This window comes from Eschscholzia californica, unplaced genomic scaffold (genome assembly GCF_041429995.1).
Source record: "Eschscholzia californica isolate CP2 unplaced genomic scaffold, dmEscCali1.0.p SCAF_5, whole genome shotgun sequence".
Lineage (NCBI taxonomy): Eukaryota > Viridiplantae > Streptophyta > Magnoliopsida > Ranunculales > Papaveraceae > Eschscholzia > Eschscholzia californica.
In genome coordinates, this window is record NW_028238472.1 from 32335821 (window position 1) to 32395159 (window position 59339).

A 59339-nucleotide genomic window follows, 5' to 3' on the forward strand; every position below is an offset into this window, starting at 1 on the left:
AATATATAAGAAGATGGGAATCCGTATTACTGTTGACAACATCAAAGCTCGTATGAAAACATTCAGAAACCATTATACTACCGCGAAACATACAATCGACGCTAGCGGGTTTGTCTTTAACTCTGTAACTTTTCGCATTGAGGTGGATGACGATGCATGGAAAGACTACGTGGAGGTACGTTTTCAATTTATATTGTCTTAAATATTTTACAAATAAAGTTTGACTTTGCCCTTCACAATGCTTATTGTCGGGCACACCCTAATGCAAAAAATTTGTGTACGAAGAGTTTCCCGTACCAGGAAAAATTAGGAGTCATTGTTGGGACAGAACAAGCCACTGGAAATAGACAAGTGGAGGTTGATGATATTTCTTACGAACTACCTGGTTAGTCAATCATTTGAAATTATCAATTCTAAATTTTTTTAATCATTTCCATAACACTATTCTAATGTTATTTTGTAGGTGAAAATGTTAATATGACGTCCATCAATGTGGATGAAGATGAAGGTCTATGTTCTCCAACTTCCGTTAATCGAGATCAATTTATAGCGCCAAAACGTAGACGACGGTCAGAAGCTGATGAAACATCTATTTTACTTGCGCAAGCTGCAAACAAACTTGCCGAAGCAGTTCAACCTCCTTCAGTTCGGGGTGTGGAAAATGCGTTGATGGCCATTCCAAACTTAAGTGAGCAAGAGGTTGAAGACGCTATGTATATGTTCGGAGAGAAACCCGAACTTACACGTATATTCCTTGACTTTCTTGAATCAAGAAGAACATCATGGTTGAGGAGAAAGTTGACCAGCGGTTAATCAAAGGTCAAGTAGTGCACTTTTTCGTGAATTGATAAACTTTAGTATGACTAAACTTAGCATTATTACTAGTAATTTAGGAAAAATGATTTATTTTGTAGTTGATATGCATTTTAAACATATACTTTTATGGGTAATATGATTTATTTTGATTTTTAACAAAATATTTTCCTTGGTTAACCAAGCATAAGATAAAAGTAAAGAAATTGGAAACATATTTTTTCCATGGCTAACCAAACAGTGGAAAATTAAGAAAATGGAAAAAACAAAATTTTCCTTTAATGAACCAAACAATAAAAAATGTGAAAAGTGTTTCCGGGGAAAAAAATTCTTGGAGAAAAGTTTTCTCCGAGTAATTTTTTCTTTGTTTTTTCCCTTACCCCAAATTGCTATCAAATACACCCTTAACTTCTTCTTCTTTAAATCTTCAATATTAGTTTAATACTTGATTAATACTAGTTTAATACTAATAAAATAGTAATAAAACCTAACTTAATACTTATTTTCTTCATAGTTAGTATATTACTTCATTAATACTTGTTTAATACTAGTAATGATTAATGAAATATAGTTTAATAAGAGTTTTCTTCATTAATACTACTTGTTTGCTAATGTAGATTATGTAGTTTACACTATACACTGAATTTTTTATTAAATTTTTGACTATTTGCCTCTTTGTTTGTTCATTTAGTGATATGTCTTATTCGACTTCAACGGAACGTGTAAAACCGTCGAATGATCCTGGTTGTGATTATAGACAACCCGTGGGGGGTGACAAGAGTAAGGTGAAGTGTGGTTTGTGTGGATTGATCGCAAATGGAGGAGATAATAGGCAAAAGTAACATCTTGACGGTGGTTATAGAGATGTAAGAGTATGTTATAAGGTTCTCAAAAGACGTGCAAGAATTGATAAAAAAATATATGCATGAAGGAAAGAAAAAGATAGAAGACATGACTTGGTTAAGGATGGGTCAAATTGATGGGATCAATATTTATAAATTACATAGTGAACCTTATGAGGTGGATGAGGAGTTAGAAGATAATTACATAGATTTAGAGGGTACCAAGGTACATGTAGTGGCGGAAGTGGGTCGGGGACACCAACTAGTAGGACGGGTCCAAAACCACCTAAGACACATGGTCGAATGGATAGTTATTTCAAACCAAACTTCAAAAAGTCAGTACAAAATTCTATTGATAATGTATATAGGAGGAGAAAAAGAGACAATGTGGCTGAGTATATAGCTGGTTTTTTTTAATGATAACGGGATAGCTTTCAATGTAACCAAGAGTCTTAGTTTTGCCATGATGATTCAAGCGATTGGACAGTTTAGTCTGGGTTTAAAAATCCATACTTATCATAAGTTGAGAGTTTCTCTTTTGGTCAAAGCAGTCGATGCCACCAAGACATGGATAGATACATTTAAACCCCTCTTGGTTTCTTATGGGTGTACTATTATGACTGATTGGTGAACAAATGGAAAAGGTAGATGCCTCATCAATTTTTTAGTGAATTGTCTAAAAGGAATTGTCTTTCTGAGATCACTTGATGGTTCTAAACATGTGAAGGATGCAAAACTCATCTTCAAACCATTAATTGAAGTCATTGAGGAAGTGGGTCCTCAGAATGTCGTTCAAGTAAGAGTTTAACCCCTCGTTTACTCTACACACCTTAATATCTACAATCTTCATCATGTATATCTTAGTTTTTATTTTGGCATATTTGACTTGATTGTAGGTTGTAACGGATAATGCATCAAATTACAAGCTTGTAGGAAAGAGGGTTGATGAAAGAGAAGAAATATAATTTTTATTGGACTCCATGTGCAACACATTGTGTGAATCTCATGTGTCAATATGTATCAAACATAGCTAGGATTCACAAAGTTGTACGAGATTGTAAGTATATTGTTGTATTCATGTACAACCACAATCAAGTGTTGCATATGATGAGAAAGTTCACTAAGGGAAGAAAGTTGGCGAGGCTTACAGTAACTAGATTTGTTACTAGTTACTTACCAATGGATAATATTTTTAATCAAAGAATGGGGCTGAGAACAATGATGCTTTCTGAGGAATGGACTAAGAGCACATGGGCGAAAATGCAAGATAGGAAGAAAGTATCAAAGATAATGGGGAGGTCTGGACTAAGTTACATTTATGTCTAAAAATCATCTCACCATTAGTAGATATTATCAGGTTGGTAAACCAGGAAGAAAACCCATGCATGGGCTACAATTATCTTGCAATGACTGAGTGTAGGAAGAAGTTAGACGCTCTTTAAGAGGAGAAAAATGATGTGGTGTTTGAGGAAGAAAACCCATGCATGGGTTACATTTTATCTTAATCATCGCATTTATTTCGATTCATCATTGGACTCACCTATGGAAAGTAACTCTTAGATAAAAAGAGGGTTGAATGCTTGTATCAAGGCTTTAGTCCCAAATCCTGTTACTCGGTCATTGATTTTCGATCAGATTGTCGAATATCGTTCTGCGACTGGAGAAATGGGGGACGAGGAAGCAATAGCAAAAAAAGAAAAATGCTAGCACCAGGTATTAAGCAATCAAACATAATTGGGAACTTTGAATTATCTTTTGTTTAGTTTATTAAAAGATAATTTGTCATCCGCACAATGCAGCTCCATGGTGGCTTAGTTGGGGATCAGATGTGGTAGAATTTCAGAAATTTGTTGTAAGAGTGGTTGGGCTAAATTTGTGCGGCATCTCCATGCGAAAGGAATTGGAGTGGCTTTGACCATGTAAATTATGAATACACAACCTTGAAATTTAAATTTTCGAAAAGCTCAAATCATTATTCTTATAAGAATGTTTATCTCTTGATTTAACAGTTACATACAAAGAAACAAAACAAACTAGATCATCAAAAGTTGAATGATCTTGTATTTGTCCAATACAATAACAAGTTGAAAGCTCGTTTTCTGGATCGAACTAGTCCTGGTGGAAGAGATTTGAATCCAATCATATTGAAAAATGTTGATCTCGATGGGCTTGTTGAAGAGGCTGAGGGATGGAGATCATGTTGGTCCGAGCACTGGGTTGAGATCTTATAAGAGGAAAAGACCACCAAACCAATGCCTAAGTCAACCGACAGAATCATGACGTCAACTTGTTGATGAAGACTCTGAGCCCGAGGGGGTGAAGATGTCGATCCTTCACCTGTAGAAGATCAAGATGGAGACAAGTCAGACAACAATGGTGGTCCTCAGTCAGGAGATGATGAGGATATTGACTTTTAGATCTTTATTTGACTTAACTTTTGATGATTGGTAAACTTGAGATTGTTTGATTGCTTGTGTTTTTGTTGGTTAATTGCTTTGGAATACTTTTAAGTTTGGAATGCTTTGATATTACTATTTTAGTCTTTAATGAATTAATGTTAGATATTTGTGTGTTTATTAGTTACTTTTATAATTTTTATATATGTGTTACTTTTATACTCACTCTGTCCCAAATTAAGAGTCATGTATTCCTTTTTGGTTAGTCCCAAATTAAGAGTCTCATTCCTTTTTATATCATCATATTAAATCCCTACCTTTTCCAAGTATACCCTTGTATTGGATTTTAGAGTTATTATTAGCTAATTAGAACATTTCTTAGTAGAATAACACCAAAATCTAGCTCATTCCTATATAGAGTATCCCACTTTCCATAATGGTTAAAATCAACATTATTTGGGTATGAGATTAATTAAGAAAGAAAACACCAAAACATAAAATACTGCCAACATTTACTACGGTAAAATTCAAGGAGAAATGATTAATTCGAATAAAACATAATTTTTATTTTTAAATTGAAATGTTATGGATTACATTTGCATAGCCTTTAATTTTCCAATTCTTGCAATACTCGTAAGGCATTGTCCATTAAATTACATTTCACATTCTAGATGAATAGGAAGATTTTCATCCATCTCCAATTGATTTTTATTCATGTGTGGCATTCTATAATTAGTAGACCCGCCCACTTTCATTATCTCAATTATACATTGCTGCATTGTTAAAAAATTACGATTGAGAAGTTTCACGGGTAATTCATAAAAGGCATTTTCTACTGCTTGAAGTAAATCATCGATTGTATTTGGTGCTTCTTGATATTGCAATGATTGAATTGCTCTAAAAAATCCAAGATCCAGAACGTTTAAATCTGGACTATTTGGTGGTTGGCAACACAATCGGATATCAAGTCCAGTGTTTGAGACTGATTGAAGAAACTCAACATCATTCGGGTTGATGTGGGGTTTAGCATTGTCTTGTTGGATAAAAATTGTATTCGTCACAGCATCAAGTGGTCACTTTTCTTTGATTGTTGGCAAAACTTTTTCAATCAAGTAAGATTGAATTGTGTCTTTATTTACGATTACTACTGTTTTTGTTTCTAAAGTACCCGGAATTCGATTCGTACTGTTTTTCTTAGCTGCCACTTTACTTGTGAAAGGAAAAATTCCAATTTTTCCAGAAAACTCTTCATTACTTGCATAATCAAATCTTGGTCTAACAACAACTGCAAGGAACATAACTTTTGAGATGAATCTTTTGCTTTTACAAGTACGGTATGGGTCTTCTTCTTCTGGGAGAAGATAATACTTCCGCGATTCTTTGGTCATATAAAACCATTTTTCATCAATATGTACATAGTTGTACATGTTCTGAAAAATAGGATTGTCATTGGGACTATTTTGATCAAGCACTAATAAACAAAATCGAAGTCTTGCTTTTCTATTTTCGTTGTTCAAAGATGGCTTCAAAGCATTTGAATGTGGTCTAAGCATACCTTCTTTAATTCTTCTATGAAGTGTGCTTTTTGAAACGTTTAAAGCGTTGGCCATGGATCGAATATTTGTTCGATGACGAAGAGGAGTTTCCAAAACTTTGCTGCGATCAATTTGAACTCTTTTACGACCAACGTTGCCGACAAATTTGTTGGATACATTAACGATTTCTCCATTAGCAAAACATTCTTGAGAACATTTCCAAACTCGATACAATATTTTTATACTCATTGAAAATAATTCGGCTATACGACCAATTGTACCTCTTACTAATTTTCCATTATCACTTGCTTTCAAGAGTTGATTAAGAATTTCTTGGCGTTCCTGGTTAGACAACTTTTTTTTAGAACCCCAATTTAATTGTTGTGAGCTCATATTTGATGTTGGAAGAAAAAGAATAAAATTTTGGTTATCTTTTAGATAAAGGTAAGATAATTGTGTGCTTATGGAAATTAGTCTTATATAGTGCTACTAATCTATTTTGGGAGCCAAGAATGAAAATTTGTCAAAACAACTTTTCAGTAAATTCAATTTTTTTCACAATTGAATTCTAATTTGAAAACTCAAATTTAGTTACAGAGAAAAATAAAAAGCGCTAAAATTTCAGAGTACCCAAAATTAACCAATTTCAAATGTTAAGATTATCACATTTTATTGTGTTTCTAATTCAGTGCTTCATTTTATTTTCAATAGTTGGTCACTCATGGTAAGTGAAGTAAGAGAAATAATACCCTACCATAATTCCTTGAATTCCAAAAAGGATACTGAAAATTAATATGGATAAAATTGGAAAAGCAAAACTTGTGAAAAAAAGTTGTATTTTCAAAGTGGGACTCTTAATTTGGGATGGAGGGAGTATTATGCTTTGATGCCTTTGTCTGGCGGTCGCTTAAGCGCGCATAGGCAAGGCGATGGGTTTCTTGCCTCGCGTCGCCTCACGCCTCAAACAACATAGCTTATTACTATAGTTTAAGTAGTTTTCTCACTCGCCATTCGTTTAATTTTTTTGTTTCATTTGTTTAACATTTGTATTTGTAAGTAATTAGAAATTTTGTCGTGTCGAAGACAGGGTATATACCTAGTTTTTATTTGTGAGAAATCGACTAAGATCTACGTTAGTCGTTACAAGGCATTGATAGTGCTGATGTCAAAAATGGTCTTCCGTTATATCAGCATGAAACAGGGAGTTGATGCATGACAACCTCTGTTATGTTGAATGTTCTGTTAAGTCAGGTCAGATTCTATTGATTGTTTCTGCCTCTAGTTCTGGTTCTCCATTTCTTTGCTCCTACTCCTCGCTCCTTGCTCATGTTCCTAGCTCCTGCTCCTGCCTACTGCTCCTGTTCGTCTGTTCCCAAAGGGGGAAAAACCTGCAAAGGGTTCGAAAATCGCTCCGACGCTCAAGACAGTCAAGGTGTTCTTTGCAGTCAAAGAATGAATGTTGACCGATCCTCTTGGGGGCGAGTTGTGAGAACTTAGAGTTTTGTGATCTTCTATGGTTTAGAGATAGTGTCCTTTGAAGGACGATTTGGGGGCCTTTTATAGGCTTAAGAGGCGGCGATGATTGTTGTGGATGGAAGTTTTTCCTTTGTGTTTATCTTGCATCCAGGATATATGAAAGTTCCTAAGTTCAAGGATCTTTCGTAGATATCCTGCCGATGTGATAGATCTTTGGGGAGAAGTTTCCTCCCTTGGACGCGTGAAGTCCAAACTTGCTTAAACACTTAGGGATCTGTAGCCGACTGAGATCTCTGTGGAGATTCTGGGATTAAGTCGGTAGATTGTTGGTGCGCTTTGCCTTCCCAGTTCTGGGCGTAAGGCATCGATCGAACCTACGTGAACTCCCATCATTCCTTTAGAAACCCCAGGGTTGATCCGTTCATGCCAAGGGCGTTGCAGGGCTGGTTTCCTGTAGCCGACCTCCCAGTTAGGGGAGTACGTGACGGGTCGTCACGGGTTCAGCTGACCTGCTACCTTAAGCCGGGTTGACCCGATAGACTTCAGGTCTGATCTTGACTCTTCAGACGTTAGTCAACGTCTAGACATTTTATGCATCATCAGATACATCATAAAGATGTGATGAGCACGATAACCGCCTAATTTAAACCAAAGAGGCCTAACGCCCGCGAACATTAAAGAGACCTAAAGCCCGACAAATTTATAATATTATTTACTTTATGAGAAATACTATGTCTACAACCTAAAAATCTGGATGAGTAGTCCAGATCTATGTGGCCCCTCTTTTGTTGTTCTTGCATTTATATTATATTTTTGTTGTTCCAAAATTACCCTTTTATTTTTCTTCTTTTCCTTTAGTCTGCCCGTCGACTTTCTTTCTCTCGTTTTCTCTCCTCTCCCAACTTCATCTTCTTCCTCACCATAATCCTCTTCTCTAGAACTAGATTAAGCATTTATTAATAAACAGGGCCTAGTAATTTATTTTTAATCTCTGATCTCAGGTTCTCTCTTTTATCTTCAATCTGAGAAATATAGTGAGAATCTAGTCATCTAACTATTACCTTATTTCTGATATGACTTTCTCTCTTTATGGCTTCTTATTTGGATGTTTGTGGAGGTTTATAATTAATGGTATAATCTAAAGGCTTTTAGTGTTGTTGATGGTTAAGGTTTAATTTGGGTCGATTTATTGTACTACAGAGAAGTAGGAGATGATTTTGCACCTAGGGCTTAACTTGGTAGGTACCAAATACCATACCTTACTGATCTTCAGATGCTCAGTACAAATCCAAATGGTGAGTTATTAGCCCTTTTTTATGATAACAAGAAGAGATCTAATACATTTGAGAAATCCAAGGAGAGGATGACGCCCAGAAAAGGTAATTGACATCTAAAAACAAGTAAAAATGATCAAATTTCAAGTCGGATTGAATATAAACCTTAAAGAGAAGAAATCTACTCCATTGGCTTTGTTTAATAAAGAGAACAATGAAGGTTAAAGGAAATCAAAATGGGGAATAAGAGATAAACCTTGTAGAGAATATATCTACTCCATTGACTGTTAGATGAACTTTTTTCTTTTATGTTGATTAAGAAACTGTATTGGTTAAAGTAAATCACAAGTCTTATTAAGTCTGGAATGACAATGAAGGTTTACAGAGAGAAATATGAAGAACAAGGGAGAGTAACCACTGAAGGTTTAGAAAGAGAAACAAGAGAAAGGGTCAAGAAAAAAAGGGGTAGATTCGTAAAACCAAAAACACTACTTAAATGCATTTGAAATTCCAAGATGCCATGTAGGAGTCATGTCAAGCTGGATGAATTTTCCAGATTTTAAGTTGTAATTGTAGCATTTCTCTTACTTTATGGTTAAATGAGATAAATCTTAATGGCAAACTGCTTTCACCGAGCCTCGATCCCACGTCATGGGTATATATACCTAGTTTTCTACGTAGGGACAATGACTATTTGAGTTAAAAAAACTATCATAATAATAAAAAAAAGTCATCATTTTTTCTATTAACCAAAAATTGTTATAATATTATTGGTAATGATATGGTTAATTAAGAATATGGTCATAATCTATTTTTTCATTCCCAAAATATCCTTGTCCACTAAAACTCACTTTCTCTCCCACCGAAACCCAAAATTTTAGACTTTTTCCTGCTCTTCTTCTTCCCTTTGATTGAACTTCCTAACGTCATACTCTTCTCACCATTGCCATCGCCATCACTAGTTTCTCTCTCTAAAAGAGAACATCCCTCCCTCGCAATTTCAATCATTTCCCTCTATTTCTAAAACCTTGGTTCTTCTGGTTAATGACGCATTTTCATGGCGACTTCAACACTAACTCAATCATCAACTCTTCTCTACAGTTCTTTGGGTCTCTTTGATGAATTTCATGTTCAGATACTACTGTTTGTTGGTTTTCTAATGATATTACTCTTTATATCTTTTTGTTTTATCCTTCTTGATCTCTATAGAAAGCTCAAACTAGATATACTAGTCTTACTTGATTGCCCTCTTATTTCTTCGGTTGAACATTCACTCTCTTTAATTGTTGATAAAAATAGTCAAACATATAAAGACCACAAATTGTCTGTGGAAACTCTTAAGTCGAATCCCCAAAAATGGGCATTCAAGATTTCTTCTATTCCACCATCTTCTCTTGTTAAAAAGGTTGAGAATGATCAAACTAGTAATGGGTCAGAGCTAGATAAGAATGATAACAACTTTGTGGAATATTGGGGAAGAACAACAAATTGTGAAGAAAAATAAGAAAAGGGGTAAGAAAAAAAGGCAGAATTCTCAAGTTGAAGAAGATTATGAGGCTCAATTACCTATTTTGGAGGAAAAGAATAGTTTGGGTTCTTCATACCTATTTACTTCTTCATCAAGTGTTACACAGAGAAAAATCAAACAATAGTATGATCAACTTGTCAAGTCCCATGACTCTAATGGATTGACATTAGATCAGGTTTTTATTACTTTACCTAATATTTTTGTTTCTATATATCTCATTTGAGTTTATTCAATTTGTCAAAGCTTATTAAATTTGTTGTGATATGTGCCAGGTCAACATTAGATCGTCCAAGAGTGAATCAGAATGACCCCAAGTAGTTGGAATCTGTATATGATATCATTTTGATGGTGTAATATGTGCCAGGTTGCAGAGTTGATATTAGAACCCCCCTTTGATTTCTTTGGAAAATGCAAAAAAGTTTTTTAGTGTGAGAATCCTCTCTAGTTTTGCAATACCATAATTTGTATCCCTTTATATGGTTAGATGATGATGCACATATCTCTTTCAACACAAAAATGAGAAGTTCAATAATTTGGAAATCCCGACAGTTGATTCCCATTTTGCAGTAGTTTGACACTCTAACAAAATCTCTCACTCTCTACATTATTTCATCTTGAAGTATTGAGGGTTTAAACTTAAAGTACAAAACGATAAGAATTTTGAAGGTTTGATCTTAAAGTTGACCACACAATTTCTTCACGAATTCTATATGATGAATGATGAAATCAATTCCAAACTCAAGATTTCGTAGATACATACTCTTAGTTTATATTCTCGATTTGCAAATCGAGTTCGCAAGATATGCAACTCAAAATTATATTATGCAAAGCTTGCAAATCATGTTTGCAATCTATATTTTGTAAATGCAGTTTGCAGTTTACATTCTGCGAACACGTTTGTAGATCAGATCGGTGCAAACACGTTTGCAGAACAGATCGGTGCAAACACGTTTGCAGAACAGATCGGTGCAAACACGTTTGCAGAACAGATCGGTGCAAACACGTTTGCAGAACAGATCGGTGCAAACACGTTTGCAGAACAGATCTTTGCAAACACGTTTGCAAAACAGATCGGTGCAAACACGTTTACAGAAAAACGTAAAAGAAAAAAAAAACGCCGTTTTTTCTGAGTTTTTTTATTGAAAAAAGTATTGAAAGTGGATCTTGTTAGAAAGCTAATGAAAATCATTTCTAAATATATAATTTTTATAGAAATCCGACATCTCAAACAACAGTTATATCAATTTAAAATTTAAAGAAAAATAAAAGAATTTAGTTACACAAAATAATAAAAAAAGATATTTTAATATTTGAACATTTTTTTGACCTAAATAATAATTTTCAAATGTTTTATGCTTTTTCACTTATTTTCTATATTATTTTGACCTAAATAGAAATTACCCCTTCTCCGTATAACATTCTCTTTTTTTTTTTTTTCCCCAAATAGGGTTTAAGTTCATTGGTACACCCGATAAACCCCAAAAACCCACACCACTCGGAAAAAGTATCGCCATTTCCAGTCTTCAACTATCACATTCAGTAGTACTCCAGGTTTTTTCTAATATCATTCGCGCGGGACGACGACTGAGAGTTCTTCTTCTTCTTCTTCTTCTTCTTCTTCTTCTCGTCTCAAGAGTACTAGGGTTTTAAACTTTACCATTTTTTCACAATGGCAAGTGCAGCAGCTGCAATCGATCAAGCAGCTAACCCTAAATCAGTAGATGAATCTCTCTGGTGGGATTCATTCGTCACTCTCATTGATGACCTCGAAACTTCTTCTCTATCTAACACCGATATTCCTGCGTCCCTGGTTAAACATTGAAACTTACTTTAGATCATATCTCATTCTAATTTTAAATTTAACCTAATCGTTATGGTTTAAAGGATAATTGGTAAAAGGTTCGAGTTTTTTTTTTCTTCAGGTAAAGAAGTTGAAGAATAATCATGCTTGGTTTCTGGATACATTTTCTCGATTTAAGCCTCCAAATCAGAAGTCGAAGGAAGCTTTGAATTCTCATATAGTTGATGTTGGATCTCACAGATTAACAATACAACCTGAATTGAAGAACATCGCTTTGAAAGTTAGTCAATCCGTGGTAAGTTAGTCTTATGCCCTAATTTTACCCCTCATATGAACTTTTTAAGCTTTCATTATCCTTCTTCTTACTTCATATGTTCATAGTTGGATTACCATTTCTAGGTAAATTTGTAGGCAACAGGTGAGCATCATCACTGCACTTTAGGTCACATAGTGTGGATGATATCCTTCATTAACTAGATATTGCGGTAACCACACATTATTAAAAGTTCACTACTCTGATAATATGTCATTCAACAGTTTATTCTTTAGTTCATTCAACAACTAGACACTGGTCGGTTTATTCTCATATGACCCAAAACATTTACAGTGCTCCTGGCACAGCGTGCTGCTTTTGATCGAGTAAAACCGTCAGGAAGAATGTATCCTGCATTGGAAGATTATCTTAAACACAGTATTTAGGATTAGTGAATTCAGACTTCAAAACATTCTTATACCATTATATGAATAAATGGTGCATAATGGAAGCATTTAAATTTCTGGGATTTTGTGCTAACTGCTTGCCTATACCAGTGCAATGATGACATGCTTCTTGATTTTACTGTCGTCATTCTTGCTTCACTATGAACCTTTTTTCGTCAAAGATCTATCTTCTCCAAATCAAGTATGGCTGTAATTGTCAAACTGACATCTGCTAGTGGCTATCCAGGGTTTAGACGAGGTACAGTCGTACATTCTTGTCAAAAGGTCAGCAGAACGAGATAATGCAGCAGTAGATTCTGAATCACAAGAATTTATTCATTTGGTTAGTGTGTTTATTTCTGCCATTAGTATACTTTTCAAGTGCCGATAATAACCTATAAGAACTTTGCTATTTTCTCTTCCTGTCCCTGACCCTTCTATCTGATGTATCAATATTCTATTTTATGAAGATATTACTTCAATACTACATTGAACGACAATGCTTGCTGAAGTGTACCAGGCAAATTATCATGCACACATGTAAGTAAATATCTGTCATGATATTGGTCTACTTTGTGGATGTACCAGATGTCTTGTTGTCTTGAATTTCCAGAATTTCTTTGTCGTTTTTTTAAATTTTCTAACATAAAGTATTTACGGTTTACCCACATTTGTATTTTATGTATAGTGGTTAGGTTTGATACTTATAAACAGTTCACTGTCACATTTCTAGCACTATTATGCTGGTTGTATTGTATAAGGTGGTGCCTGGGGTTTCTTTTACTTTCTAGCTATTAGACAAGAATTCTCCGTACAATAGGACTAAACTACAACTATACTAGCAAATCTAAAATGCAAGACTGATTTTTGGGAAGTCCACTTTGTTCTAAAGAGTAAATCTGCTTTGACGCCTTTCCTACCTGTACTTGTGCTAGCCTCTTACTCTCTTAGAGCCTGCGTAGACTGCAAACCACTTATTTGTTTATTGGTAGACTGCTAGATGTTCTATTTTGACCAAGTAGACAGCTACAAGTTATTTCTTTGGTTCAACATAGCGGTGTTTCCCCAAGCAATACTTAAGAACTGTTTTTTACAGACCTTCCTTTTCATGGACATCATATTTTATCTGTTTCGGGAAGATTTTCCATTATTAACCATATGTTTTTCACTTTTTCTTTGTTGGGTCTTTTAATTCCAGCTTTTTAATGGTTCAATTCCGACTTGGAACCTTAAAAATTTCAAATAATGGTTTTAAGTTCAATTACGATGAAGTTGCAACTAATCTGTTTCTTTTCTTGGTGCGCGTAGTATACATGGGAAATGATTCTGATGAAAGTGACGCCATTAGGAATGAGGCATCTAAGCTCATTTCTGATGGAATGGATAGGAAATTGCTTGATGTCCTTCACGACCTTTTGTCCTCCAAGCATCCAGAACATTTGGTATGGACAATATTCTATCAGTTGGGACAATAAATTATGTCTCACAATCTGCATATTATTTTCTTTCGCATTTTAGTTGTTAATTTAGTACTTCCACTGTTTTTCTTTGACGGGCATTAGACTGAATTTTTACAGGATGTTGACCTAGCCACCATGTGGGCAGAAGAAACATCAATTGAAGAAAACTTGGTCTTGGATATCCTTTTCCTGATTTACTATGAGTCGTTGTGCATCTGTAACGGCAAAAACTGGAAAAGCTTGTGCTCACTTTACAAGGTTATGCTTCACTCCAATTGCTTTTACTGGTTCCAATTTGGGTATCTTCATCTAAATCCTTGCTTATGGACATTGACTTCCAGGGAATGTTATCTGGGTCTTTTAACTTCGAAAAACTTGCAATATCTATTGAAGGAAGAAAATCTCTTTATCACTCAAGAGTTCAATTCCTACTTATTCTCATTGAAACATTGGATCTGGAAAATCTTCTCCAAATGGTTCATGATCAAGTTTCTTTCAGGTTCCCACCAAATATTTTGATCCGGCTATCATCATTTTGTTCTATTCATTTGTTTCGTTATTCTAAACATTATTTATCAGTCAGGGCCATTCTGTGTTTTCTTTGATGGATATTCAAGAAGTGGATGGGATGATTTCAAGCTTCAATGCTTACGAGACACATGAAGCAGGTCCCTTGATTCTTGCCTGGGCAGTATTCCTTTGTCTAGTTTCCTCACTTCCAGAAAAAGAAGAATGCAGCTTTCTTGCGGTTCGTGGACCTTGTAAACTCTTGTTCTTACATTAACTTGATTGTTTGTTAACATGCTGTCCACTTTTGGTTGTTTCAGGATATGGATCATATTGGTTATGTTCGACAAGCATTTAATGCTGAACCGTTGAATTACGTTCTACAGATTCTTCAACAGGACCTATTAAAGGATTCAGATGTAAGCTACCTCTTTAAGATCACAAAATAGTGACTTGTTTTTTCTTTTGAATACTTCGATTATATTAAAGAAAAAGAACCCCTTGGGAGGGTAGCTCTAAGCTCCTTCCCCTTGTATAATTCTTTTTCCTTTCAATTAATGCAAATGATTCAAAAAAAAAAAGAAAGACCATTACAATAAAAATATAAAAGACTCCCAAAATCTACCATGTCTGTGAAGGATTTATGTCTAGCCCAAGCATATCTTCTGCGCCAATGGAAGACGAGGCATTTAGCCGAGAAGATGATGTGATCTGTCGAATGAGATTTGTCGGTGAAGACTATCTCGTATTTTGCCTTCCATGTAGCCCAAAATAGTTACTTGTTGGCTATTCGTTATGATAACATTACTTCTGCTCTTATTGCTTTTTCACCTATCTCCTGTTACCCAATTTTCCTTTTAATTCATACGTAATAAGATTTGGACTAGTTGGTTAATGTGGGTCTGATATTGATTATCAAGCAGCTATTCATGTCACACAGAGTTATTCATGTCAAGCAGCTATTCATGTCACTCAGAGTTATTCATTTCAAAAAAAAAAAATGTCAAGCAGCTATTCAAAGTTTTCAAAAAAAAAGCAGCTATTCATGTCACACAGAATTATTAAGGGATAAATGATGGGATTGTCCTTTCACTTCATGCATTAGAAGATTTGGACTAGTTGGTTAATGTGGGTCTTATCCTCATTGAAGGAGACTAGGAGCTAGTTGAGGAGTTTATTGATAGTTGAGCAGGTATTCATGTAACACAGAGTTATTAAGGGATAACTGATGGGATTGAAATTTGAAAATCTCCGCGGGTTGCTTAAAACTTCATACTTGGTGTTAATGGTATATATTTTGGATCTTCTGCTCCTGCAACTGCAAGTATTTATTGTGTGTTGAATGACAATTCCTGCTAGCTAAGAGTTTCTGTTTGCTAATATTGCATATTCCTGTGGGGTCGAACTTTGTCAACTACAAGGAGGTACAATACCTCAATGATTGAAGGAGATCTAGGTAACCCAGAGAGAGCCAGTCACGCAGATCAGTATCTTTGGAGATGTAGAAATAATGTAGCTCATTGATTTTGAATTGAGTCGCAATTATTTGGCTTGAACTTGAGGCACCTCTTGACATGAGACCTTTATTCCTGTTAAATTCTTAAGCAAATTTTGTGTTTTTACCAGCGCAGTTTGTCTTTTTCTGTCGTATATCAACAACTTTCGTTCTAGCAGAGATAATTGCTTCTTTTATTAACTGCGCCACTGTATTGTTAATGTGCTATGATGTTGGTGTATTATTGAAGTGTTATTATGGTTTATCTTTGCTTAAATGTTCTTTCTCAGGGACCAATTGCTGGTTATCGGAGTGTGGTGAGAACATTTGTTTCTGCTTTTATTGCATCTTATGAAATAACTCTTCAGGTAACTTTTGCATATTCGTATTTGTCTGGTGACTTGTAAGAGAATATATGAATTACTTACCCCTGTTTTCTTCATTCTGTAGTCAGAAGATGATACTCTCAACTTAATATTAAATATTCTTTGTGGGATCTACCGTGGTGAGGTCTGTATGCATCATAATCTTTTTTATAATATTTTTGGCCTAACTGATGATCATTTTTTTTTCCAAAAGGATCATTTATCTTTACACAAACTTTTTTTTGTAAATAGTCAAATCATTTATTGAAGGTTGGTTGCATTAGTATGGTGCAGGAATCACTTTGTGTTCAGTTTTGGGATAAAGAAAGTTTTATCGACGGTCCTATTCGGTGCCTTCTTTGCACTTTAGAAGGTGAATTCCCATATCGCATCGTGGAACTAGTTCGCTTCTTGTCAGCATTATGTGAAGGAACTTGGCCTGCAGAATGCGTGTAAGCGAACTTATTTTCTTGTTGATATCTTCTTTACCTTGACACTGAGCCAAGTTATTTGTTAAGCAAATCATAATTTATGGTAGTGGTATTCGTAAAGTGTGTCCTAGCCCCGGAACACAACACGAACAACATTGTACATTATTACTTTCACCCATTGAAGCGTCACCAGTATCAGGCGAGCGTGTTAACGAGTTTGTGTTACATAGATCCGGAAGAGGATTTTAGCAGCTCATGCTTTTGTTGTTAGGTGGAAAATATTATTGTAAATCTTCTCCTTTTAGTCAATAAATTCATGTTGGTAATAGTTGTTGCTTGAGCTGTGCTACTTGAAATTTATTCACTCCATAGAGACCTGAGGATTTCCAGTCTAGCACAAGTTTGAGCCTGCCTATCTCCCATTGTTGATTTTTTCTCTTTCACATTAAGGAACTTTGAAAAGGTTTATTTGATGCAATGAGGCAAGGCTTATTGTTTACATGCCCTTTAAAAGGGGTTACTTATCCCAGCATTTGATGAACATACAATTGTCCACACTCCGCAGAATGGTTGCCACCATTCCATTTTCTTCCTTCTCGACATCTCATACTCTACTTGTAATTTGGACCAGTGCTTAAACAGGACCAAGAGGAGCACATGACACCTTCCATGATTTTTGAAAGGATAGCCGGTCCTTTACTGATCAATTGAAGTAAACATGCATACAAAAGTTTGCCAGAATTTGGCCTTTGAAGTTTGAACCTCTTCAGTTATTTTCTTTGTCTACTTAATAAATCTTGAGTGACATGGACTTCACATTTTCTGCTTTGACTTCTAGAGTTGAGTTCCCAAGACTCGGTCAGTTTCAGCAACAACTGTTTCTCCATTTGATTTTTTGTTAACTCGTGCACCTTAGATCATCCAATCAGAAGTTGATTAAGAAACTGGAGGCACTTATTGTTAGGGTTAGAGCTACTATGTAGGCATGGAACTATAGAATACTAGAGTTTACCTCACCATCTGGCCGGCAGTACTAAATAGGCTCCTGACAGCAGACGTTATGAGGAGAAAAAGGTATAATTGGCCTGACTGGTGTGTCCGGTGCAAATGCAATGGATAGCCGAGAATCATACACAACCACCTATTCCTATCTGACAGGGAAGCTTAACCAGTCTGGTATATCTTGTTGAAGTCAATAGAAGTCCAGTGGGTGATCTCTGGCAGCACAGACCAGTGCATCACCCACTGGAGAGGATCATGACTACCACAGAAAGGCTAGGATCCTCCATGCTATTACAAGTAAATAGACGCACATTCTATTTTTGATAAAGCACTGAAGAAGAGGATAGTTCCATTTCTTTCTCTTTTTCAAAATATGATTTAACTAAACAGAAAAAGAACGTACAAAGGCTTAAGATCCTATAAAATGTGGACCCTAAGTGAGCAGACTAGTGTCTGCAGGAAAAAGAAAGTTAGCAGTTAAGTTGTATGAATCGTAGCTTCCCAAGAAACCGAAAAAAATCTAAAAAGGCAAGGATTTTGGCCCATATAAGTTGTTTGCTCCAGTGGTATAGGATCGCCTGGGTAGTAAGAGTGGTTGCTTCTAGTTCAACTTTACTTATTCAAACGCGTTTTGGCTATTAACACTAGTATTTTCTTGCCAATATTTTTTAATCTTATTTTATCTTTATTGCCTTGTTGCGTTTTTATTCTGTGTGCAGGTACAATTTTCTGGATAAATCAGTTGGTATATCATCCTTATTTAAGGTTCCTAGTGATCATACTTCTGAGGTCATTGAGACACAACAACAACTATATGTTCCCGGAGTTGAGGGTGTACTGGTTCCTAGTGGCACCCACGGTCAAGTCTTGAAATTAATTGATGGAAATAATGCATTGGTTCGTTGGGAGGTATGTACTTAGATATTTTGTATCTTTGTTCTTGTTCATTGTTTTGAAATTTTTCTTAGAAACTAAATGTTTTGCTTGATCCTGGTATGGTTTCTTTCGCTTAACATTATTCTATGTTAGGATATGTGGAACTATACCTAATACTCCCCGCGGAATTTCAGATATCTTATGTCTATCACAGTATCACTATGTCTACTAAATAGGATCGCATGCACAAATCTAATAAGAGTTAGGTAGAGATTGTAGAAATGTATACCTTGAAACGCTTCCTCTCTATGATTCGATTGCTCCTTATAATTAGAATCCAATAGCTCATTATGAGTAAAGGTCCGAGAACTCCAATTGTAGCTACTCTACTTGAGAGACAGAAACTCGAATGCTTGATCTTCATCGGGGGTCAGCTAGAACATGAAAAACACCTGCTTCTTCTTCTCCTTAAATGATGAATATAAAAAACCCAATCTTCTTATAGGCTATGGTTCAATATAAAATCCAACGGTTGATATTTTGCAAAGAAGGGGAGTTCTCATGCCAAACAGATGTATCCTATGTAAAAAAGAGGACGAAAACATTGATCATCTTTTCCTACAATGCAAGGTAGCTGAAGACTTGGAAGTTCTTCAGTAATTCTCTCGGAATCCTATGGTGCAGGCCGAAATCTATAGTTTTAGCGTTGGAGCAATGGGAAGGTCTTTGGAAGAGGAAGAATGAAAAGGATATTTGGAAGATTTTTTTTTTGAAACTTTGAATGAATTTAAGAGAAGGAAAAGAATATACAATATGAGTAGGGTTAGGCTAGTGGATTCCTCACGATACCCACGCCTCCGAATTTTGAACTACATCAGTGTAAGATATGCTCTTGAAAGCATCTAAGTTTTTAAGCCAAGAGTAGATGGTGCCTTTGATATCATCTATGTCCACATTTGTTTCTAGATTCATGTCCTTGAATATCTTCTTATTCCTGTCCTTCCATAAGTTCCAAATGATGGCCATTGGAATCACCTCCCAAACTTTCTTTCTGCCCTTCCTAATGTGGATGCCCTCCCATTGCTCTAGCATTTTGGTTGTGGTGTTAGGGCTACACCACTTAGTCTTTGATGAAGCTATGAAATAACTCCAAATGCTGCTCGCTATTGGGCATGTTAAGAAGAGATGGTTTATGCTTTCCCCCTCTTTCTTGCAAAGGACACACCTATTAGCAAGAGAGAAACCTTTCCTTTGCAGAGAATCAATAGTTGGGATTCTGTGGAGAAACAACGCCCAACCAAAGAAAATTACCCTGGGGGGAATGGCCTTCCTCCAAATAATACTGATATGAGTGGGGTCTAGTAGTTGTATGTCTTGCTCCAATAGGTTGTAGCACTTACTAACACAGAGTTTATCCTTAGCATTTTCTCTCCACACCCTCTTGTCTGGTTTGGTTGAAGGCCTAAATTCTTGAATAGAATCTAGGAGGTCTCCATAGGCTTGAATCTCACAGTCATTGAGGTTTCTCCTAATATTAACTTCCCATACTTGAAATTTTGTGTTAACATTTTCGCTCACTGTTGCTGCTTGATTCCTGGCTAGACTGAAAATCTCTGGATATTTGTCCTTGAGAGGGGTATGATCTGCCCAGCTTTCTGACCAAAAACTAATTGATTTGCCATTACCTATCTCCCATCTAGTTAAGTTCCAAAAAGTGTTGCTGTTGGCCTGAATTCCTTTCCATACGCTGCATCCATCACTGAGCTCCTTCGGGACTTGATCACCGGTCCTGACTCGGAGGTACGCTGCCCCCGAGCGTGAAGGCATGGGCCATGTTAGCCGAAATGAGTCGAGGCCAAGAAAGTCCGGCCGGGGAGCCCCAAAACAGTTAAAGTTAAGGACAGCAAATAGGACTGGACACTAACTATACGACTGTTGAGGCCCCCCAAGGGAAACTCAAACGCAGGTGTGAGTGAGTCGAGTATTTGATTCCCTTACTCTTAGTTCACTAGCAGGGAAAGAGCTACCAGTCAACTTAAGATATGAGGCATATTCAAATTAACAAAGTAACTCCCTGAGAGAGGAACGTAGATCATTACATCCTAAAGCCAGGAAGAGAGCACTCGGGGAGCTCATATTCGTATTGGAAAGGAAGGAGCTTGGACCAATCCTGTCTTCAATGGAGGGAAGGGGAAGCAGCCTACCTTATCGAGCTAACAGCGCACTTAAGGGATCACCCTAGATAGTCTCTTAGTTTTCGATTCCCATTCCTTCTTGTTAGCCCCATACTTGTCACTAATCACATCTCTCCAAAGAGCTTCTTTCTCTTGATCAAATCTCCAAAGCCACTTCATGAGTAGAGCTCTATTCATTTGCCTCAGATTCTTTACACCCAGACCACCTCTTCTTTTGCTAGTACAAACTAGGTTCCATGCTGCACAGTGCATTCTCTTTTGTTCCTTAGATCCTTCCCAAAGAAAGTTACACATTTTCTTATCTATCTCCTTAAGAACTTTAGATGGGATAGAGAAAAGGGAAAGAAAATATGTGGGTAAGGCTTGGAGAACTGATTTGATGAGAGTGATTTTTCCTCCTCGAGAGAGGATATGACCTTTCCAAGCGGCCAATTTGTTGTTGATTCTCTCCAACACTGGGTCCCAAAGTTTCTTAGACTTATATTCCTCCCCTAGAGGTAAACCGAGGTAAGAGGTGGGGAGAGTGTCTGTTTTGCATCCGAAATCCTTCATCAATTCATGATTAATGTTATTCTCCCCTACCATGAGAATTCTGTAAATGTAGGGTTTTCCCAGGTTCACTTTCAGACCCGAGGTAATCTCGAACCAAATTAAAATATCCCTTAACTTCCTGAGCTGCTCCTGATTTTCATCGATGAAAAAGAGAGTGTCGTCGGCGAACTGGAGGTGGTTTATGCTCTTTCCTTCGTGAGCAGCCTTGAACCCTTTAATCCAGTCCTTCTCTTCTGCTTTTTGCATACACTGGCTCAAGACTTCCCCCACCAAGAGAAATAAAATAGGGGATAAAGGGTCACCTTGCCTGATTCCTCTCGAGCTTTGGAACACCTTAGTCGGTTTACCATTGATTAAGATAGAGAATGTTGCTGTTAATATGCATGAATAGACCCAACTTCTCCATTTGTAGCCAAACCAAAGCAAGATTTTCAAAGAAAATAACTTATCAACCAACAGATACAGAAGATGTTAAAGGAACCATATTTTGTTGGATTAGGAGGCTAAAAGTTTGTAGATGTTGTAGTTAACTGGGGGGCCTGGATATCGTGAGATAATCAGTAGCCTATCCCTTATCCTTCATACATAGTTTTCTTTTTCAATATATTCATTTAAAGTTTCACAAAAATATCTAATCTTCTTTCAACTAGAATGAGAGTTAAATTTTGACTGAAGTTAGTTCTCCTTGAATGAATTTGAAAGAGAAAAAAACCTTAAACCCAAAATTCTCTTTTTCTCTCTCACTTTTCTTCCAACCGGTCAAGGTTATTATATACCCTAGACTTGGTTGGGTGAGGAGGTGGGGAACCGCCTGTTCCTCTAGAGCGGCTGCCCTAGAGGCGGTTGTCCCCGGACCGACCTTGACCTTTGCCGACGGCCTTCATCCCTCAGGCCCTAGGCCTGACAGAAAGCAGGCCTAGTGCGTCCCATGTGCGGCGCTATGCCGGCCCATGGTGGGCTCGGAGACCCACATCTTTGCCCCTCTTTTTTCCTAGTTGCAACTGGTGATCGAATCCGATGTCCTTATATGTAACCCGTTGTAGGACTAGTCGCCATTAGCTGTGAGTCAATTGCTTGAGTCGACGATTGTAGTTGGTTTCTAGCTAAACACTGCAATCCTTAAAGCGACTGAACTTGATGATCTTCATCGATCCTTTCCAACTGTTTGATCGTATTGTCATTTGATCAAAGGGCATCTCCTTCATTCTAGTGGTGAGTCTTGTAGGTGAAGATGGAACATTAGAGGAAGTGATTATATAGGTAAAAGAAAAATGTGCCTTATCTGATATGAACTGTGGAACACCTCATACTATCTCTCTAAACTACTCTTACACGCACAATAGTAAACTGAGAAAGAAGTTATTGCATTGTGATGAACCTGATGTCAATTTGTTAGCCCTTGCATTTCGTAAACATGATCGGAATTCTAAATGTTAGGTAGTTCTCTCTGCTAGGTTCAATTTATCTTGATGTCACTATTTTTGTTTTCCTTTTAATATATGCATCTTTCTTTGTGCAGTATACACAATCAGGAGTCTTTGTGTTGCTCCTCCGTTTGGCCAGGGGATTCCATTTGACCAATTATGAAGAAATTGTTGCTGTTCTTGACCTGCTTTATAGACTGGTGTCCTTGAATACGGTAATTTCCGATGGAAGTTATCATCTTATTTTGCATTTTGATGGCTATGAACTCCTAGGCCGAAATGTTTACTCATTGCTTCTTACCTTATTATTTTAAGTTTCCAGTTTTGATTATTCTTGTTCTCTGGAATAAACTTATTTAATTGGTTAAAAATTGTTTTTATTTTTTCGATTATTAAGAAAGTTGTGCGAGAAAAATCTAATAGTTGTTGTTTTCTGGCTCTCCTTGGGATTAAAATAATTTACACACTTATATTCCACTAAGAATCTAAAGTGATCACAAATCTTTATCCCATATATGTATCTGCTCACATATGATTAATATAATGTTGGGTTACAGAGTCATCACTCCGGTTTCCAAATGTTTATATAAATATTAGGAGTTTTTCCACACAAACCGGCCAACTAGTTGGCTTGGGAGTGACTTTACCAAACTCAGCTAAGCCTCGTTTTTCTTTTTCTTTTACTGAAAATTTGAGATAACTTATGTATACACTACTCACTATACATGAATAAAATGTTGACATAATTTACTATATTTCACACTACTTATGTAAGAAAGTTCCATATAGTAGAGATGAACACAGATTAGAAAATGTAGAAAGGGAAGAGACAAATGAGTAACTTGAAGACCCAATATCACCGCTAGCTAGGTCCTCTTGACAATCACAGAGCAGCCATCCTTTGGATGAACATGACCGTAAGACATATTCTAAGCATATTTTCTACTTGATGTGGAACTGTGAATAATTTTTTTTACATTTGTTGCAATCTAGTCCCAGGAACTTTCTACTGTCAGAACGATAATGAATGAATACTTTAATCGTTGTAGGCTGTATGTTTCTCTTTAATGGACATTGACAATTCATCCCAAGTTCAAGCAGCACGAAGGAATGGACACATTGACAAGAGTATGAAGTATGAACTACGAAAACAGATTTCCTTTTTGACTCACAATATTTAATCTGTTTGTATCTCCCTTCAATGTAATAAGTTACCTATGCATATTTTAGGATTGATGTGGTTGAGATAATTTGTACTCTAGCAAGAAATCTTCCACCAAACGTCAACAGTGCAAAAGTGATGTCCGCAAGTGTTGGTATTCTGGCAAAGTTGATGAACTGGTAAGCCATTTATTCCCTCGGATTGCTTTAACAATCATTTCTTTTTTTCTTGTTCTTGTGACCTCAAATACCTCAGAATTCTCATAGTCTAGTTGTTGCAAAATGTTGGTGAGGAAAAGTTGTTCTAGTTGGATAAGGTCATAAAAGCAGATTCTAATGTAGTTTGAGCAACCTGTGGAAGTGGCCTTATTTCCTCATTTATGAGAGGATGATAGGATCCGTTTCCATAATATGTCACTAGACTGATCCTCCAGCTCTCGAGACTTAATCGTCTCTTTGTAAATAGATCTGCTGATCTAGTATAGTAGCATGTACAGGATTTATGTCTTCATTCTTCAATTTTAAAAGCACAAGGCTATCAGTGGAAATATCACATACTATTGATCTACTATGAATAAATATTTTAAATATCTCGTTTCGAAAATAAATTAAGATAATACATTGTACATTCCGCTCAATTCTAGGTTATCATTTCCACGGTCATGCTACACCAGTTCAAATGTTTCTGGATGACTTTAGACTGGAAACCTTTTTTTTATCTCAATAGTATCTGTTACTTGTCTTATTAATGTGTAGTTCATTAGTGTACCTCTATTTATTCCATATCTGGGACCTTTCTACGTGCTTAGCTGTGTCTTATGAACAAAACTTGAACATAAGATGCTCTGCACAATTATAAAAGATTTTTTTATACTTCTTTCTCTTGTTCTTACCCACATCATGTTTTCTTTGTTATATTAAGATGCCAATTGTTGCATTTCTTTTCTACTTCTACAGCTCACCCTCTAATGTTATTGCGGTGGTTATGAAGAAAAACATTTTTGATGTTGCTCCAAGGACAAATAACTTTGATCTGGGGAGTGTCAATTCATCCAGGTATTTGTTTGATAATATCTTATCTACTTATGTTTCTTTGCTGTAAATCAACACTCGAACAATCTTTCGTTTATGAATTTTATAACACTTCAGAGGTTATAGACTTGTATTTGCCACTCTCTTCAGTTAGCAAATCTGAAAATGACTTCAAGCAGGTGGAGCTGACAACTTGCTCTAGCTATTCTGTTTCTCATTCACTTCATCTGTTCACTTTTCTTTCGCCTTATTTCTAGCATTTAAGAAAAGCTAGGGTGCTTGCATGATTCTTCATCTGAGATACTGTATGTTGAACTACAAACTGCTTAGGCTGCCACCGCTATTTCCTTTCTCTCTCTCTCTCTCTCTCTCTCTCTCTCTCATTTGTTTGTAATTAAGAGGAAATAATGCTTAACCTAAATGGTAGAAAATTAATGTACAAAATGTTCCTACTTTTTCTCTCTTTTTCTTCTTCCAGTGGCATGTGGTTGCTCTCTGGAGGACTTGCAAAAATGCTCTTACTTGACTGCGAGCAGGCTGAGGGATGCTGCCACTTGACTATTTCAGGCATGTTAAATAGTGATGTGTCATTTATATTAAGTGCATTACTCTTACTTTATGGAGCTCTCTTTGCACGTTTGCAGTCGATATTAGTGACGAAGTTATTGCACTCATATAAATTTCGTTCCCTGCATCACCGCTTACCAAGTGTAACGAGTATAATAGTATCTTGATACTGCTCCTAGTGATTTTCTGAAGTGGTTAACTCATCCAAACTCCAATGTCCTGAATGATGCTAGTATATTCAATTTTATGTCATTGTTTTCTGTTTAATATTCCTCCCTGTCGATAACTTTAGGGTAGCAGATCGTGAGAGGGTCCAGAAGGGGGAGTGACTATTTGATGTTACCAGTAAGCTGGTTTAATACGATAGTAACGGTACAACAATTTTCTAAGAGGTTCAGATTGTAATGTGTTAATTTAGCGAGAGAGAAGAGATGGTGCTTGAGGAGCCAAAAGGGCGTTGCTCTAACGATTTTACAAGTATAGCTACTAGATAAGGTGATATTTAAGAGGCCTTCAGTTGTTTTATTAGAGAGTAGCATTACAAAATAGGTTTGCCATTGAAATGGCGTAATGATGAAGAGAGAGGCGATGTTATAATGCGCAGCTAGGTGGTTGAATAAAGGCTTGCATGGTTTACTATGTAATCAGAAGCTTTCTTTCGAATCATAGAAAAACGTTTTGTAGGATCAACATGGGGTCTTTTTCTTAATGTGAGGAATGTAATCCAATATCATCGAGGTGATGATGCCGTGGGGGATGAGTTGCATAAAAAAGATCAGTTGCCCCAGTCATAGACATTGCTAGCCACTTGCATACGCTTATCCATGAATGATAATATCCCAAATGACTATACAATTACATGACTGATGACTCTACCTCAACTTGCTATCAGTTTCTTTAACACGGTCAAGTTTCAACTCTTTCTACCTTCTTGCTTATGTTTTTCTCATTCACACACATTTTTTTTCTGACCTACATAACGTTACCATTGTAGTGCTCGATTTCACTATGCAGCTAGTGGAAACAGGAGTAGAGCATGATATTGTCTTGGCTCTTGTTGTCTTCGCTCTTCAATATGTTTTGGTGAACCATGAATACTGGAAATACAAGGTGAAGCATGCCCGCTGGGAAGTGACATTGAAGGTATGTTTGGTGATATCTCCCTTCAAGTCTCTTGTTTAGTTTTACATTCAGGAGAATCAGTACTGGATTATAAGTTAAACCTGCATATAGAGGGGGCATTTATGTGATTTTACCTTTATCAGGAAAATGGTTGTGTTTTTGTGAAAATTGTTATTTCAGTACGTGATGTTCTTCCAGTGGTTTGACGAATAGTGAAGTTATTCTAGTATGCAGATGGTCATATTTAAACTATGTAGTTGGACTTAGGAGTTGACTCAGCGAGGCTGAGTTCTTACTACTGAGTAGCTCGAGTATATCTGGAGAACTTGGTTATATTGATCATATGATAAGATAATGTTGGGTATATTATACTATATCATATATGATTATATATACATATGTATGTATATTATGTATATAAATAGCTAAAAAGAAGAATAATTAATATAAAAGTAGAAAAGAAGCACAGTGAACTCGAACCTACAGATTCAATAAACTGATCGTCTTGGCGCTTGCTTATCTCTCACTCTCTTTCTCCTTTTTTCTTCTTGATCTGCTCAGCTTTACCAGCAGAACACTGCTGAGTCCAGCGCAGAGATTCTTGCCCCCCCCCCCCCCCCCCCCCCCCTTCTTTATGTACAAAATTAATGACCCTAGAAAGTAGAAACCCAAGAAAGGAAGCTGAAAAGGGAATTTGATCAAAAGTCCCTCGCCCATTTCTTTTCCAGTAAAAGGGACCCATCGATATTTTTAGGCTTCAACTCCCTATGTAAGGTTGACGCACATTAAGGTTTGCAGTTAGCAAAAAATTCACAAATATTATGCAAGATTTGTGTGGGTTTTTATAATTCTTAAAACTTGTTGACCCCACCTCCCTCTTTCTCTCTCTTTTTATTGAGGCAACAACCGAGTTAGTTGTAGTATCGACAGACTTAGGGATGCTGAGCCACTCAAACTCGGCGACGAGTCGTGGTCTTTCAGAAATCAGGAATCGTATAGGAATAGGCTCGGGTTACACTCGAGCAGCGTCACAAGTAGCTTGCTATTTCAACTGCATAGATTTAAATAGTGAAGTAAATGGTGTGGATTTATTAAAAAATCGTAGTGGGTAGTGACTATGAAAGAAGCATAAGTTGGTGAAATGTTAGGGTTGTAATCCAGAAAGGTGAGTCCACATGAACTTTGATTATATCAACGATAAGAACTATTATGTCTGTTTCTCCAAAGCTTCTAACCTGATCAGAACTTTACCAATTTGTGAATGCATTCACTTGTCAGCTTGTTTGTGTCTAAATATGAAAATGGTGCGTCAATGAAGGTTATACTGGGCCATCATGCAAGATAAATATTAACCCTATTTTCATGTTTTAGGTGCTTGAATTAATGAAGAAATGCATCATATGGATTCCTAGTTCACAGAGACTGGGTGCTGTTATTCGAGATATTATGCTCTCTGATTCTTCTATTCACAGCACTCTTTGCCGCATAATGTGTATAACTACACAGACATTAGAGGTTAGTCATATTGCTCTTGCATTTTGATAACATCAGTATACTTCTTCTCTTTCATTCTTGGCCATGGTTATTGAAAGACATCATCTTTTAAACAGAGACTATACGTCAGTCGCCTTTATGAGGTGAAAGAGATTGAAGGTTTACAAGATGCAGTATGCTCGGTGTTAGACATTATCTTTACGATGCTTACTACTTTTTCAAAGGTTTGCAATTGCTGTACTGAAATTTATTTACTCAGCAAGATAGAGATCTTTTTACACGGTTTCCGTGCCAGTGTATTATTGATACTAGTAAGCTGGCCCTTCTTTGTTTCCACTGTATTCCTCTCATATTTTGAAATTAGCAATTAAAATGTTGGTGTCACAGATTTCCTGCTTGTTTTTAACCATATTCATGTATGATTCTTGTCATGACTAATCTGCTTGATGGTGGATCGGAAGACGAGGAATTGTAGATATTCCCTATCCAGTACTAGGGAAAAAAGTTCACCAATGGTGAGGTTTAGGTATATATCTCAACTAGGAGATGAATTAAATTGAAGTTTGTTGGAGCTTAGGTAAGTCCAGTGGATCAGGTACCTACTACCTCGAATGATATAAACTACGGTTGAACTTAGAATAGTGACATTGAAATACATGTAAATCATACTTGTATTTGCAGAAGGTAGAGTATTAGCTTTGGGCAGTTAAAATAAAAGGAGTATTAACTCTATGTATGTTGAACAGTGTGATTCTTCAGCTTTGTCAATATAAATCAAAATCAAGGTTACAAACCAAAGGACATGACTGTGTATACTATGTCATTCCTTCATAGGCTGATGGAAGTTGTAATAGAATTTATGGAGAATTGTCCTGTTGATTATGTAGGTTTCTTTCATCGAGTTCATAAGCTTGTAGTGCACTTACATGTTGTTGGCACGTTGGATTTCATATATAATTAGAGAAGGCGCTAATTGTCTTATCTCTTGCTATTGCCAATGCTGAGTTCGTCGATGATAATTATGTTTTCTTCCTAAAGTATTTACGACCTCATTCCCTGATTGGAATAACATGCAGGATGCTACATCCAGCTTACCAGCTTTTCATCAAACAATGTTGTCATCTGCTACTAGACCGATTCCTGTTGTTACAGCAGCAATGTCCTTAATAACCTACTTCCATGAACCGGTAAGGACTATCTCCCCTTCCATCATGCTTCAGCTTGTAATTATTTCTGAAGTAGTTTCTGTTTGACGTTCTGCACACCTTTTCTTTATTCTTCAGGCCTAGTTATACACTTATACTTGGACTGTTTACACATAGCATTGAAGCTCATGGCCCAGGAAAATAGCGTTTGACTATGCATCTTGGTTTTGGGTTGGCCTGCTGTGCCAATTCAGATCTTGGTTGACCAAATACTGTTTTGTTCCCTAAATTTATTTTTTGTTGGAAGGTGCATGCCCATGGGACGCCATTGCATAGATGTTTAACAGCATGCCTTCGTGTCTATCAATGTTTTGTAATTAATACGAATCCCGATCAAATTAAAAAAGAAAAAGCAGTATGCTAATTTATTATTTGTATATGCATGTTCACCCATGCAGTAGTTGGTGCACTTTAACTAAACAACCATGATTACGACGAATGGTGGTAGCCTTGGCATTTTTTCCCCTCATCTGCCCTTAATTATTCTAATATAGTTTTTACACTGGCCTTGTTTTATATTTTTTTCTTTTTTACTGTTGCACCTTTTTTAAGGGGCACAGCTTTTTAAGTCAGTTGAAGGACCAAATAATGTCAGAAAGTTTCTGTAAATTCTCTAGGTAGGTAGGCCTTCCTTTACAAACTGTAATGTCTACTCTCTTTACTCCTATTTGTAGATATGGACCCATCTCATTAGTGCTTCCCTACCAAATCCCAATTCTTGGACTAGTTTGCCTAATAGTCGATGTCACATAGCTATTCTATCGTATTTGCTTCTGCACTTCGATAGTGTAGTAACTTTTATGATTTGATCACATTGTCAAGACATATGATAGCACTTACATAAACACCACCAAGGCACAAATGAATGTGAATATTTGCAAAAATTTACAGGATACAATAGGTAGTCTTCATATTAAAATCCAGTTGTTCTAAAGTTTTATACTCTGTGTTATGGTTCTCATTGTATTGCTGATAAAAGTTGAGTCCTGTTTGCAGAGAATACAAGTTGGTGCTGCTAGAGTTCTTTCTATGTTATGCGTTTTGGCAGAGAAGGCACAACCCTATATATCTGGAATTGGATCCCTTGTTTCAGATGATTTACAGGTACTGTACTACTGTCGCCTTCAAATTTCATCTGTAGCCAAGTCTTTTCTCATCTTTAGCAGTGGCTGTACCCTGGTATTTGATTTCCCCTATTAACTCTTTGTTTTCAGATTAGTGATTTGAGGTATTCGATTCATGAAATTCTATGTGAAGAAACTCCAAGAAACGAAGACCTAACCGTTGCGATAGTTCAATTATTAACTTTTACGGCTCTATATCAGGTTTTTTTTTTCTTGTATTGCAAACACACTTACTTCGGGAATCGGGAGATGTTTAAATGTCATTACTAATACTTCTATCAGAAGTTATTTCTTCTTTAAACCCATTTAACCTACATACTATAGATTTTGATATTTCATGCATTTAACTATTCTTTGTGGATGTTTAATGCAGCCTGCATTTCTTCTTTCCTTAGTAGCAACTACAGAGAATGTTGATGCTCCACTGGGTGCTGCTGTCGACACAACACAACAGCTCCTTGATTCTTCTTCTAGGCCAAGCATTGTAGATGCACTTATGCGATTTGTTAGAAGGTCGGAGAATCTTATTGAGAGGTATGAGCTCTGGATAGGATGGTGACTTTCCTCAGTCTTATTTGTGTTTACTATTGGCATGTGAGAGGGTATCTCTTTTTACCTTGATTGATACTTTTGAAGTTTGTAAGACTAAGCATATAATTTCAGATCATTCCCTTTATTGCAGGCTTCCAAAAGTATTACTAAATGTCCTTAATTTCCTAAAAGTACTTTGGCAAGGGTTTCCTCAGTACATGCAGATCTTGGAGTCGCTAAAAAGCCACAGAATGTTCTGGAAACAGTTGTTGGCCTCTGTCTCAGCATTTGCGACAAGAAAAGCTTCACTTGATTGTCTGTCCGATAATGAGACTCTGTACTTAGCATATAAGTATCAGTGTCACTCTGCTATATTGGAAATCATGGCATATGATACATTCTTACAGAAAAAAGTACTACAAGCTGTGTCTCTTGACAAGCAGACATCTACACCACCCAAAGAACGGATAGATAACAAGGTTACGACAGATAAATCAGTAGTTTCACAACAAAATGAGCTTAATGATATTTTGTCAGCCTGGTTTGGGAGCTCTGTTGTCGACAACCTTATGAAGTCGTATGCATCATGTGGATATGACAATGGAGCATATCTACGTGCAAAGGTGAATTTAATTCTTAGTAATAATCCCCCTAAGTTTCTGTTTTTCTTTTATGTGAGTGTGGTCATTGGTACAATATTTTGATTTATCGACTACTTTCAGCTCATTCGATTACATATGTTACAGTTTTCGGCTAAATTCGTTGGTCTTTTGAGTTTTGAAATCTTTTATGGGAGGTCAGACACATACTAACTATAACATGTACGCTCAATAAGCTGATTTGGACCATTTAGTCAAGTTTTGGATTTAGTATATGCTACTTGCATGCATTTGTTTTTGAAAATTTGAATGAATATATATCTTAAAGAAATATTTACAAGAGAGTGACTACACAAAAATGGGGACTTTTTATGTCATCCAGGCCTCCTAACTCACTACCATTTCTATAAAAGACACATCTTTGAACTCCTTATATTCCTAGTCCAAACAAAAATGGTTCCTTTGATGTCTTCCATGTCTATTCCGCTGTTTTGGTTGGCCTCCTTAAATATTTTGTTGTTTCAGTCACACCACAGATTCCAAATGATTGCAGCCCGGATGATATCCTAAATGAGTTTCCTGTTTTTCTTGACTTCGAGACCAGCCCACTGCTCAATTGCATCAGCTACACTACTTGGTGGCACCATCTGATCTTTATAATTGAAGTGAAAAAAGCCCAAAGGTCTGATGCTATCGAGCAATGTAAGAATAAGTGATTTATGGATTCTTCCTCTTATTTGCATAGTATGCATCTGTTGACTACGGTCATACCTCTTTTCTTTAGCTGATCAGCCGTTGGAAGTTGTGTAGGGCTGCCACCCATAGAGTGAAGCTGACTCTAGGGGGGGGGGGGGGGGGGGGGATCAGTTTCTTCCAAATGATCTTTATTGTGCCTGAGCTGAGTTGATCATTTCTCTGAATTCTTCTACGATAAAAATTTCAGACGCCAATTGGCTCATCTTCCTTTTCTCTCCAAACTCTGCAATCTTCTTGGGGCGACGGTTTGTTAGCTTCGATGAGTGAGAGTAATTCCGCCACTTCTTTAATCTCCCAGTCGTTCAAGTTCCTATGGAAATGCAGTTCCCATGCTCCGTGCATTGTTGTATGTTTGGTTTACTTTGCTTCTTTGTTATCTGCCAGGAGATATAATGTTTTGAAACCTATCACTGAATGATACTACTTGCATACATCATCTTCTAAATAATGATGCTTAAGTTTATTCAGCTCTATTTCTCTTCAAAACAACAAATACAATTAGCTTATTTGGGAGCTTTTGTTCATATAAATTACAAGCATGGCTAATTTGGTAATTAGCATCTTGCAGATTGCCTCCAATTTGTTCATCGTCCATGTAGCAGGGAACTTAATTGTTGGTGATGCTGGCAGTTTATCCTTATCATTAATTAAACAGATTGAAGGCATCTCTAAAAAGGTTAGCTGATGCATATTTTTTTTTTGCTTGTGATATTCATACATATAAATAAGTAGTAATGTGACTGCCCATATTCATGCTTTTACAGTATTATAATGTCTGCTGCATTCAGCCAAACTCATAGTTATGGTCTGTTTTTTTCGCAGTTATTTGAACAACCTGCATTTTCTGCACTGCAATCCCAATACTCGTTGCGTGGTTACAGGTTTAGTAGCAGTCCTTTCATTCTTGATTATATGTTCTCATTTGACAAACTGTCCTTTGTATAATCTGTTTGACAACTTACTGGTAGGTCGCCAGTGTTATTTATCAAAATGTGAGTACGGATAGTCAGTGGTTATTGTTTGTTTATTCTGGTTATCATCTCTTTTTGCAGTGAGGGAAATCAAGTGAACAGTTTAATACTTAGTGATCTCTATTTTCATTTACAAGGGGAGCTAGAAGGGCGGATGATAAGTGCTGGGCCATTCAAAGAGCTTTCTGATTATCTACTTCTATCTAAATTTTATCAGAATGATGAGAATAAGAGCAGCACAGACAGTCATATTCTTGTTAACAATGAATGCTTTTTTGATCTTATGCGTCTACAATCAGATTTGGGTTTTGAGATCTGGGATCATTCAAATTGGAAGGCATCTAAAGCAGTAGCGAAAAGGATGTTGCTTTTTGTGAAAGATGCAAACTCAATGTTAGCTCTTGCAAATTCGAAGCTTTCTGCACTGAGGGCATTGACAACAATCATATCGATGCATGGGGATAATGTGAGTTCTTATTGATTTTTAGCCTTTCTATACTTTCGTAGCCCAGAAGTCCTTGTAGTTTCAAAGTTTAATTCTTAATTTGTTTACAATAGAATAATAGGAAAAGAACTGATGACGCCCTATTTAGTTTATCATATCATGAATCTCAAAACTTAGTAAAGATCTAAATGTCGGAGTTTTAAATGGAAGCATGAGGGAAACCACAAATAGCAAGCTGCACAAGTGCACAGTGCCAATCAGCAAGGTTTTAAAATGCGTTTTTAGGCCTCAAGGCTGTTTGCTCTCACAAGGCGAGAGGCGTGCCTCGATGCTAAAATACGAAAAGAATTTGCTAAAGACAACGACATCAATTATGTAAAAATATAGCATAAGTTTTTCTACTTTACTACCATAGTATAAACTATAAAGTCTGAAGTGTTGTCAAACAACTCAAAAATAACAGTGAAAAGTTTACTACCATAGCATAGCAAGTCACCTTAGCCTAAAATACGTACGCCTCGAGACTGCCTCGCCTCGAGGCGAAAGCCTCGTCCGTTTTCTCAAACATTGCCGATCAGTTCTTATTACCTTATTTACCAAAACAAAATTGCAATAACATTTTGATTAGTAAATCAAGCATTATCCTTGTTCTTCATGTCCAAGCTTGGGGACCATGTAGCAGGTTAGGGTTATTGTCAGTGGAGAAGTACAATTTCTTATTGGGATTGACTTCAATATTTGACTTGTATCATTGTCTTATATCAAACCATCTAGATAAGTACCACAGCTATCTGTTTGTTATATGAATTACTATATGTTTATGAAAACTGCTATTTTCAGGTTCAGATCATTAATTTGTTATGTAGTGTATGCCAGTTAGCTCAAAGATTTGCTTAACTATAGCTTTTGCAACATATAAACGATGTGGCAGATGATATTCATAGATCTGAAGAACCACTGCTCGTCCTTCAGTTCTTTCTTTTCATCTTACTGCTGTTTTGCGTTTCATTAATTCCTCTTTTTAACTTGCTCTTTCAGTTAATCGAACAAAAGCCATCATCTGTTGGTGGAAGAATTCCCGAGGCACTTCTTTATTCGTGTATAGAACACATTTGCACATGTTTACTAGGAACCACGAATTCACTAGTTCCATTTCTGGATGCATCGAAGGATATCCTCAATTTCTTTTCAGCTCAAGTAAAATTACTGCTCCATCTTCTCAGATTCTTATGCCGAATTGCTTCAGATAAAACCAACAAGCAATTGCCATTATCTTTGAGCATTCTTCTCTTGAAAACCAGTAGTGCCAGCCTTAAGGTGTTAAGTAGTATTCGACCATCAACTATGGGGCTCAGAACCACAACTAAGCTATTCCTTATGGTAGTTCTTACATCTGTTAAGTTCTCTTACCCCAGTTGTACCGAAGAAGAGCAAGAAATCCAATCTGTTGAAGCCCCTCAGGAGGTATCTTTCTTGTCCCTAGGGTTGTTGCCTACTCTCTGCAATAGTATCGAAACCTCGGAGTACTCTTCTCTCTCTCTAGCTAGTATGGACTTGATCTTGAATCGATTCTCAACTCCTACTACTTGGTTGCCCATCATACAGAAGCATCTTCGCTTACACGTTATTTTTCACAAATTTCAAGAAAAGGATTCTCTTTATTCCATCACCATAACTATGAAATTCCTGTTGACCCTAGCAAGAGTTAGAGGCGGTGCCGAGATGCTTCAAACGTCTGGGTTTTTCTCGTATCTGAAAGATTTGTTTGCTTCGTCAGTAGACGGAAAATCTTTCTTAACAATTCAGGATGAGAGTCTTCTTTCTACTTCATGTGACAAAAACGAAAAACATCAGCCCATCTGGGGACTTGGCTTGGCTGTGGTTACAGCAATGATCAATTCTTTAGGAGATGGTGCTTGTGTTGATTTTGTGAATACTGTTGCTGCTTACTTCTCCGAGCAAGCTTATTTAGTGTTTTATTATCTCAATGCACCTGACTTTCCATCTAGCGATCATGACAGAAAGAGAACCCGAACTCGAAGAACACAAACATCTCTTAGCATGCTGAGAGAAATGGAGCAAACTCTCATGCTAATCTGTGTACTTGTAAAACATCGAAGCATTTGGGTCAAAGCCATGAAAGAAATGGATTCACAGCTTAGAGAGAGAAGTATTCATCTTTTAGCCTTTATCGGCAGAGGACCTCAGCGTATTGGCGAGTCTCAACCTCTCTTATGTCCTCCAGTTCTCAAAGAGGAGATTGAAGATAGTGGAAGTCCTTCATTTGTAGGTAGCAAGCATGGCTGGTTTGTGCTCTCGCCTCGTATGTTTTCGCAGAACAAATTACCAACTGCTCCTAGCTCAGCAATGATTTTAGCGACGAAGCCTTCAGCAACTGAAAGTACTGCTTCGATTCCTCAAACACGGTTCTCTGATACCTTTGCCATTCAGATATATAAAAATACGCTTCTTCTTCTGGAATTCCTTTGTCTCCAAGCTAAAGGTGCAGTCAAAAGGGCCCATGAAGTGGGCTTTATTGATCTTTCACACTTTCCCGAGCTTCCGGTACCTGAGATACTACATGGTCTGCAGGTGTGTGTTCTTTAATATCTACCCTTTTATATGATAAATTAGTAGAACATCCAATGATTTGATTAACAGTATATAGAGCACCCTTGTTTACGTTTTTACGATGATGCAGGACCAAGCAATTGCTATTGTTTCTGAAATATGCCGAGGCGAAAACAAATCAAAACAAATGAAACCCGAAATCCAGGAAGTATGTTTAATGTTGTTGCAATTAACAGAGAAAGCCCTTTTCTTGGAACTTTGTGTTTCACAAGCTTGTAGAATCAGACCAGCACAAGGGCGCGTCGAGGATTTCTCAAAAGAAATCAAAATTCTAATGGGAGGTAATCCATTCATCTTTTTGCAGCTAAACGAATTATTTAGGGTAGTTCAAACTTAAACTTTTTTTGTGATTACTTGGTTAATCTGACATTTTGTTCGTTTTCTTTTACAGAGGCCGAGCAATATACATACTTGAAAGCATCAGTGAAGTCACTAGTACAAGTAATTTCACTTGTATATCCTGGTTTACTACAAACTGAAGGGTTCTTGTGATTGGATTCATATTGATGAAGGTCTGTTGCTTTTGAATTATTATATTACAATAACAAATGTATCTTAAAATCACTCATTTAAAGACATATTAGGGTTACAAGAAAAAGGTACTAGTTAATTTTTGTTGTATAGAACTGGTTTTTTTTTTATCCATCTTAAACATCTTACTATTAGGGTTAGGAAGCTCAAACATTTTATGTCTTGGTCCTCTTGGATGATCTTCATGATGAGAGAAATGCTTCCAACCAAAAAATCAATGGTTAATAATTATCGGTCGATAAATTTGCAGTTTTGTGGTTGACTCTTGATTGGCATGCTTGTTACAAAGTCATATTAGGGGTTCGGAGTTAGCTTGGAAGGCTGATTACCAAATCCGAATGCTTGAACCATCAAAGAAAACGTACTATTACTGAAAGCTAGAGATTTTTTCTCATTAATTTGCTTTTAAGAAACCCCATATATTCATTGACATCGATATATTGGTGGTGATTTATATTTCATAAAAAATCGGAAACTGCTAAAAAAAATTAAACCAAAATCCTTGAGTAATTGGAAACCGATTCATAGAATAACACAGAAAGGAAGAAAATAGAAAGAAGAAGATTTGGGAAATTCTAGTTTCATCTTAACCGTCCAATTGACATCCTGCTTCAAATCTACGCGATGCCCTAAATTTTTTCTTATCTTCCCCCCTTCCATATATATATATAGAAGCCAGGGAAAGGGTAAGACCGTCGAGTAAACAAAGAAACGGAAGTTTAGAGATTTTAGAGAGAGAAAGAGAAAGAGAAAGCAAGAGAGAGTTTAGAGAGAGAGAAAGCGATAATGGCGACTAGTACTGTATCAGCATGGGCGAAACCAGGAGCATGGGCTCTTGATTCTGAAGAACACGAAGAAGAAATCATTCAACAAGAGAAAGAAAAACAACAAAACGGTAATAATCACTTCGAACAAAAACCACTTTCAGATTTTCCTACTCTTTCAGCAGCTGTTACTACCAAATCTAAGAAGAAGAAACCAGTTTCTCTCTCCCTTGCCGAGTTCACTACTGGAAAATTTGTATCTCATGGTTCAGCTAGGGCTGCCGCTCAAGCTACCAAGGGTTTAACTACTGATGAAATTCTTGTCTTACCTACTGGTCCTCGTGAACGTTCTGCTGAAGAACTTGAACGTTCATCAACACGCTTAGGCGGTGGATTCCGTTCTTATGGTTCTAGAGATAGAGATGATTCTTCTTCGAATAATCGTTGGGGATCTGATGAATCTCGTAATAGAGGTGGTGGTGGTGGATTTAATAGAGAAAATAACAGGGAACCATCTGGTCCTTCTAGGGCTGATGAAACTGATGATTGGGGTGCTGCTAAGAAATCCATGGGAGGTTCTTCTTTTGAGAGGCGTGAAAGAGGTGGAGGAGGTGGTGGTGGGTTTTTTGATTCACAATCTAGGGCTGATGATTCTGATAGTTGGGTATCAAACAAAACTAGAGGTTCTTCTTTTGAGAGGCGTGAAAGAGGTGGAGGAGGTGGTGGTGGGTTTTTTGATTCACAATCTAGGGTTGATAATCCTAGAGAGAGAAGAGGTGGGTTTGAGTTTCAGAAGGAATCAATGAATGGAGGTGGTGCTGATTCTGATACTTGGGGAAAAAAGAAGGAAGAAGGAACTACAACTGGAACTGTGATTGGAGCAAGACCCAAACTTGTATTACAACCTAGAACTGTTTCTCCTAGCAATGGAGAACAACAACAGCAGCAGCAACCTGGATCTGGATCTGGTACTAACTCTGTAGCTAAAAGTAACCCATTCGGACAAGCTCGACCAAGAGAGGAAGTACTAGCTGAAAAAGGACAGGACTGGAAGAAGATTGATGAGAAGCTTGAATCAGTTAAAATTCAAGAGACTTTACCTGAAGAAAGTGATGGGTCTTCGTTCGGAAAGAAGAGTTTTGGTAATGGGAATGGTCGATTTTCATCTACCGAGGCTCGAACTGAGAGGAGCTGGAGGAAGCCGGAGTCTGCTGAAGTTCGTCCTCCAACCCCAAGGTCTGCTTTTCATAATTAAGTAGTATAAAATTAATATCTTACTTGGATTTGTGTTTGGATTTTGACATTGGAGTTAGTTATTAATTTGATTTTCATATAGCATTCAGTATTATTGCCGAACCCATTTGCCTAGGTTCTTAGTTTTGTTTAATTTTGGTTGTCAGATTAGCGATTTTACTGTATTTTTGGTTGGTGTATGATGATTACTCTGATTTGTTTCGTGATTTTGATGGATTTTATAGTTAGCTTAACACATCCTAGTATGGTTTTTTTTCGATGAGATCACATCATAGTATGTTACTAGGAGGAGGAATCTAAATTGGATACTATCCTTACTTATCGCGTTCTTGGATTATGCATAAATATGTCTGAATGAAAATAATCTGGTATAGTTGATAATTTCAGTATTTTATTATCAACTGTCCATCGAGTTGAACAGGGATAGTATGTAAACTACATACGAGTTATCGGTGGTAATAACTCATATCTGGGTATCCCTATGTACAGAATGAAGGCTCTTAATCGGTTGCACATTTCACACCTTCGATAAGGATGACTCTTAAAACTCTAGCATAAGTTTCCTAGTGGCGATCAACCCAGACATAGGTCAGATGTGGAATAACAACATATCTGTGTGTATGTCACTTATTTCATCTTCAAAAAACTGGTTATGGTGACGACATCTATGTATCGAAGTATGACGACATTTTCTCATTTCTCTACCACATTAAGAATGTATACGATTAAAGTGACCAGTACCCAAATGCTCAAATGGATATTTACTTTGACTTGCTTATTTTCTCTACATGTTATTTAATGGCAGAACATTGGCAATTATACTTTTTGATAGACATAAGTTAGTTGTATAAATCCTATGCCTCTATAAATCGGTGCCTAGGTGCCCACTATCCCGATTCGTGTTCCAAACTGTGTTGGTCAGCGACTGGGGAGCTGGTTAGCTCCCATTTCCTATTTTTCCAGCTTATTGTTCACCTGGTTAATATGTAAACAGGGGAGAAAACGAAACAAGTTTGTAGGAAAGATGCATATAAAATTGAAGATGAAAATTAATTTCGAACAGAGTTCATTACCCACTTTATATCATGCTCTACTGTTATTGCGGAATGACCTGAAATTTGAAGTTTTGATTCTACTCTTGTTGTATTTCCATGGAACCCCACTAATAATACAGTTATTATGTTTAGTAGTGCTGAAATAGCGACAGAGGAAATCGGAGTTGAAAACGGAGTTGCGGCTGAAAACTGATGAGAGATGGGATACAACAGTCTGAAGATTGATAAGATGAAGAGAGCTTCTGCTATTTTTGATACATGGGATGATCTATTTACAATCTATTTCTTTTCTTTTCAAGTTTTTTTCAGAACTTTTTATGTTATTTAATACTCAACTCAATTTTGCATCTTTTTTCCTTTGAGACATTAGAGTGAAATACTGAAAGTGTTAAGTTAAAACAGTTTTGATAGTGTTTGGAAGTGGTAGTAGTATAACAACATTATTTAGGGTTTCGTAGGAGTTTGTAGAACATACACTGAATTATTTGTTATCTATTTTTGTATTGTGGTTCTTTAGTTGGAGATTTAGGGCCTGAAATTGTTGCCTTTTTCTTTTGGTTAGCTTGTGGAAGATGAATTGATCTTCTTCTGCTCTCGTCTCTCCCACGTACAACTGCGTTCTCTTTGTACAGAGTTATCTTCTTGACAAACGCTTCACCAAATCACTCAGGCTTGATAATCGAGTGGCGAGATACAGTCCATAATCCAGAAATTGTTTTGAACAACGAGGAACAAGAATAGTATGTAATATGAGGAACTTTAATCACAAAATGTTATTCACACAAATAACACTTGATTCGGGCTAATTACTACAGCCAAATCCAGTTGATTCATATATCAGAAACCACTTTCTCCAGATTTTCTTGATGATAGATAGATAGCTCTATGTCTCCATTTCTTTTTCTGCCCCGTCACCTCTTTTGCTGTGGTTATCGCTTTATCTATGCTGGACCCTTGCATTGTTTGTCACCTCTTTTGCTGTGGTTATCGCTTTATTTATGCTGGAACCCTTTCATTGTTTGTAAGCGATTATCTATGCCATAATCACCATCGTTTGTAAGCGATTATCTATGCCATAACCACCATTACCGTTCTACCACGACTACCCTCTTTCTTTTACAATCCCAGACCATCCGTAACAAGAGGAGAGAGGGAATTAGGGGATTTTGCGCCTCGTGTCTTTCTGGCCAAAATAGAGTAAAAGTGGTGTATGTATACAGTGTGATTGTAGAGTCATGAGTGGGTTATTGTTCGGAACTTTTATAAGATCTTCAAAGTTCTTAACACCTTTGAAGATTAGCGTTATTGGTGTCGATATTTTTTTTAAGAACTTCAAATCTCCGTGTTATTGGTTCAAACCTTTATTTAACAACTTTAAAGTTTTGCATTCTTCGTTCAGATCTTTTGTTAAGAACTTCAAAGTTTAGTGTTATTGGTTTACGATTTTTTTTAAGAACTTTAAAAGAATGCCTTATTCATTTTTTTATGAAAAGTTAAGAGCTTTTAACTAAAGATCTGGTTCAGGAACTTTTCGAGACAAATTTACTTATAAAATTGACAAATTCGGAGTTCCGAAACAAAAAAGATTTAGTAAAAAGATCTTAACGAATAACAAGCCTGAGTTAGAATTATTGGAACTCACTTTATCTGAAAACCCTAACTTTCCCCCTTTTAAACCGTCCAACTAAGAACACAAAAGTTTCTTTACGATTTGGGATGAAATCTCATTGAAGTTGCTGATGGATTATGGTATTAGAAATTTAGGGTGTCTGAGTTGGTTTGATGGTAAAGAGAAGGCCTTGTAATGAAGATAAACTCTATGTATCAAAGCGCCAAACAACACTTGAGGAGTGAGTATTTGAGTAGTCCAATTTTAGTAATTTGAGAAAAACGTTTGATCTTGTCATGAGACCGAGAGAGATAGATTCAACGAAAGAAAGGCTAAGAGATTAAGAAAGAAGACGAAGATTAGAGGGCAAAGTTCAATCAATTGAATTTGTGGACTGAATAATAACTATGTCTCTAAGTCAATCTTGATTGACTTAGTCTTTTGCCTAGAGACTTTTCTTTATGTCCAAAGCCGTGGCCTTCTAATCGGAGAAGATAAAGATGAGGTGAAGAGAGTGAGGTGAGGTGGAGAGAGAGAGAGAGAGCTGAGGTGGAGAAGCTATGTTGCTTTCTCCCTAAATAAAATTGTCAAACAAAATTGACAAATTTTTGACCAAGTCTTCACACCCCGAAAACTATTTAGCTTTCCCCAAAGCGCTGGCCTTTTTTTAATGTCCAGAAAAAAAAAAGTCTAAATTATATAGTTGTTAAGGTTATACACTTTAATCCATCTGCAAAATAGAGAAAGTTATTTACTGAAAGGCACAAGAGGTTTGACTCAGATCAAATGGAGTGAAACACACATATACAGATTTGGGCTTTTGTCAATTTTCCTTGCCTATGAATTTAAATATTTTTTTAATGTAAAATAGTGTTAGTTTGAGTTTTTCTTTTTTAGTTCTTTATAATATTTTCTCTTTTTCTTTGGGGGTAAGAAACCAAGAATCAAACCCAACAAAAGTCAATTGATTTAATAATCTAGGCAAAAGTCAAGGCTGCCTCATTCAATATCCCTTGCTTAACTTGACATTCTAAGTACATTTTGAGGCTGGAATTTACACATCAGGAAGACACATTTGTCTAAAGGTAGCTGCAGGGATCATTTATATAAGGGGGATTGGGTGAAGGTCCAAAAGGAGGCCCTTAATAGGATTCCCATCCTAGGTAGGCAAAAAATAAAAAGCAGGTCCAAAGTGTCAGGTTGGGAAAAAAAATGACGAAATGGCCCTTGGAAAACAAAGTATTTACGGTTCATGTCATCGAAAGTTACAAAATTGCCATCGAAAATTTACAAAATTGCCATCGAAATTTCTCGGGTAACGATTTTTTCTCTGAAAAAGAATCTGACAACCCGTCCATCAGAATCTGTACTGTTCAGAAATTTACGGAACTGCCACCGAAAAATTCCCGGGAAACGAAATTTTTTTCGGGAAATTATTTTATTTACTGAAATTTTTTTTCTGTACTAGACACTTTTGCTGGGCGGGAATTTGAAATTTCGTTTAAAAATTTCAAAATTTCGAAAAAAAAAATTTGTGACCGGGAAATTATTTTATTTACTGGAAATTTGGGCGGGAATTTGAAATTTCGTCCAAAAAATTTTGAAATTTTAGACGGAAATTTGAAATTTCAAAAATTGAAAATTGGAATTTTTTGTGTACGGGAAATTATTTTATTTACCGGGAAGATATGGTTTGCTGGGCGGGAATTTGAATTTTTCGTGTACTGGTAAATTATTTTATTTACCAGTTAGTTTTTTTCTTCAGGAAAACGTCAGCATGTCCCGTCCAAGGACAAGAGGGGGATAAAAATAAAAAAACTGACATTTGGACCTCCAACTAATTTTTGGGCAAGAGTGGATTTTTTTTTGTTTACCCCCCAGATTTTGGACCTTTGACTCAAAAATCCTTTGTATAAGGGTACTGCTAAAAGCATTAAGGGTGGCAATTTGGTCCGAACCCGCGGGTTTTTTCCCAAACCCGCCCCTAATGGGACGGGTTTTACCGCCCCGTTAATTAAACGGTTCGGGTTTGGTATGAAGTTAAAAAAAAACTAATCGGGTTCGGGGCGGGTTTGGTATTAGATAGTAATCTCCGCCCCGAACCGATTTGTATGTTATATATTAAATATATGTTTTATTTAAAGTTATGTTTCTAAAACTTTAATCTTATATTATCAATTTAATTATTTCATGTTTTATATTATTTAAGTAGTTGTAGTGTTTATGATTGATAAACTCAAAGTCTTATAAAATTTTGTTAACAATTGTTATATTACTTCAAACTAAAATAACTTTTGTGAAACAAAATACTTTGAACCCGACCCGACCCGACTCGTTTTATATTAAACGGGGCGGGGCGGTAATGGTTTAACAATTTTTAATTGGGATGGTTATGATAATTGAATATCCACCCCGATTAATTATTGGGACAGTTATGGTAAAACCCGTTTACTAACGGGACGGAGTTGGGAAGGGGATGAACCGTCCCAAACCCGCCCCGTTGACATCCCTAAAAAGCATATGTCTTTTGTGGTAAGCATATGTTTATTAATTTGACTAAGATCAACATTAACCTGAGCACTTCATAAGTACGAGTGCAAATAGAATTGTCCATTTATAGCACAAAAGTCGAGTGCCTTTAGTAGTACCTTTTATATAAGTATGTGTTTTGACGTGGATAAGGCACTGTGGGAAAGATCAGGTTAAGTTGAAAGCGAACCCATTAAGGTGTCGTTTGGTAACACTAATATAAGTTACTTTTTTGCCTATCTAAGTAGAAAAGTCAAAAAGTTAGTTTGATACGCAAAAATTACCGACTTCATTTAAGTTAAAATTTGACTTTCTTTTAAAATTAAAATTTTTAGCTTTTGACTTCAAAGTAAAGTAACTTTTTTTTGAGACATGCATGAATTTTACTTGACAATTTTTTTTGTTTATCTCCGCTCCACTACCACAGCTAAACTTCTACCATACCATTCTACCCTCACCCCCACCACAACAAGCATTGCACCTTCCCACCACCCTACCTCAACTACCACCACCACACCTTAACCACTACCTTCAGACCACCACCACCACCATACACCACCACACCTCGACACCAACTACCTCATAGCTTTACCACCACCACCACCACCACCATACCTTCATCACCACCACCACCATACCTCCATCATTACCACCTACATATCTTATCCACCACCTTTACCACCATCACCATACCACCACCACCATAACTCCGTCACTATCACTCACGTACCTTATCCACCACCACCGTTTCCCAATCACCACCGTATTTTTCACCATTACCACCACCGTACTTCCACCACCACCATACTTCCACCACCACCCATACCTCCACCATAACCACCACCGCTGCCACCATCATACCTCTACCACCACCACCATCAAACCTCAACCACCACCACACCCCATAATCATACCTTCATCGCACCACCACTACCACCAATATCACCACTACTTTTTATACAAGAGTAATCGTGGAAATCATAAACAAGTTCAATTAAAATCAAGTATCTCTATGAGAAAGAAAAATAAAATTATCAAAAGTAAATTGAGTTACCAAACAAACTTTTTGACTTTTTCACTTATAAGTAACATTTTTGCCAAATATACTTTTGAAACTTTTTAACTTTTTTAAAGCAAACGAACTTCTACTACAAGCAAAAGTACTTCTGGTTGCCAAACGACACCTAAATTTAGGGACTAAATCTTCACTAATGACTTCACAACGGGTGATTAATCCACCCATGTCACTTCATGAGCCGCAGGTGCATTTTAGACAGGACTTCAAATGAAACAATTTCAAATTATTTGCACTAATTGGGAGGCGGTCCAATTTTCTTTCCACCAAAACTAAAGAAGATCATGATCTTACCAAGAGTTTCTTTCTCAAGATCTGCTGAATCTTGTTTATGTTCATTGGATCTATTAATCTTCATCATTTTTTTTTACGTTTGATCTTCATGTCTTTCTTGATTTCCATGTTTTTGAACCAATAACCTAGTTTTTCTCTCTAGGAATTTCACTAATGTGTTTGATTGAGAAGATTATCAATCAAACCTTCACCTTTATCATCTTCTTTTATGAAATCTATTAAGATCCATTCGTATATTGACGAAGTCGCTTATTTTATGGTGTTCTTCAATGAATTTTTATCGTAATCCTATTATATAATTCTTCAGTCACGTATGAAAATTTATACACTGTATGAATGCTTCATAAACTCTTATGAACGCTTCATAAGATATTATGCAGCTTCATACCACAGTACGAAGCAGTCTAAGGTCTTTGTTGTGTATCAATTACTAAATTTCATAAAAGATGATGAAGTCACAAAATGTACGGAGCTTCACAACAAAGTATGAAGCGTCCTAAGATAAAAATGTAGTTTCATAAAGTGGTATGAAACTTCATAATGTGATATGAAGCTTATAAAGTGATATGAAGTTTCGTAATGTTTCTGAAATCTCTTTTTTCATTCATATTTTGTCCGAAATTTGATAATTATGTTATGTAATACGAAACCATATCCTCGGGGGTTTTAGAGTTTAAGAAGATTTCACCTAAAACCTATCCTGATTGTTTGATAAGGGATATCGACACCCCTTCTCAAACTAAAAGGGTCCCGAGAAAGAGAACCTTTCCGTTTGTCGAAACAGTAAGGGAGAAAAAGAGTTATCTTTAGGGAGAGAGAAAGATGGTGGTAGTAGTCGAAAATGAAGGTAATGGTGGTGAAAATGATTATATAAAATGAAAATTAATTAAGGAGGTAAAATTCAACCGTGTTAGTTTTTTTAAATAAAAATTAAGTTGGAGGAATCTATATAGGGAGCGGCTAAAGGCACCCAGTGGAATTACTATTCGAGTCGGGTGCCCGTTAGCACCTAGTCCCAATTTTCTCCTCCTCCTCCTCCTCCTCCTCCTCCTCTTCCTTCTCCTCCCCCACCTTCTTCTTCTTCTTCTTCTTCTTCTTCTTCTTCTTCTTCTTCTTCTTCTTCTTCTTCTTCTTCTTCTTCTTCTTCTTCTTCGTCTTCTTCTTCGTCTCTTCTTCTCCTTCTTCGTATCATCATATCATCATCATATCATCATCATCATCATCATCATTACGTTAGGTTGTTTCCAAACCCACCATCATCGATCTACAATAAGGAGCTAGAAAGAGAAAGAAAGTAAAACCATCATGGGAATAACTTTTATTCCAAACTAACCTTGATGTATGATGAGTTAGAGAGAGAAATAACCTTGAATCAAGAAATCCTTGATCCAAAACCACCATTAAAAACACTCTTGGAAACCTTACTCTCGAACTGGTCTCGGACTCGGATCAGTCCGAGAGGTTTTAGAATGGTCAGTCTGAGACGCTTCGGACTGGTCAATCCGAGACCTCAAGCAAAATTTCGGACTGACCAATTTGAAACCCAAAGCAAGGCTCGGACTGGGCTAGTCTGGAATCTCTCGGACTAATCCGAGTATGAAGCCTTGCTTTCGGAGAGTCGATACGAGCCCGGGTGCAATAGATGTTTGGGGTCAACAAAGATTAAATACGGTCGATCTCCTCTCTGGGTGCTAACAATAATGTTGTGGGTGCTTTTAGCCGCTTCCGTCTTTTTTTTTTTTGAGATTGTACTGAGAAAGTCATTAATTTTTGGAGGGGATTGATACATAATGAACATAATATGTAATACGCTATGAACTTAGATGATGACTATAACCACCATATTAAGACATCTTGGGCCCTAAAGGCCACATAAAGACCCTTAGGGCATATTCCAAGGGGCCTGAAAGCCCATCTATTCCTAGATCTATTTTATTTATTGCCTAAATTATATATAGGATAAATCTTGATGATAAACTATTTATACCGAGATTCGATCTCAAGACCTCATGGACTTAAGAGGGGATTGTCCAACCACTGCACCAAAGAGTGGTGGACACTCCCTGTCTCAAAACAAATTCCAAAAAACCCGGTCTTATATTTATGTTTGAATAAAATTGCCCACCAAAAATATTTTACTAATTTTTCATTTTTTTTTATGAGAATACTATTTTGAGGGGTTGGGCAAAAGGTCCGTTTTTTTCTCCAAAAAAAGAAGCAGGCCCACTGCCCATAAAGAATGAGGGGCAGTCCCACTAGTCACATCATTGGGGGAAATTACAACAATAACCAAATTTTTATTCCTATTTACATAGATTGCCACCCGAAATTACAGAAATGCCATTAATAAATTCCGTGTTTTCAGTTTCTCTCTCTACACTATGTTCTCCAGTTTCTCTCTCTACATTAATGCCGTCCTCTCCATCTCTCTCTCTCTCAAATCTAAACTAATTTTTTTTCTTTTTCTACAAATATTTTCTCTTCCTGTTCAAATACTTTATATCGATTTTTTTTCTTTTGTTTTAAGTATAGTTTTTTCTTAAAATCTTAAAGTTCTTTTCTTTTTTGGAAATATGTAATAGATATTACTTCTAAATTTTTTTCTTGTTTAGTAACAATTACGTTTTGATAACAGACTGTATAAAGAGAAATTTTTCTCATTCTTGATAGTTTTTCATTTGTTTGTTTTCATATATTTTTGGTAGTTTCCCATTGATTTGATTCTATCTCTATATATTTTTTTAAAATATATTTTCTCTCTCCAATCTTAACTTCTTTCTTTCTCTCAAATATTTTCTCCTTATATGATGGAGAGTTTATAGGACATTCCTTCCAAAACGTAAATTACTTTCAAAGAAAATTTATGGAATATTTTTTTTTGTACTGTAAATTTTTTTATTTACTGGACACTTTTGTACTAGGAATTGTCTTTTGTACCGGGAATTTTCTTGTTTAGTACTAATCTGGTTATGTACTAGACACTTTGTATTGGGATTTTTCTTGTGTACCCGGAATTTTTTTCTGTACTAGGCATTTGGTTATGTACGAGAAACTTTTGTTCTTGGAATATTTTTGTGCTCCAGAAATTGTTTTATGTACCACTCGTTTAGTTATGTATTAGACACTTTTTGTACAAGGAATTTTCTTGTGTACCGGAAATTATTTTATGTACTGGGCATAGTATAACTTTTTATGTACTCTGCCTTCTTATCATGAACCAGGAATTTTTAAATGTACAAGACATTTGTGAATGTACTGGACATGTTCGAATGTACGGGACATTTGGTTATGTACTAGACACTAGAAAAATATTCGAAGAAAACTTTAAGATGTTAGGTACCGGGAATTTTCGTGTGTACCGGATATTTTCTTGTGCACTAGGAATTTCTAGTAAAAAAATAAAATAGTCAAAGCAAATCAAATTAAGGATACCCCCATATGTAGTTTTTTCTTGTGCACCGGGAAACTTTAAGTATAGTTTTTTCTTAAAATCTTAAAGTTCTTTTCTTTTTTGGAAATATGTAATAGATATTACTTCTAAATTTTTTACTGGTTTAGTAACAATTACGTGTTGATAACAAACTGTACAAAGAGAAATTTTTCTCATTCTTGGTAGTTTTTCATTAGTTTGTTTCCATATATTTTTTGGTAGTTTCCCATTGATTTGATTCTATCTCTATATTCTTTTTAAATATATTTTCTCTCTCCAATCTTAACTTCTTTCCTTCTCTCAAACATTTTCTCCTTATATGATGGAGAATTTATAGGACATTCCTTCCAAAACGTAAATTACTTTCAAAGAAAATTTATGAGACATTTTTCTTTGTACTGTACATTAAATTTATTTTTATGTACTGGGCATAGTATAACTTTTTATGTACTCTGCCTTCTTCACATGAACCAGGAATTTTTAAATGTACAAGACATTTGTGAATGTACGGGACATGTTCGAATGTACGGGACATTTGGTTATGTACTAGACACTAGGAAAATATTCGAAGGAAACTTTAAGATATTAGGAACCGGGAATTTTCTTGTGTACCGGAAATTTTCTTGTACACCGGGAATTTCTATTAAAAAAAAAAAATTGTCAAAGCAAATCAAATTAAGGATAACCCCATATGTAGCGGAAACTGAGGAATGTACACTACTTTATATCCAGATTTGTTGCTTTAGATCTCGCCAAATCCGCATATAATTTCCCGTGTAGACCAAACTAACAGATCTTGGTTCTGATTTAAAAATACATGATTTTTTGAATCTAGAAAAATCACAGGACAAATATGTGAAGTAAAAAACAAAAAATAGTAAAAGCATATTAAGTTAAGGATAACTCCAGATCTGATTTCTTCACCATGAATCTCTGTTAAAGAAAAAGATTTCTTCCCTATTAAATTTTCACTGAATCTGATTTTTTCAAAAAAAAATCATGGTTAGTATTTTTCAATATCTCTTCACCATTAAACTTTCACCAAACCTGTCCAAGAAATCAAACTATTCCAAACACAATAACCTTAGGTATTTTAAACCATGTCCTTGTAAAAAGAGAGCCAACATTTGGTATTTTTAAACCCTAAATCCGAATTTGTTGCTTCAAGATCTCTGCGAATCTGAATTTAAGGTTTCTATCGAGAGAAAAAAGAGTGTAGAAATATTTTAGAGAGAAAGAAGATAGAACTATAGAAATTTCTTGTATAATGAATCTCATGTGGTGATTGTTGAAGATGAAAAATATAGAGAGAGAAAAAAAAATGTTGCAGAGTTGAAAAAGGTGAAAGTTTTTAGAGAGAGAAAGGCAAATGGGAATGAGGATATCCGTGAAAGTCAGGTACGAAGGACAGAGAGGGTATTTAAAAAATTTGGCACATTTTTTGTTGCACTTTTTAAATTCGGGCCCACCAGTCGATGACTCATTGGACCTCATCCTTATTTAATATCCACCCTGGTTCTTCACCACAATAGGGAGGTCCTTTTTGGACCTTTGACTCAAAAAGGCTACTATTTTCAGGGGCGAGGCCACATAGGCGCCCGTGGGGGCGCAGGCCCCCACGACCCTAACGTGGCTCGTTAATGTTACGTGACATTTGTCGCTATATTAGATACATATATCTATATATATATATATATTCCATTTTTTACACACAATTCTTCCTTAGCTTAGTTGGTGAAGTGATTATGTTTCAATATTAAGGTCAAGAGATCGAGTCCCACTCACAACTTTCTTTTTTTTAGAATTTTTCTTTTCTAAAATATCTACTACTTAAGTTAGTTGAAGTTATTGTTTGGTTTAAGATGACTACTTATTAAAAATACATTATAAAGGTCATGCTTGGCTTAAAATTAGTTTTTATTAATTGAGATAATTCAATTTTGACCTCCTCAAAGTGACCAATTAAATAAAATGGCCTCGTAGAGATGATGAGTTTTCTAAACGTCCACCTTAATTTTGATTTTGTCAGATTTTTCGGTGATTTGTACTTTGAAATTCAAAATCGTCTTTTTTAGACTTTTGTTCTTGTAAACATGTTATTAGAAAAAAAAACTTAATTTTCATCTTTTCTTCCATTACGATCACTTCCTCTTCATCATCTAGCATCGTTCTTCTTAATCTTCACCATATCTCTTCATCCCCTCCTTTGTTTTTTATTTCAGTATATTTTGGGAATCTAGTTGGAGGAAAGATCTTAGATCCATATTGAGAAAATTAGAGATTAATTGTTATACATCAAAATTGTCTCGGAATATCTAAACTATAAATAAAATTTTGTTAAGAATTTGCTTTTTGATTCTAGCTTGATCGTTTACTGTGGAATTTTGTCATTACATATAACAAAAAGGTGCCCCCACTCATAAAAATTTCTGGCTTCGCCACTGACTATTTTCTCCTCTTTTTTTTTTTTTTTTTTTATGAGAATACTAATTTCTCCTTAGAGTAGCATGTCTCCATTATTTGCTAGATAACTTGGTTGACCCCTCTAAGTCAATGCATTGGGAGCCTATAAGTCTAAAATTAAATTTCTTTCTTTTCAAATTATATTGAGAGTCGCACAGCACGTACATAGATAATTAGATCCTTGTATATCTGAAAATACCTATCAAGACCCGGCAACAGTTTCTTATTTAAGTCCCCCAAGGTTTTAGAATCTTTTCAGATCCTATTCTTTTATACTTTATTTAATTCATTATGATTTTGTATGAGGATCTCACCACTTTTCTACTTGTAATTTCTCTTTTAAAGTTGGACCACTATAATAGTGGTTATCCTCGTTAGTGATTGCTCATTTCAAATCAGACCTAGCAAAATTTGACCTTAAATCAATTATAATATTTTGATTTTTAATTTTCAAGTGAGTAAGATAAAGTCGATAAAGGTTTGAACAAAATAAAATAAATTTAAGTCGATAAAGATCAATTTCTATTTAACAGTGCGATGCCTTGCCCCCAATAATTACCAACCTTGTGTGTTTTCCCATAAAATTTGACGGATTTTAATCTTGACTTATTCTTAATTATTTTGTTAAGATATAAGTAGAAACTAATAAAAATACTAACATAATTGAGAAGAGTATTTGTGACTTTTTTTTTTTATTAATTTGTCATTTTGGATTGCACATATTTCAAAAAGATCATATGGACATCAAAATAGGTGTAACAATGTTAAATTAGTTCAAAATAGGTGTAACAATGTTAAATTAGTTCTAAAAATGTTATCTTAATAACATAAAACATAACAAACTGAAATTAAGATTTCAATTATTTTGTGACACAAAATACTAAAGTTTTTAAAGTGTGACCCTTTCATATCACCTCGAACATGTGTGACTAAATAGATGTTGGAATGGGAGCTGATTTTGGCTCGAGCCGACTCGTCAAACTCAGAAACGAAATGCACCACTGTGTTCGTCTCGTAGAGCTCTTGAGTTTAGAGCAAAGAATCAGTCAAATCCTATTCCAGATGAATTAGAAATTCAAGTTTAAAACTTGGACAAAATCGGTTAAGTTAGAGACTAAAACGTCAAACAGAGTAAAGTTAGATTGGGGGCCATCTGGGCAAAGCGAACACGTACAGATCTGGATGGCTCGCGCTCATTCCACGGGAATGCTCCAAATCGGACAACGTGCATTGAAGGCTTCAGGCAAACAGTGGGACGCGCCCAAAATCGTTGGATGCAAGAGATCCAACAGGCCGCGTTAACCCCGAGTCGGTACACCAACGAGATTTCTCTAAGGTCTTCATCTAACGGTCGATTTCCCCATCTAGTGGGCATAGTTTGGGCCAGAACCAATGCCATCCAACGGTGGTTGTTCCCTCCGCGTTTAATCGGACGCACCAGATCCTTGTCGACAAAACCAGTTTAATAACCAACTAATATTCAAGAGTTGTTTCCCAAAAACTAAGGGATTTGTCCCCAAAAATCAATTGATGTGTCCCAAATGAAAATGCCTATTTGATTCCTATATAAACCACCCAAATTCATACCAAAATCATTCAATTGATTCTCTTCTTCTCTAAAGTCAGTACTCTGCTTTGTCTGGAAAATAATAGTGATTTTAGAAATATTTTGGTGTGTCTGGAATTCTGAAGTTTGTTCCCTTTTAATGTCATACCATCATGAGTTTGGCTTAATCAATCTAATCACATATTATGAAAGTAACAAATCATCTAAATGCATTATGAAATATAATTCTTTGAAAACAATTGAATCCTGAGAACCATGTGACATTTGCAACAGAAAAAAAAGAACCATAATTCGTTCGTGCATTATCATGAAACAGAAAACGAAATAACTTATTATGATAGTTCATAATAACATTATGACAAAATACATTATAGTTTAAAAAAAAGTGCATTGTTAAAAAAATACAGGACTCTGAGAGAGAGAAAGAAAACTCTAAAAACAAATCTTGATGGTCTCTTTCATGACAGAAGATGTAAAATTCAAATTGAAAGATGAAGTAGACGGTTTGAAACCAGTATCGTTTCAGATGAAGAACACGATCAAAATCAAATTTGTTTTGGATGAAAAAAAAAAGAAAAAAAAAGCAAGACATGATTCCAAATCATTGATATTTCTGTCTATACATAAGAAAATAGGACATTTCTACTCGCTTGATGAAGATGATGTGAAGAACAAATGGTAATTCTATAGAACTTTTATAGTGGAAGTGAAAATTTCAGATGACAAAGTAAAAGGGAAAGGGAAGAAGCCAAAGTTTATTCATTTTTCTTATTAATATTTATAAAAGGGTACTACAGGGAATCCGAAAATTAGGTTTGGACCTTTTACTGATTGGGAAACTATTTTGAATAGTTTTACACTAAAATCATTTTTTAAGTCCACGATCTTGTGGACTTCAAGGCCTAAAAATTTCTTACTATGGACTTATTAAGATGCTGGAACAGGATTCCAAAACTATTTCCTCTTTACATCATTGTATTTTACAATTCGAATTATAAAGTTAGAATTGTTAGTAGTTGCATATTCGTTAAGTTTATGGTCATCCAACTCAAAATTAATTGGCAATAAGTGGAGAGGACTTAGACGGTATATTCTTGGTTGCTAGATACTCATACTCCCATGTGAGACTATTCTCACGGCCCCCTCACGTGTGGTGTTCTTTGAGCCTAGCTCGTGTGTTTTCTTTTTCTTTCGAGTGAAGTACATGAAGCACGTGTGACTTTAAGCCTATCATGTGTGGGCGTAGCTCTGTTGTCATGTTAAGTTTATGGTCATCCTAATCAAAACTAATTAGCAATGAGCGGGGAGGACGTAGACATTATATTCTTAGTTGCCATATAGCCATTCTCCCATGTGAGTTGTTAGATACCCATTCTCCCATGTGAGACTATTCTCAGACTGGCCTAGATATTATATATTAACATTTAATGGTAAACTTGTAACTTTGAATCACTTTATAATTGAGTTAATTTACTAATATCAAGTAGCAACAGGAGAAATTTGTAATATAAAAGGTAAATGTGGAACAAAATAAATAATATACACATTTTCTATCCATAATAAGGGGATATTGCAGAATTTAAAAAAAATTATTACTATTATATGTGGAGTTGTTTCATTACAAGGCAACATAAATTGATCAAAGGGGTATTCCAATTTGAAAAAAGAAAAAAAAATGTCAACATGCTTAATTCGAAAGGGACCAAAACAACACAAAAATAAAATATTAGTTTGAATTTAGTTCTTTATTAATTTAATGAGCTACTTTCCAAATGGTCCCCTAGTTTATGACTATCTTTCCGCCTAGCCCCGTAGTTTATCAAAAATATTCATATGACTCCTTTTTTGCTGTAACCGTCTATTGACTGTTAAATATTTCTAATACTTTCCAGAAGTACCCTCATTTAGTTCCCATAGTTAACTCTCTTTCCTCCTCTCTAAAAACTCTCACTCTCTTTCCTCCTCTCTTAGATCCCCAATCTGACCTATTTCTCTTTAGTTCTCAGGTGTTATTTCGAACTTTTTTATCGTGCAATTGTTTCCTTCTTTCCTTTCTAAATCTTTTATTTGATTCAAAGATATAACTCAAATGAAACCCTAAGTTAATTGATTTTGTTGATTTCCAATTTCAGAAATATTTATCAAATGAAAACCCTAAGTTAATTGATTTAGAATCTTAATTCCATAAGCCAATGGCAGGAGGATGAAATGATTTGAAGGAAATTACAAGGAATTTTTGGTTAGTAGCTGCAGTCTTTAGCAAGAAACCACATAAATGAAGAAAGTTCTGAAACTAATTTCTTCATTTTAATCTCGACATTGCTTCATCGTTAGGGGCAAGAACTGTAATTACATAACCTTCTTAAACTAATTTCCCCATTTCTAGGATCCATCTGGATGAACCACCGCGTCTGGGTGAATCACCGCAACAAGATCGACTTTCCAACCTGAATCTTTGTTAGTTAGGTGAAGATGTTCAGTAGAGAGCGTTACCAACAACTTTTGAAACTAATTTCCCCATTTCTAGGATCTCATCAAGATCTCGTTCAAGAGCTTCATTTTAGGGGCAAAATTAGTGAGATTTTGTTTATTAATAGCTTTTTCTAATGTGAGTAATAACAGAGCTTTCTCGACTAACTCAAATAGCTCAGTGTCATGAGAGTCAAGAAGAGCAATAAGAATAGGGTTAGAACTTTATCTCACTAGAATTAATGGAAAACTTTCTCTCACTGATGGAGAACTTAAGTTCTTACGTTTAGTTTAATGGAGAACTCAAGTTTTTTATGTTTAGTTTAATGAAGAACTTTCTCTCACTATAATTTCTGTGGTTTTTCTTTCTATTGTAATTTTTAGAGAGAGAAACAATTGGAGAAGAAACAAGAGAATTTTTAGAGAGAGAAATAATTAGGGAAGATGAAGTGGTTAAAACAGAAATAAATGATGAGAGGGAGAGTTTTTAGAGAGGAAAAGAGAGTAGCTCTGAAACGATTGAAAAGAGGATATTTCTGGAAAGTCTTAAATAATTGAACAGTGAATGGACAAAAAAGTAGAAATGGGAGCCATCTGGGTATTTCGATAAACTAGGGAGGCTAGACAGAAAGCTGGTCATAAACTAGGAGGTCATTTGGAAAATAACCCTAATTTAATTTTATATTATTAAAGATAAGTGACTTTATGTTTTATCACAGGACTAATTCTCAAATGGCAGTTCATGACTAGCTTTCTGTTAGGCCCCCCAAATTTTTGTGAAATGTAAAATTTGCCCCAGTTTTTAGAGTTTTAATCAAACTCAGTTAAAATTATTTTTTTCCCCAAATTATTTTGTTGTTATAGTTATGTATTTTCCTTTCGCCTCTTTGATTCTCCCTCATTTGTCATCTTCATGTTCTTCCCAGTTATAGTGTTTTCTTTCTCTTTTATCTTCATTATTGTTTTCTCATTATCGTCGTCTCTCTCCCTCTTCTCATATTCTGAGAATAAGAAACACAATTTGACGAAATTGAAATCTCGTTTTCAGATTCCGTCGTCAGAGATGAAAATGATTTGTTTTCTCCAAAGAAGTGAACCCCCTTATTTGATCAAAGGATTTCAGAGGAAGATCCTTTAACTAGATATGCATTTTTTTTCTATTAAGCGATTCAAAATAGAGAAGAAGGTGAAGATGAGAGAGAAAGATGACGAACACAAAGATACATTTGTGAACTAATAGAAATTGCACAAGAAATAGTTTGAGGATAAAAACTGTAATGTTATTGATCTGATTAAATGATTATATTAAAGTTTACATAGAAGATAATTTACAATAACGAAAGTAAAAAATTTACGTAATTGAAAAAATACATTGGAAACCCTACAAGTAGCTTGATTGGGACGATGCCTCAGTGGCAGATTTAAGATTAATGTTTAGGGGAGAGTAAAGTAAAAAGAGAAGACAATTTTGATGGAGTTCAACGATAACTTGGAATATTCTATACTATATATTACATTTTTTATTTTGAACAAATATTTATAATAATTATTTTTTTCTTTTTTGTTGAGAAATAGTTATTCTTACTTAGAAGAACAAAATGTTGTTATTGATAATTTGTAATCTATTTAAACAATGAGTTTACTAAGGAGACATTTTTCATAGTTTTACATCAATATAAAATGAAATGGTGAGTTTTTCAACTGAGATAAACAAGAATTCACGATTTACAATCGTAAATGTGGTGATAATACGAATCATTTTCTCAATGGAATTCACTCAATAAAATATTGTTCCATAAAGACAAACACTTTGAACGCAAAACTTTGAAAAATTCGCCAACAAGATTATGAGAGCGATACTTAAACTTTTATAACACACCTTCTAGACAGTTTCAAATTTCAAATTTGCAATATTATCTTCAGATTGTTATAGTTCTCACTTTCAAAAAATATTTTGCCTTGAAAAATCAATGAAAAGGAACAAACTCAAAAAACAAGGGCCAGGAAAAAAAAACATTGAAAAAAAAAGCAGATTGGAGAATTTGAACCCATGATGTAAAGTAACCTAATTCAAACTCCAACTCCATTTAACGGGGCTACTTCAAATACCTTGATTCGGGTTTAAGGAGCTAGTTCTAATTTCTTTTCGCCTTTTGTGGGGGCTGAGGGGAGGCTATAGCCTACCCTCACCCCAACATATATCTGACACTGACGATGCCTATGTCTATGGGCTACCCCATCGCTACTTTAACAACATAGATGAATATGATGATGAGAGAAAAATAGAAAATCAAATAAGATATAGGGAGAACCATAAGTATTTCCAAGGGTAATTTGAGGAGAAAAAGATAACCCTAGTCGAGTTTCCACGGAACCCTAAGGCCATGTTTGGCGCGCGGGAATGGAATGTGATTCCTGGGAATCACATTCCCGTAACGTGATTCCTGGGAATCAGATTACTGTAGTTTGATGTTTGGTTTGATCAGGAATGGAAATTTGATTCCTGACATATTCCCAATTAGGTGTTTGGTTCGTATAGGAATAGGAATGTAAATATTTGTAAAAGTTCACTTTTACCCTTAAACTACATAAAATACGCATCAACTTTTTTTTTTTAGCATAAAATATACTCCGTACGCATCAACTTTGTAATATATTAAAATCAGTATTATTTTTTCAAATTAATAGATATGAAATAATAACACGATACATCAAAGGGTTAGAATTTAAAGATAATAAATAATTATCTTAATATAAATTGATCTAAAATAAAATTTTGTTCGTAAACCTAAATAGAAATTTATCTAAAATTAAATTTTGTCCATAAACATAAATAGTACTTATTAATACCAAATCCTACAAAAAAAAAAATTGGTAATTCAATATTTTGTTAAGGATATATTTGTCAATAAATATTAATATATGTGATTCCAGGGAAATGGGAATCACAAACCCACCTCCCCCTGAGTTTGCTATCACAATCCCAGGCCTACACCATTCCTGCAAGCCAAACAATGATCTTGAATGTGATTTCCGGGATCACATTCTATTCCCACGTCATTCCCGCGCGCCAAACATGACCTAAGAAAAAAAGAGCAAAGTCGCATTTTGTGAAAAGTTAGGAGGCATAGAGTAAAGTGAGCATAAATTTAAGAAGTCATGAATTGACCCTGTATTTAACCTGTCCTCGTAGAGTTTGACCTAACAAAGTCATGGAACAGTAGTAGGTAATCAAGTGTTAGTTTAGTAAATAAAATCTGATTGAAAAAAAATACAAAAATAGAATTTCTTACGTCACATAACAAAAGTCGACGCTGGAACTGAAAGAGAGAGAGAGAGAGAGAGCGACTGACTGAGCGGGGCCTTCAAAATCTTCTTCTTCTACTCTTTCGAACATACGAGGCTACGACTGTCTCCCCCCCTTCCTCTCTCTCTCTCTCTCTCTACTTTCTCTCTCTAAACTCAAATCAGTTCAGATTGAATTGAAGCTAATTGAAATTTCTTCTGAAATCTTCTCATACTTATTTATACTTTCATTTCTTTCATACCCAAATCTTTCCTAGTTATCATTTCATACCATCTCTCTCTATTTCTCTCTTCTTGGCCGGCAGACGACTTGATTTCCACTCTTCTCACTTTCTCTCTCTAAAATTTTAGGATTTCAATGCATCCGGTCTTCGATATGATCAACAAGAACAACATTTTGGGTTCTCAAAATCTTTGATCAATCTCTTACTGGTAATTTCAAATTTGGGTTCTTACTAATTTTTCAATCATTACTAGCTTTAATGGAAATCTATCTCCAAGATTAATTCAACCATGTATATATATATATATGAATTCCTCTGTTCTGATTAATTTTAGGAATTGAAATTGGGAGTAATTTGGATTTCAAACAGGTGAAATTGAAGTGATGGGAGGAGCTTGTTCAGGTAGAGCAGCTTTAAGAGATTCAGATGAAGATATCAAAAGGGTGAATTGCTTTTCTAA

At 35.7% G+C, this 59339-nt stretch overlaps 4 protein-coding genes across 8 annotated transcripts in view; 3 read left to right on the forward strand and 1 right to left on the reverse strand.

Annotated features, from left to right (window-relative positions):
• Positions 1-5124: 5124 nt before the first annotated feature.
• Positions 5125-5979, reverse strand: LOC147538644 (uncharacterized). Its single transcript, XM_086642987.1, has one exon. The coding sequence runs from the start codon at positions 5977-5979 to the stop codon at positions 5125-5127; it is 855 nt and encodes a 284-aa protein (XP_086499113.1).
• A 5284-nt stretch (positions 5980-11263) lies between these two features.
• Positions 11264-36930, forward strand: LOC147538645 (nucleoporin (DUF3414)). Of its 2 annotated transcripts, none has more exons than XM_086641512.1 (32): positions 11264-11674; positions 11787-11960; positions 12612-12707; positions 12835-12904; positions 13673-13806; positions 13942-14082; positions 14166-14323; positions 14404-14572; positions 14652-14750; positions 16117-16194; positions 16277-16336; positions 16486-16643; positions 18344-18533; positions 22767-22886; positions 23721-23806; positions 23902-24012; positions 24790-24888; positions 25343-25431; positions 26426-26574; positions 27925-28068; positions 28164-28271; positions 29124-29234; positions 30249-30356; positions 30467-30577; positions 30750-30910; positions 31059-31530; positions 32831-32938; positions 33085-33143; positions 33315-33699; positions 34717-36270; positions 36380-36590; positions 36701-36930. In XM_086641512.1, exons 1-32 carry the CDS (start codon positions 11534-11536, stop codon positions 36799-36801), a joined length of 5955 nt encoding a protein of 1984 aa, XP_086497638.1. In that variant the 5' UTR covers positions 11264-11533; the 3' UTR covers positions 36802-36930. The 2 variants fall into 2 exon arrangements, with proteins under 2 accessions (XP_086497638.1, XP_086497639.1); XM_086641513.1 differs by having other exon boundaries at positions 11308-11674; positions 14408-14572.
• LOC147538646 (glycine-rich protein) lies at positions 36744-40420 on the forward strand. Of its 2 annotated transcripts, none has more exons than XM_086641520.1 (2): positions 36744-38840; positions 40049-40420. In XM_086641520.1, exons 1-2 carry the CDS (start codon positions 37627-37629, stop codon positions 40104-40106), a joined length of 1272 nt encoding a protein of 423 aa, XP_086497646.1. In that variant the 5' UTR covers positions 36744-37626; the 3' UTR covers positions 40107-40420. The 2 variants fall into 2 exon arrangements, with proteins under 2 accessions (XP_086497646.1, XP_086497645.1); XM_086641519.1 differs by having other exon boundaries at positions 37308-38840; positions 40046-40420.
• An 18232-nt stretch (positions 40421-58652) lies between these two features.
• LOC147538647 (protein PSK SIMULATOR 2-like) overlaps positions 58653-59339 on the forward strand; it is a 5231-nt gene continuing 4544 nt past the window's right edge. The window contains exons 1-2 of one of the 3 annotated variants that reach the window (XM_086641514.1): positions 58653-59087; positions 59249-59339. The exon at positions 59249-59339 is cut by the window's right edge and continues 163 nt beyond it. In XM_086641514.1, coding sequence (XP_086497640.1) covers positions 59263-59339 — 77 coding nt within the window. In that variant the 5' untranslated portion in view covers positions 58653-59087; positions 59249-59262. The remainder of the gene's footprint in view (positions 59088-59248) is intronic. The other 2 variants (XM_086641516.1, XM_086641515.1) reach the window with 2 other exon arrangements.

Excerpts from the sequence above, each read along its gene's own strand:
- LOC147538644 (XM_086642987.1), bottom strand. The coding sequence starts at position 5,979 with ATGAGCTCACAACAATTAAATTGGGGTTCTAAAAAAAAGTTGTCTAAC.
- LOC147538645 (XM_086641512.1), top strand. The coding sequence starts at position 11,534 with ATGGCAAGTGCAGCAGCTGCAATCGATCAAGCAGCTAACCCTAAATCA. Across the intron at positions 11,675-11,786 it reads CCGATATTCCTGCGTCCCTG|GTAAAGAAGTTGAAGAATAA; the intron begins GTTAAACATTGA and ends TTTTTTCTTCAG. Across the intron at positions 24,013-24,789 it reads CTGGCAAAGTTGATGAACTG|CTCACCCTCTAATGTTATTG; the intron begins GTAAGCCATTTA and ends CTACTTCTACAG.
- LOC147538646 (XM_086641519.1), top strand. The coding sequence starts at position 37,627 with ATGGCGACTAGTACTGTATCAGCATGGGCGAAACCAGGAGCATGGGCT. Across the intron at positions 38,841-40,045 it reads GTTCGTCCTCCAACCCCAAG|TAGTGCTGAAATAGCGACAG; the intron begins GTCTGCTTTTCA and ends TATTATGTTTAG.